The sequence below is a fragment of the Nicotiana tabacum genome, chromosome 4 (assembly GCF_000715075.1).
Source record: "Nicotiana tabacum cultivar K326 chromosome 4, ASM71507v2, whole genome shotgun sequence".
In the NCBI taxonomy this organism is placed as follows: domain Eukaryota; kingdom Viridiplantae; phylum Streptophyta; class Magnoliopsida; order Solanales; family Solanaceae; genus Nicotiana; species Nicotiana tabacum.
This window is the reverse complement of record NC_134083.1, coordinates 101,192,172-101,264,260: the sequence shown is the minus strand read 5'-3', so window position 1 is coordinate 101,264,260 and position 72,089 is coordinate 101,192,172. Positions and strand designations below refer to the sequence as shown.

The window sequence follows — 72,089 nt, the reverse complement described above, 5'->3', positions numbered from 1 at the left end:
AGGGGAAATTTTTCCCACACAAGGTTAGACAAGTCACTTACCTCGACTTGCTCCAATTTAACCAAGTATTATGCTTTTTTCTCGATTTTTCCGACTTCGATCGACTCGTATCTAGTTATAATTAATTCGATACAGTCAACAAAATTTATAGGAATCAATTTCATAAGAAAATATTACACTTTTCAATAAAATCCGAAATTAGCTCAAAAATTACCCGTGGGGTCCACGTCTCGGAATCCGGTGAAACTTATAAAATTCGATAACCCATTCAATTACGAGTCCAACCATACCAGTTTCACTCAAATTGGACTCCGGATCGACACCGAAATCTCAAAAATTCGTTTCTATGAGATTTCTAAAAGTTTCCCAAATTTTTATCTCAAAACACTAATTAAATGGTGAAAACAATGATGTATTCGTGTATATTGACCAAATCCGAGTTAGAATCACTTACCCAAATATTTTTCCTTGAAAATATATCAAAATCGCCTCTCCTCAATCTCCAATTTGTCAAAAAGGCAAATGTGACGAAGTCCCATGTTTTTATAACTTACAGATTTGTCAGGGACCTCGAATTTGTCAGGGACCTCGATTTTGTCAGGAACCTCGATTTTGTCAGGGACCTCGATTTGTCAGGGACCTCGATTTTGTTAGGGACCTCAATTTTGTTAGGGACCTCGATTTTTCAGGGACATCGATTTGTTAGGGACCTCGATTTTGTCAGGGACCTCGATTTTTCAGTGACCTCGATTTTTCAGGGACCTCGATTTTGTGAGGGACCTCTTTTTGTCAGGAACTCGATTTTGTTAGGGACCTCGATTTGTCAGGGACCTCAATTTGTCAGGGACCTCGATTTTTGACTGGCCGCCCGATTTTTGACAGCAATTCCAGCAGAAATATTGCAGCAGCTAAGTCTCACTTTTGATCCGTTAACCATCCGAAACTCACCCGAGGCCCTCGGGATCTCAACCCACTACACCAACAAGTCCTAAAACATCATACGAACTTATTTGAAACCTCAAATCACATCAAACAATGCTAAAATCACGAATCATGCTTCAATTCAATCTTAATGAAACTTAGAATTTCCAACTTCTACATTCGATGTCGAAACCTATCAAATCAAGTGCGATTGACCTCAAATTTTTCACCCAAGTCATAAATGACATAACGGAGTTGTAAAAATTTTCAAAACTGGATTCCGACCCCGATATCAAAAAGTCAACTCCCCGGTCAAACTTCCAAACTTTAAATTCCTATTTTAGCCGTTTCAAGCCTAATTTCACTACGGACTTCCAAATAAAATTCCGATCACGCTCCTAAGTCCAAAATCACCATACTGAGCTGTTGGAATCATCAAAATTCTATTCTGAGGTCGTTTGCACAAAATTCGACATCCGGTCACTATTTGAACTTAAACTTTTAATTTTTCATCAAAATTCCATATCTCGGGCTAGTGACCTCGGAATGTGATTCCGGGCATACGCCCAAGTCCCAATTCACGATACGGACCTACCAGAATTGTCAAAATACTAATCCGAGTCCATTTGCTCAAAATGTTTACCAAAGTCAACTCAGTTGAGTTTTACACCTCTAATTCACATTTTAATCCATTTTTCACCTGAAAACTTTCCGGAAAATTTTACGGACTACGCACGCAAGTCGAGGAATGATAATTAGTGCTTTTCGAGGTCTTAGAACAAAAAATTAATTATTAAATTCAAATATGACATTTTGGATCATCACACAAACCCAGGAAAGTGCGGATCTCTATAACTGAAGTAGGTCTAGGCCAATTCTGAACAACCTCTATCTTCTTAGGATCCACCTTTATGCCTTCTGCCGATAAAACATGCCCCCAAAAGGCAATTGAGTCTGACCAAAATTGACATTTTGAAAATTTGGCATATAACTAATTATTCTTCAAAGTATGAAGCACACTCCAAAGATGTTGCTCATGCTCCTCTCGACTGCTGGAGTAAATCAAGATATCATCAATGAATACAACCACAAAAGAATCCAAATAGGGCTTGAACACCCGATTCACCAAATCCATAAATGTTGCTAGGGCATTTGTCAACCCAAATGACATCACTAGGAATTTGTAATGCCCATGCCGAGTCCGAAAAGATGTATTAGGGATATCAGATGCCCTAATCTTCAACTGATGGTAACCAGACCTCAAATCAATCTTCGAAAATACCTTGGCACCATGAAGTTGATCAAATAAGTCATCAATTCTTGGCAGCGAATATTTGTTTTTGATAGCGGCCTTGATCAACTGCCGATAATCTATACACACCTGCATAGGGCCATCTTTCTTCTTTACAAATAGTACCGGTGCACCCCAGGGCGAGATACCGGGTCTAATGAATCCCTGATCGAGCAAGTCTTGTAACTGCTCTTTCAATTCTTTCAACTCCGACGGGGCCATAGAAGGAACAACTGGTATTGAGTCCATATAAGGAACATCCGCACTGGATCGCGAATATAAGCCAAATAAGCGAGACACCCTTTCTCTACCATACGCCGAGCTTTCATATAAGAAATAACCCTACTGGCAGAATAGACAGGAGTTCCTTTCCACTCTAACTGAGGTAACCCCGACATGGCTAGAGTCACTGTCATGGCATGACAATCCAATATAGCATGATAAGGTGACAGCAAATCCATACCCAAGATGACATCGAAATCTACCATATCAAGAAGTAGAAGATCCACACTAGTCTCAAGACTAACAATAGTAACCACACATGAACGATAGACATGATCTACTACAACAGAGTCTACCACCGGTGTAGATACACACAGAAGCACTCAGAGAATCACAAGGCACAACCAAATATGAAGCAAAATAGGAGGACACGTAGGAATAAGTAGATCCTCTATCAAATAGAACTGAAGCATCTCTATGGCAAACTGGAATTATATATGTGATCGCAGCATCAGATGACTCGGCGTCAGGCCTAGCTGGAAAAGCATAAAATCGGGGCTGAGCCCCACCACTCTGAACTACGTCCTTGGGATGGCCTTTAACTTGCTGGCCTCCACCTCTAACAGTCTGACCTCCACCTTTATTGGTCTGACCTCCACCTCTAATGTCCTGACCTAAGGCTGTCCAACGGGACGAGCTGTCCCGGTCCCGTCCTGAATCCCATCCCGTCCCCTACCTCTAGCTGGCTGAGCAGGTGGTGAAGGAACCCGTGCCGGTATGATGGCATGTGAATCCTGCCGAGATATGTTACTCGCCAATCTAGGAAAATACCTCCTGATGTGACCAATGTTCCCATACTCATAACACCCATCCTGATGCCGTGGCTGCTAAAGCTGAAGCTGACCCAAATGGGCCGGATAACCAGTGTAGTAACTCTGGAGTGGCGGTGCACTGATAGGAGCTGAATATGCACTGAATGATGGCTACCCATTGTAAGGTATACTAGGACTGTGACTCCCTGAAGCACCGTGAGATGCATGAAGTGCTGAATGAAACGGTCTAGGAGGATGACCCCTACCAAAATTACCCTTGCCTCTAGATGAGGCACCACTGAAACCACCGAATTGACGAGGCCTCTTATCAGACCTCTGCCCTCTCTCCTATGCAAGAACCATCTCGATCCTCCTCGCGACATTAGCAGCTGCCTGAAAAGAAATCTCACTTCCGGTCTCCTTGGCCATCTAAAGCCTGATAGGGTGAGTGAGTCCCTCAATAAACCTTCTCACTCTCTATCTCCCTCAGTAGGTAATAAAAGGAGAGCATGACGAGCCAAATCCACAAAACGGGACTCATACTGAGTAACAGTCATACTGCCCTGCTGTAGACGCTCAAATTGCTTGTGGAATTCCTCTCTTAGTGTGATAGGGAGAAACTTCTCTAGAAATAGCTGAGAGAACTACTCCCAGGTAAGTGCAGGCGATCCAACTGGTCGGGTCAATATATAATCTCTCCACCACATCTTGGCGGAACCTGTCAAGATAATCTTGTGGGTCCTCAGAAGGTGTTCCACTAAAGTGAACTGGAAAGAGCTTAGTAAACTTATCCAGTCTCAATAAGGCCTCAAAAAGACATGGCGGGCCTATCATCAGTCTGTGTCGCAACAACTGCTGAACTACCCCAACTGGCGTGGCTGCTGGAGCCTAATTCTGGGGAGCCATCTGCTCTGGAGCGGGAGTAGTGGGAGTTTGTGCTCCTCCCCCAGCCTGAGAGATGGCTGGTACCATTGGAAATGTACCATTCTGGGCCACGCCATCCATAATACTTACCAAATGGACTAGAGCGTCCTGAAGTACTGGAGTGGCTATGAATCCTTCCGGGACCTGAACTGGTCCAACTGGTATATTCTGAACTGGAACCTCCTCCTGAATGTCTACCTGAGGTTCTACAACAAGTGCAGCTGCTCGAGCTCTAGACTGAGCTATACCTCTGCCTCTAGCATGACCTCGGCCTCGACCTCTACCCCTGACCATAGTTGCCACCGGGGGCTTTGGTCTGTGTCCATCGGTAGAGGTATTACGTGTTCTCACCATTTGCGAGAGAATAAGAGTAGAATGTTTCAATTTTTGATGATAGAATAAAATCGCACGAAAGAATAAGAAAGAAGTGATATTGTTCCTAAACTTCATAGCATCTGAGAGATAAGTACAGACGTATTCGTACCGATCCTTTAGACTCTACCAAGCTTGCTCGTGACTCGTGAGACCTATGTAACCTGGTGCTATGCTACCAACTGTCACGACCCGAAATTCCCACATTCGGACCGTGATGGTGCCTAACATTTCAATTGCTAGGCAAGCCAACATTAGAATAATATTAGCCATTTAAAAATAATTTTTAAATTTATTAATAACAAAGAAATAAATGCGGAAGTAAGGTCTGAAATATAGTAAATTATCCATAAAAATAACGGTGACTAAATACCATCCCAGAATTGGTGTTACAAGTGCACGAGCTTTTAGAAAAATACAGATAAAGGTTTGAATAAAATAAAGTTGTCTGGATACAAACACACAACTAAAGTAAAGTAGACGAGGACTTCAGAACTGCGGACGTCATGCAGTTATACCTCAAGTCTCCTCTGGGTAGCTGAAATTCGAGCAAGTCTATGGTACGTCGCTGGGACCAACTCCGAAATCTGCACAAGAAGTATAGAGTGTAGTATCAGTAGAACCGACCCCATGTACTGGTAAGTGCTGAGCCTAACCTAGACAAAGTAGTGACGAGGCTAAGTCGGGTCACTTACATTAACCTGTACGCAATATAAGTAATAACAAAAAATAATAGAAATAAATCAGGTAACTCATTTATAATAATTGAAGCCAACTCAGCAGTCATAACCTATTATCATTTCCATCAATTCTGTTGCAGCGTGCAACCCGATCCCCCAATATATATATATATATATATATATATATATATATATATATATATATATATATATATATATATATATATATATATTGACTTTTAAATAAGTCTGTTGCGGCGTACAACCCGATCCTCCAATATGAACTTTTAATTAGTCTGTTGCGGCGTGCAACCCCGATCCTCCAATATGGACTTTTAATAAGTCTGTTGCGGCGTGCAACCCGATCCTCCAATATATTCATTTCAATCAATTTTGTTGCGGCGTGCAACCCGTTCCTCCAATATATTCATTTACCAATTCTTATAAAAAAAATTACTCCAATGAATGCAACAATTAATATAAAGTTTTTAAGACTACAAGCATACAATAATTATGATTTATTTATGAAACAAACAATGACAAATAGCAATTTATTAAGGAAATCATGGAGAAAATAGTCAGTTTAATGTTAAATATACTAAATGTCAAGTAGCAATTAATACACATAAATCAAATAGCATGTAACAATTATTCTAGGAATTCAAGAATTAATATTTTTCAAAGAATAGGAAAGAAACAATTATTAAAACAATTAATTCATGATTAAAATAGTTTATGATTTTTCAAGTAAATATGCAAACAATTAATTTGACCACGTATAGACACTCGTCACCTCCCCTATACGTCGTTCACATGCATTTCACGTAACAAATAGTTTAAGTGTTCTATTCCCTCACGTCAAGGTTAACCACGACACTTACTTCGCTTTGCAATTTCAATCAAATACTCGATCACATCTTTTCCTTTTAAATTTATCTCCAAAAGCTTCAAATCTATTCACAAACAATTCGATATAATCAATACGAATCATAGGAATTAATTCCATATGAATTTACTAATTTTCCCGAAAAAAATACGAAATACATTTAAATATTCGACAGTGGGACCCACGTCTTAAATCTCGAAAAAACTTACGAAATCCGAACACCCATTCTGATACGAGTTCAACCATACAAAATATATCCAATTCCAATATCAAATGGACATTCAAATCTTAAATTTTCATTTTTGGAAGATTTTATAAAAATTTCAATTTCTTGCATCTAAATCCGAAATAAAGGATGATTATAGACATGGATTTATGAAATATAATCACTTTTGGTTATAGAACTCTTACCCAATTCAAAGCCATGAAAATCCCCTTTAGAATCGCCAAATTCCGAGACTTAAAACGCAAAAATGAGTAAAAATGGTTAAGACACGATTTTTTATATTCTGCCCAGTAGTTTAGCATCTGCGGGCTATATTTTTGCACCTGCGGCCTCACATTTGCGAAGTGAGGCTACCAGGCGAGGCCTCGCATCTGCGGAGAAAAAATGCACACTTGCGCTGCCTTCCGCTTCTGCGGACGCGCGGGTGCATACTAGTTTCCGCACCTGCGGACTTTTTCCCAGCCATGCCTGGGCGCATCTGCGATGGAAGGCTTGCTTCTGTGAGCTCTAGCACGATCCGAATTTCCTACCTTCGGACCGTGATGGTGCCTAACATTTCACTTGCTAGGCAAGCCAACGTTAGAATAATATTAACCAATTTTTAAACAATCTTTAAATTATTAATAATCAAAGAAACAAATGCGGAAGAAAAGTTTGAAATATAGTGAATAATCCATAAAAACAAGGGTGTCTAAATACCATCCGAGAATTGGTTTCACAAGTGCACGAGCTTCTAGAATAAATACAAATAAAGGTCTGAATAAAATAAAGCTGTCTAGGAACAAACACATAGCTAAAGTAAAATAGACGGGGACTTCAGTACTGCGGACGCCATGCAGTTATACCTCAAGTCTCCTCTGGTAGCTGAAAGCCGACCAAGTCTATGGCACGCCACTGGGACCAACTCCAAAATCTGCACAAGAAGTTTAGAGTGTAGTATCAGTACAACCGACCCCATGTACTGGTAAGTGCTGAGCCTAACCTCGACGAAGTAGTGACGAGGCTAAGGCGGGTCACTTACATTACCTGTACGCAATATTAGTAACAACAACAATAGTAGAAATAAATCAGGTAACTCGTTTATAATAATTGAAGCCAACTCCGCAGTCATAACCAATTATCATTTCTATTAATTCTGTTGCAGCGTGCAACCCGCTCTCACAATATATTCACATTCAATTCTGTTGCAGCGTGCAACCCGCTCTCACAATATATTCACGTTCAATTATGTTGCAGCGTGCAACCCGCACTCACAATATATTCACATTCAGTTCTGTTGCAGCGTGCAACCCGCTCTCACAATATATTCACGTTCTATTGCGGCGTGCAACCCGCTCCTCCAATATATTCATTTTAATCAAGTCTGTTGCGGCGTGCAACCCGATCCCCCAATATATTTATATATATCGACTTTTAAATAACCCGATTCCCCAATATATATATGTATGTCGACTTTTAAATAAGTCTGTTGTGGCGTGCAACCCGATCCTCCAATATGAACTTTTAATAAGTCTATTGCGCGCGTGCAACCCGATCCTCCAATATGAACTTTTAATAAGTTTGTTGGGTCATGCAACCCGATCCTCCAATATATTCATTATAATCAATCTTGTTGCGGCGTGCAACCCGTTCCTCCAATATATTCATTTACCAATTCTTATAGAAGAATTTTTCCCAATCAATGCAACAATTAATATAAAATTATAAGACAACAAGCATATACTAATTATGATTTAATTACGAACAAACAAAGGCAAATAGCAAGTTATTATAGAAATCAGCGAGAAAATATACAGTTTAATATTTAATATGCTAAATGTCAAATAACAATTAAGGCACATAATTCAAATAGCATGTGACAATTAATGCAGGAATTCAAGAATTAATATTTCACAAAGAATAGGAGAGAAACAAATATTATAACAATTAATTCATCATTTAAAATAATTTATGATTTTTCAAGTAAATACGCAAACAATTAATTTGACGACGTATAGACACTCGTCACCTTTCCTATACGTCGTTTATATGCATTTCACATAACAATTAATTTAAGGATTCTATTCCCTCAAGTCAAGGTTAACCACGACACTTACCTCGCTTTGCAAATTCCAATCAATTACTCAACATGTCATTGAAAGCTTCAAATCTATTCACAAACAATTCAATATACTCAATACGAATCATAGGAATTAATTCCATATGAATTTACAAATTTTTCAAATAAAAATCTGAAATTCATTTAATATTCGACAGTAGGACCCACGTCTCAAATCTCGAAAAAAACATACAAAATCCGAACACCCATTCCGAGACGAGTCCAACCATATAAAAATTATCCAATTCCAATGTAAAATGGACCTTCAATTCTAAATTTTTTGTTTTTGGAAAGTTTTACAAAATATCTAATTTCTTCTATCTAAATCCGAAATAAATGATAAATATAGACTTAGATTTATGAAATACAATCACTATATGATAAAGAACACTTACCTAGTTCGAAATCGTGAAAAACTCCTTAGAAATCGCCCCTAAGCCGAGTTATAATTGAGGGTTTGTGAAAAATGGGAAAAATCCCGTTTTGGTTCTGCTTTAAGTCACATGCGTCAAGCGTTCTTCGCGTTCGCGAAGGGCCTGTCGCGTTTGCGATGCATAGCAGCCTGTGGCTTTCGCATTCGCGAGTCCTCCTTCGCGTTCGCGAAGGCTTTTACCCCCTGTCCTTCGCGTTCGCATGCCAGTGCTCGCGTTAGCGTGCCAGTGCTCGCGTTCGCATAGAAGGACAATTGATTCCTCCCCCAGGCCTCTAAAGCTTCGCGTTCGCATTGAGCTGGTCGCTTTCGCGAAGGGTAAAGTCCCCATAGCTACGCGTTCGCGACCCAATCTTCGCGTTCGCGAAGAAGGAAAATTCAGGCATCCCATTTTGCTCTTCGCATTCGTGAGAGTACATTCGCGAACGCGATGAAGGAAATACCAGAAGCCTGAAGTTGCAGAAAAACCAGATTTTCTAAGTTCAAAATCATCCCGTATCCTATCCAAAACTCACCCGAGCCCTCGGGGCTCCAAACCAAATATGCACACAAGTCTGAAAACATCATACAGACTTGCTCGCGTGATCAAATCGCCAAAATAACACCTAGAACTACGAATCAGACACCAATTCAAAGGAAATTTTCAAGAAAACTTTAAATCTTATATTTTTACAATCGGACGTCCGAATCACGTCAAATCAACTCTGATTCTCACCAAATTCGGCATACAAGTCATAAATATTATAGTGGACCTATACCGGGATCCGGAACCAAAATACGGACCCGATACTAACAATGCCAAATATCAATCAATTCTTAAAAACAAATAATTTCCAAAGTTTTAATTTTCATCAAAAATTCATAACTTGAGCTAGGGACCTCCGGATTCGATTTTGGGCATACGCCCAGGTCCCATAATTCGATACGGACCCACCGGGACCGTCAAAATATGGATCCGGGCCCGTTTACCAAAAATATTGACCGAAGCAACTAAAATCAACTTTTAAGGTATAAATTCTTAATTTCATCAATTTTCAACATAAAAGTTCTCCGAAAACATGCCCGGACCGCGCACACAAATCGAGGAGGATAAAAATGAGATTTTTAAGGCTTAAGAGCGCAGATTTGAGTTCTAAAATATAAGATGACCTTTTGGGTCATCACAAGCTCGCACCTACGATCAAAAATCCACAGGTGCGATTAAACCAGAAGGCCAAATTTTAGATTTTGCTTAAGTCCAATTCTTGATCCAATTTCGATTCGAATCACACTCGGGGTACTCGGGACCCCATTAGAATATACCAAAAAGTCTCGTAACATAATACGGACTTATTCGGGGTCTAAAATCACGTCAAACAACACTGAAATTATAATTCACACCCCGATTCGAACTTTGAGTTTTAAACTTTTCAATTTGCAAATCTCGTGCCAAAACATATTAAATGAATCCGGAATGACTTCAAATTTGGCACACAAGTCCTAAATAATATAACAGAGCTATTCAAATTTCCAGAATTAGATTCCGACTCCGATATCAAAAAGTCAACCCCTTGGTCAAACTTGGAAATCTTTAGCCTTTAAATTACTATTTTCCATTAAATGGTCATAACTTGAGTTAGGGACCTCCAAATTAATTTTCGGGCATATGCCCAAGTCCCAAATCACGATACGGACCTACCGGTACTGTCAAAATACTGATCCGGGTCCGTTTGCTCAAAATGTTGACCAGAGTCAACTCAATTGTGTTTTAAGGCTCTATTTCACATTTTAATCCATTTTTCACATAAAAGCTTTTCCGAAAATTTTTACGAAATGTGCACGCAAGTCAAGGAATGATAAATAGTTCTTTTTGAGGTCTTAGAACACAGAATTACTTATTAAATTTAAAGATGATATTTTGGGTCATCACAGTGTGTTTGTTTCCAGACAACTTTATTTTATTCAGACCTTTATTTGTATTATTTTAGAAGCTCGTGCACTTGTGATACCAATTATGGGATGGTATTTAGACACCATTAATTGTATGGATTGTTCACTATATTTCAGACCTTACTTCCGCATTTGTTTCTATTTTTGTTAATGAATTTAAAAATTATTTTAAAATGGATAATATTATTCTAACGTTGTCTTGCCTAGCAAGTGAAATGTTAGGCGCCATCACGGTCCCGAAGGTGGAAATTTCGGGTCGTGACAATATTATATTATGGATGTTCATTTTGTACTCCGTTGTAAATAAGATTCCTGAAGAAGCTTATCCATATGGGACTCCGCCGTAAATATGTTTATCTATTTAGTACTCTATTGGAAATAAGCCTCCTGAAGAAACTTATCATTTCGGTACTATGTTATGGATAAATATTACATCTGGTAGAAGATTATCTATATCTGGTACAGTAGCATCTTACAAGCAGCTTACACAGCAGGCAGCAGCTTAGAGTAGCAACTTACAAGTAGCTTACACAACAACTTACAAGCAACTTACACAACAACTTGCAGTAGCAGCTTACACAGCAGCTTGCAGTAGCAACTTACACATCAGCTTCCTTTCTTCTATAAATAGAGAATAATTCAGTTCATTATGTACATTAGTTTGAAGTTGAATAATATATCAATCTCTCTCTATACTTGTCTTCGGTTTCTTTATTTTACAGTTTTTATTTTATAATACGTTATCAGCATGAGTCTCTAATTTTATCATCACTACCTGACTGTGAGCCAACATACTACCTTTGTGCGTGCTCAAACTGAGTTCATTCAGAGCATTTTGAGGAAAATTACATCCTTGAAGTGGTGAACAATTTGTTAATTTCCAACTCTATGAAGAGATGAAATCCTTCTGATGTCATTTCTCAAAGATAAGGCTTATTAATTTATAATTTTAATTTTATTTCCTTCATGAGCTTGAAAAATTATGCTTATTATCTATGTCCATTACGTCCTAATTCTAAGCAACTAGTGATGCAGGACTTGCAGGTATATTGTGATTTGAAATACAAATTTGAAGGCTAAGAAGACAATGGATATTGAATCAACTTACTATGTTACGTGCTATATTTACGTATTAGCATATAACAACTATTTTTTTTATATACTTGTTTTCATCATGTTGTCATCTCCATAAAAGATTACAAAGTGAATAACAATGTCAGATCCATCTAAACTCCAACAGAGTTTAAGAGAAATATATAATTACCAAGAGTGGTAATATTTCCTAAGTCTCGTTATGACTTAACTTCATGGTTCACTTGAACTCCAGCAGAGTACGGCCACCAGAAGCGGCTATATTTTATATATCTCATTGTGACTAAATTTTGTTAACCACCAGAAGTGTTATATACCTATGACCACCAGAAGTGATAATTTAGGCTTGTTATGGTTACAATGAGGATAAGTTAGAGAAAATTCTCTATATTATATTCAAACCTCGATTTGTTTCTGAAGTAGCAAATGTCTTAAAAGAGGTTTGAAGCATCACAATTTGATGTGATTATGCACGTTCAGATAATTATGTTCTATCTCCTGAAGGAAGAGAACTTTTGATAATATTAATCTATTTCCTGAAGTGAATGTGACAATATTAAATATGAACGCGCTCTTGATGCAAATATATTACAATTCACCTCCAGAAGAGGTAATACGATTGAGAGAATATATTCTCAATATTTCAGATTTCAGATTTCTCCTGAAGTAGTAAATAATAAAAAAATTCTCCTAAAGCAGGAAAATATTATGTAGTGGTAAAAAAAAATTAAAATTCTTAATTTTCGTCATTTATAAGTTTAGAATTGTCTTTATATTGTTCATTTGATTATGATTTTCTCTCATGACACCAGAAGTGTCTGAACAATATTTGGTAGTACATAATTTATCAAAAGCTCCTAAAGATCTAACTGTTTGTCTAGAAGACACATGACACCAGTAGTGTCGGATAAATATTAAATTGTGGATAATAAATGAAGGCTCTCGAAGAGCTTATATACAAATATGTTATTCATATTATATGATTATGGTCAAAATATATGTTATAGTAAACCTGAAGTTTACTAATAAATGGCTATCATATTGAGACTACAAATGACTGGAAGATTGAAAATCTTCATATTTTCACAATCATAGGGGGTGAAATAATATGTATGTGAGAAGTGACTCGCCTTATTCTTTAATTTGTACTATATCATGTATCACAGTAAACCAGAAGCTTACTAATGCAAAAGCAGTCACAGTTAACCATAAGTTTTACTGAGGCAAAAGTAGCTACTGTAAACCAGAAATTTACTGATACAAAAGTAGCCACAGTAAATCAGAAGTTTACTGATGCAAAAGTTTATGCGTAAACCAGAAGTTTACTTAGAGATAGCACATGCTATGATAAACTTGAAGTTTTCATTTGCCATTTTTAAATGAGCTATTTGAGAATTCAGATAAGCATATACTGAAGAACTAGAAGATTCTTTAAGAATTCTCTTGTGTTGCTTGTTCTCATAATAAATTGATTATACCAGCTAAAGTTGAGACTAAAATCCCTGAATTCTGGAATATATAAAAGGTAAATATGGGTCCATTCACCTATTATGTGAACCACTTATAGATGCATATATGAGATGGTTACATGTGTGTTTATTGTCAACCTGTAGTTTGGCATTTGAAATTGTCTTTCTCAATTAAGAGCATAATTTTCAAATTATATCCAAGCTAGTTTAGCATTGAATACCTCCTATTAATGTGTAAACTATTGCTTATGAGAACAAAGCCTCATAGTTGGTCTAAGATTTTCTAAATTGCATACAACAGCACTTGTATGCATCAGACCAATAAAATATGATAAGTCATCCTCTCACAATTGGTTTAGGATCAGAAACCAAATTTTTTTACTATCTAATAACTTTTGATGTATGGTATATGATTAATTTCTCTACCATAATGCACAAAGATAGGTTTTCCAAAGAAGATTGGGGATATGTGTTAGTTTTTCTAACATTTGGGGATGGAATAAATAGATGAAAAATCTGCTATATGAATCGAATTATTATTAATATGATCCTCACTTAGAAGATAATTCAAGTCAAATGCCAGAAGCATTTGCTGATCCAAAATTAAATATCATATTTCAGCTGCAAATGCTCCTATTAAAATTAAAGTCCCTTAAGGATAAAGTTTACTGCACGCATGAAGCGTAGTAAATCGATCGGTTCCAAAGGTAACAATCCTTGAAAACTGATAGGAGAAAATGATCATAATGATGAGGAAATGAGCTCTAGAAGAGCCCACGACATAACATTTCATGAAACTTTAGAAGAAGTTCAGGTACCTGAAAATAAGGAAAGTGATGATATCTCAACAAGTTATGTCGCTTAGGAACCGATACAAAACGATCGTCGACGATATATTGGATACAATATAGTTCACAATATTGTAAAAGATTATGAGGATCAAACCTGTAGTCCAGACACTTGAAGATGTCATTCCATCTAAATGCAAGTCATAAACTATATGACTCATTTGATTAAGTTTATATGAATATCCCCGAAGGATTTAAAATGCCTGAAGCATATAGTTCAAAGCATCGTGAAATGTATTCAATCCGATTACAAAGATCTTTGTACGGTTTAAATCAATCTGGGTGCATGTGATATAATCGCCTCACTGCTTTGATGAATGAAGGTTATGTAAAAGATGGCATTTGTCCTTGAATTTTTACAAAGAAAACAACATCATAGTTTGTTATACTTGTTGTTTATATTAATGGCATAAATCTCATAGGAACTCCAAAAGAGCTCCAATGGGAAAAACTGTCTTAGTCTGCAAATTGAATATTTAGCAGACGTGATCTTTATCCATCAATTTGTCTATATAGAAAAGGTCTTAAAATGCTTTTACATGGACAAAGTACACCCATTAAGTACACCAAATGGTTGTTCGATCACATGAAGTGAATAAGGATCCGTTCCGACCTCTAGAAAAGGATGCGGAACTCCTTGGTCCTGAAATACTCTATCTCAGTGCAATTGGTGCACTTATGTATCTTGCTAATGCTAACAAAGGTGGTGCTGATCATATTGGTTGTGCAGCTGCAGGTTATTTATCCGATCCCCATAAAGTTCGTTCTCAAATCGGGTATGTGTTTACATGTGGAGGTATTGTCATATCATGGCGCTTTACAAAGCAATCTATTGCTGCTACTTCTTCAAATCATGCTGAGAAAATAGTTATTCATGAAGCAAGTAGGGAATGCGTATGGTTGAGATCTGTGATTTATTTTATTCGAGAAAAATGTGGGTTGGAATGTGATTTATAAAAGGAGATAGAACGAAGCACATTTTAAAAAATCCACAATATTATACTAAGATAATGCTACATGCATAGCCCAATTAAATAAATAATTTATAAAAGGAGATAGAACAAAGCACATTTCACCAAAATTATTTTACACACATGATCTTCAGAAAAATGGTGACATCGATGTGCAACAAATCCGTTCAAGTGATAATCTAGTAGATTTGTTCACTTTGCCAACTTCAACGTTTGAGAAGATGGTATACAAGATTGGAATGCAGAGACTCAAATATTTGGAACAAGATTTTCATCATGGGGAGTGAAATACGCATTGTACTCTTTATTCATTATTAAGGTTTTTCCCATGGGATTTTTCTTGTAAGGTTTTTAATGAGGCAGCTAGAATTGCGTATTACTAAATATGCGTACTCTTTTTCCTTCACTAGAATTTTTTTCCACTAGGTTTTTCCTAGTAAGGTTTTAACGAGGCACAATATCTTTTAATGAACATCTAAGGGGGAGTGTTATAAATATATTATATTATTGATGTTTATTTAGTACTCCGTTGTAAATAAGCTTCCTGAAGAAGCTTATCCATATGAGACTTCGTCGTAAATATGTTTATCTATTTAGTACTCTATTGAAAATAAACCTCCTGAAGAAGCTTATCCTTTCGGTACTCCGTTATGGATAAATATTACATATGGTAGAAGATTATCTATATGTGGTACAGTAGCAGCTTACACAGCACCTTAGAGTAGCAGCTTACAAGCAGCTTACACAACAGCTTATACAACAGCTTGCAGTAGCAGCTTATACATCAACTTCTTTTCTTCTATAAATAGAGGAGAATTCAGTTCATCATGTATATTAGTTTGAAGTTGAATAATATATCAATCTCTCTATACTTGTCTTCGGTTTCTTTACTTTATAATTTTTATTTTATAACATCATTTGTATTTTCTTGAGGAATATTCTCGTGTTATTTGCACATAATGCCCCTTTACAATTTTGAAATTAAATAAATGAACATTTTAGATCTTTTTTGTGTAAAAGACATATCTCTTACATGTAAAAGTAAATCTCTCATATGTAAAAAAAAAAATAATAAGATAAGGTTATAAAACTAAAAACAAATTTGTAAAGAGCCAAAAAATAATTGACCCTCTCAATATTCTCTCCCTATGTCTCTCTTTAGAGAAATTATATCATGTTATGATGATATTTCAAATTTTTGCTTGTTTGAAGAGGGGGGAAAAGACTGCCAATGAATCTTTTACACAATGTTGAGATTGCATGGGTTCAATTCTTTGTGATATATGCATAAATTGGTCCTGGACTCCAAGGTTAGACAATCACGCATATAATATAATATATGTATGTGTTGTTTGGATCCTATACACTTGACTTTGTAACAGTGTCGATGGTAAATAGTTTTTGCATCGTTAACAAGATATTAGCATTTCTTGGTCAATCCTTATAATTATGTGACGGACATAATTATAGGCTTACTTATTTGTCTTCTAGGCTATGTTACATTGACCGCAAAATGCGTGTGCTTGATGTGAATGTTCTTTTCCATATAATGACTTTCCCCTCCCTTTCCGACACTGGATTCTTATAACTTGTCACATGCACCAAAATCTTAGATACCTGTCAACTTAGGAACCAATTAGTCCTTGAAAACTTAAGCTTTGGCCCATTGTCGTACTACGGGAGTTTAACAATAATATCATATTTGTTTTTGTCCCAACAATGTTCATGGATTTGTACCTTGTATTGTTGGGATATATATTATAAACTATGGATTTGGTTTAGACATAGTATTTATTATGAAATAATTTTTTATTCGATTTTAATAAAGTTTTAAATATATCACATATTAGTATGTGTCTTTTGCTTATACAGTAGATGATTTAGTGTATAGAGTTTAGCTTATGCACGGAAGATTAAATCATCGGTTCTTATAAGTATAAAGTTTGAGTTCACAATCTAATAATAGAATTAGACTAACCATCATGGATGATTGTAGCACAAGATTAAATATAATTTATCTTGATTATGGAAATTTATTTAATTCCAACTTCTTGTGCTAGTACATTTGTATGTATTGAATAACCAATTAGAGATAAGTATTTTATACCGACTTAATAAAATAAACTCTTTAGCCGTTAGATGTACTTATACTCTTAATCTTGATATAATTATTATTAGTTGTGTATATTATTATTTTTTGATTTATTAAAAGGCGAGATTCTTTCGTGGGTCAATATATCTGGTAAATTGGATAATAATAATAATGTACATTGGCGAAATAATAGTTAGTTGATGAAATTCATGTCTCGGTTTAGAGATTGATGATACACCTTTATGAAAGCTTATAAGTTTTCATGTGTAAACCCAGCCAGTGAATTTTGTATCCGACACATGAAATAAGTTAAGCGAAAGTCTAAAGAAAATAATCAATTAATTAAATTTCCAGTAACTTAATTTAATTGATTAGTATCTTAATCTTAACATGGGGAGTTGAATTAGATTTAATGGATGAATTTGGAAATTGAATAAGGAGTGCAATTATGAATTTTAGTGGAATAATTCGTAATTAATTATGGTGAATATTAATTTCATAATTGGAAGTCTTGTTAATTAAATTAAGTGGTCCATGCTGTGCCTAAATAATAGGAAATAAATGAATCTTTTTCCTGTGGAAAAGAAAACCCAACAGGTTTTGGAAAAGCATTTTAACCCTTAAAACTTGTGCTATAAATACATAAGATTTTTCATCTAGAGGGGGAAGAACAAGGTGGTCGAATTTTTCAGCTTTTTTCCTAGAAATTTTTGCCCACACGAAATTACTATTTTCGAATATTATTTGGGTAACACAGTAGAAAATTATGGAACATTCGCGAATCTTTATCATGCTGATGGTGGAGATTTTATTGAGTTGTTGTGTAATTGGAGGCTCACGTGATAAATGAGCTTTGTACACGCTTCAAGAGCTAACCCGTGAAATCCCATTTATACTAGTTGTATAGATTACATGTGATTTTGGTACTGAAATTACTTCCGGATAACTAGGTTTATCATGAAACAAGAATGTCGTATTTATGTGTGTTTTTGAATTACATGGATATGCTGTTTTCTGAAAAACTGCACTGTTGTTTTGTGAATTAACTGTGCAAAAAATTTGAATTATTCTTGTAATCATGAGATATCTATTTTTATTGATATTTGGTTAGGATGATCACGATTGTTTTGGCTAAACCCTAGAAAAACGCAAAATCCGATTTTGACCGAATTGCCGGTGTTTTCAAAGGTCAACGAACTTGACGAACTTCGATTGAGTCGAAATTTGGTGGGTCCATCGGAAATGACATGGTGAGAAAAGCTCACTGATTTGCAGTGAAACATGGTATTTTTTGGCGTTTTGAGATCGTTTGAATTGTATTTTGGACTTTTTTTATTTTCTGAAAATTATTTCTTAATATTTTAAATCGGTTTTTAATTCTATGGTGGTGGGGTGACTCCCCATGGTCTCCATGATTAAATACTAGTTATATAATGGGTTTACACATTGGTTATTTATAAATGGACATGTTGTTGTATTGAATTCAATACTAGAGGTGTAGGATTTTATTGACTAGGTCTTACAAAGTTCACTTGATATTGTGTGATGATATAATCATTTTGTAAGAAAGTGAAATCATCTGTTTAATATCCTGGATGACTAATGATTGGTGCGTTTGGCATATTTGTGCACAAAATAAATTCTCAAATTTTGGTTTATGTTTTCATGCCCTACGTGATTACTAGTCTTAGATTTTCGATGAAAAGTTTTGTTATCTAATTTGGAGGTTGTAATTAAGTGAAATATGGAGTTTTGTATGAGTTTATATTATTGATATGGATTTTAAGGTGTGGTCCATATTCTGACATAAAATAATTTTATGAGTTACATGTATCTTCACTCGTAAATTGAGAATTTTGTGATTAATAAATAGTTACCACTAAAGTGGTTTGTGTATTTGAACTCATGAAAAATTCTTAACAAATTTGTACATGTGAAATTATGTGTATTCATGAATTGAGAATTATGATTAATAAGTAGGATCCACAAAATGGTCTATTTATTTGAGTCATTAAAATTTGCTTAATGTACAATGTGAAAATTATCCTTGATAAATCTACATTAATGGTGGAGGTTTTTAACTAGAAAAAGAGTTTTATCTTTGTGTACTAGTGAGACCAACTCCGTCCATGAGAAGAGATATTGGGGTTTTCACCGAACGGGAGAAAATATAATGTCATGAGTTCTTGTGTGTTTAATAAAAGGATAATTTATTACAAAAGGAGATATTATGTAACCTAGAAATAGGAAGAGCATAATATATGCCTTGAGCTCATAGTATAATTAAAAAAATAGTGGAAATTAATAGCATATTTATTAATTTAATTCATGAAACTTCTTAAAATAATTATTCTCTGAGTTTGGTTACATGATGGTGGTCATGAATTTGACGAACTCCAATTAACCTGAAACTTGGTAGGTTCATCAAAAACGATCTAGTGAGAAAATCTCACTGCTATGCAGTGAATTATATTATTTTTCGGCATTTTAAGGTCCTTTAGATGAGTTCTCAAACAATTTATTAAATTAAATTTGTTATAAATATAAAACAATATTCTTTATATATTGGCTATATGTAACGACCCGGTCGGTCGTTTTGAGAATTTGAGCCCTAATCCCCTAATATCTGCTTTTTCCATATTTGTTTCTGCTTTTGGGATTTGCCGGAGTGTTTGGTTATGGAATTCAGGGAGTTTTGGGACACTTAGTCCCTAGTTGTGAGTTTAAGCTTTAGAGTTTGGACCTTAGACGGAACTGTATGAAGACGGATCCAGAATGGAATTCTGTCGACTCCGTTAGCTCCGTTGAGTGATTTTGAGGTTAGGAGCACGTCCATAATGTGTTTTGGAGGCCTGTAGTAGATTTAGGCTTGAATTGGCGAAAGTTAGTTTTTCGGTGATTTCGGCCGATAGTGGAAATTTTGATATCGAGCTCGGAATGGAATTCTGAAAGTGGTTGTAGGTTCATAATGTCATTTGTGATATGTGTGTAAAATTTGAGGTCATTCGGACTAGATTTGATATGGTTCGGCGTCGTTTGTAGAATTTGGAAAATTTTAAATTCTTAGGCTTGAATCCGTGTTTAATTCATGATTTTGGTGTTGTTCGGCGTGGTTTGAAGGCTCGACTAAGTTCGTATGGTGTTTTAGGATTGGTTGGTATGTTTGGTTGAGGTCCCGGGGGCCTCGGGTGTGTTTCGGATGCTTAACAGAATGAACTTGGACTTAGAGGAATTTTTGGAGTTGCTGGTTCTGGTGTTTTCGCACCTGCGGTGGGGAGTCCGCAGGTGCGGCCTCGCAGAAGCGAGGATGGGATCGCAGGTGCACTTTTAGGCCAGGGAGTCAGTGGTCGCAGATGCGATGAGTGAGCCGCATGAGCGGAGCCGCATCTGCGGAGGTGTGAAAGACCCAAGGTTCCGCAGAAGCAGACAATTGAGCGCAGAAGCGCATCCGTAGGTGCGGACTCATGCGCGCAGGTGCGGACCCAGCCCAAGTAAGTGAACTTTGCACCTACGATGGATTGTCCGCAGGTGCGTGACTATAAGTGCGGTCCTAGGTCCGGAAGTGCGGAAATCGCTGGGCAGAAAAGAGGATTTCGAGGTTTTGAAATTTCATAACACAAAATTCGATTTAGAGCTCGGTGGGAGACGATTGCGCGAGGGATTTTGATGGATAACTATTGGGCAACTAATTCTAACTCTATTTTGATCATAATACATATATCTGTTGTTGTTTTCCTCGTCTAATTAAGGAAATTGAGGGTAGAAGTTTAGAAATAGGGGAAAAAGGGTTCCCGAATTGAAAATCTAAGATTTGATTGGGAATTTGACATCGGATTAAGATGATTTTTGTTCGAGTGAACTCGTGAGTGAATGGGTGTTCATAATTTGTAATTTTTACCTGATTCCGAGATGTGGGCCCAGGGAGACTTTTTGGGTGTTTTTCCTAAATTCACGCTTTAGCTTCGAATTAATTAGCTAAATTAGTTACTTGTAATTATATTTACATTATGCAATTTATTTGAATAGATTCAGGCCATTTGGAGTCGGATACTCGTGGCAAGAACGTGTTATCGAGGTAATTTGAGCGGTTCGAGGTAAGTGGCTTGCCTAACCTTGAGTTTGGGACTTTCCTTTAATATGTTTGATATTAATTGATGTGAGGGCGCCATGTACGTGAGGTGACGAGTACGTACACGGGCTATAATTGCAAAAATCCCGTTTTCCCCTTCTAAACCATAAACTGTTTTCCTTATTAAATTACACTAATACGTTTAATTGTTAAACTTATGCTAGAGAAGCATGCTTACGTGTTTCAACTGGCTATTTGACATTCTGTGTGCCGTGCTTAGTTAAGTCCCTACTTTCCTTATATGTGTTCAGTATAAACTGTATAACTCGATGCCATACCTACCATTTTATCTTGCGTTGCATATTTAAATTGGGACTACGGACGTATTCCAGGAGATCCCCTTGGACTGCATATTTACTTTGGGACTAAAGATGTATTCCGGGAGATCCACTGTACTGCATATTTACTTTGGGACTACGGACTTATTCCGGGAGATCCCCATGTACTACATTTTTACTTTGGGACTACGGACGTATTCCGGGAGATCCCCCAGCACTGCATATTTACTTTGGGACTACGGACGTATTCCGGGAGATCCCCAGCACTGCATATTTACTTTGGGACTACAGACGTATTTCGGGTGATCCCCCTGTACTACATATTCATTTGGAACTACGGGACGGTATCCCGGGAGATTTTTCATTGTATTTACCTTGTTCTGAGCCGAGGGCTCCCTTAACTGTTAAATTTTTGAAAATTTCTTTAACTGTGTTACCGTAAATATTACCTATATCTTTTACTGTTTAATTTATTGTATTTACTCCGGTAGGGCCTTGACCTGACCTCGTCACTACTCGACCGAGGTTAGGCTTGGCACTTACTGGGTACCATTGTGGTGTACTCATGCCCTTTCCTGCACATGTTTTCGTGTGCAGATCTAGGTACGAGCTATCAGCCTTGGGGTTAATACGTGCTACTGATTCTAGGTGATTTCAAGGTACTTCTGCTTGTGTCCGCATATCTTCGGAGTCCCCTTCTACTCCCTTGCCTAGAGACTTTCTTTATTATCTTCAGACTTTTGTATAGAGTTACATAGATTATAGCAGCTTGTGACTTAGTGATATTTCGGGTCTTGGGAAATTATTTTGTATATGTCGAGTGGTACTACTCTTGGCTATTCACAATAAGCTGGTTATCTTTAAATTGTTGTATTTTCTTTATATTTTTCGTATTATTAGGCTTACCTAGTCGTAAAGACTAGGCGCCATTACGACAACTTACGGAGGGTTAGTTTGGGTCGTGACGAGTTGGTATCAAAGCACTAGGTTCATAGGAGTCGCGAGTCATAAGCCGGTTTATTAGAGTCTCGCGGATCGGTGCGGAGACGTCCGTACTTATCTTCGGGAGGCTATGTAACTGTTAGGAACAATCATATTTCTTTGATTTCCTTGTCGTGCAAGTTATTGACACCAAAAATTCTAAGATTCTATTCTATTCTTTCTCATAGATGGTGAGGACTCGCAATGGGAGGACCGAAGATCAAGCATCCGAGCCCCCTGCCAGAGTCCGGGGTCGGGGTAGAGGACGACCACGTGGTGTAGCCAGAGCACCTGCGAGAGCTGCGTCAGAGGAGCCCCCAGCAGCTTCAGCTGGAGGGCCAGCACCGGAGATCCCTATTGCTACTCCAGCCCTCCAGGAGACTTTAGCTCAGTTCTTGAGCATGTTCAGCACTCTGGTTCAGGTTGTACCATTCCTGATAGCTCCAGCTACATCTCAGGCCGGGGGAGGGGCACAGACTCCCGCAGCCCATACTCCTGAGCAGAGGGTCCAGGTTGATCAGGCCCCAGAGTATATTCATATACCCTCAGTGGCTCCGGCTCAGCTTGAGATCATGGTAGCTGCTTCTGAGGCAGAGCAGCTCAGACTTGAGAGGTACAAGAAGTACCACCCACCTACTTTCAGCGGACTAGCTTCAGAAGATGCTCTGGATTTTCTTGAGGAGTGTCATCGTATTCTCCGCACTATGGGCACTGTGGAGACAAGTGGGGTTTCTTTCACCGCTTTCCAGCTGAGGGGAGCATCAAATCAGTGGTGGCGTGCCTATGAGCTGAGTAGTCCGGACGAGGCAGCCTCACTCACTTGGACTCAGTTTTCAGAGATGTTCTTGCGTGAGTATGTTCCTCAGAGCCTCAGGGATGCTTAGCGCGCAGAGTTTGAGCAGTTGCGTCAGGTTGCTATGACTGTGTCAGAGTATGTAGTTCGTTTCATTGAGTTAGCTCGCCATGCACTAGCTCTGGTTTCTACAGCCAGAGAGAGGGTTCATCGCTTCATTGAGGGACTCCACCCCAGTATTCGGACCAGTATGGCCAGGGAGTTGGAGATGGACATCACTTATCAACAGGCAGTGAGCATTGCCAGGAGGGTGGAGGGCATGTTTGCCTGGGACAGAGAGGAGAGAGAGGCCAAGAGGTCTCGAGAGACTGGTCATTATTCAGGAGCTCGTGCACCAGCAGCACGCTATGGTAGGGGTTTTGTGAGTCGCCCTGTTCATACAGCTATTCCAGCAGCCAGCGGTGTTCCAGCTCTACCTAGACCTCAGGAGCCTTATTATGCACCGCCAGTATCCAGTATGCCTCCTACTCGAGGCACTATTACTGGCCAGTCCAGCAGGCCAGGTCTGAGTCAGTCTTAGCCATTGTATCCTCCGAGAGGTTGTTATGAGTGTGGTGACACTCGTCACCTGGTTAGAGATTGCCCCAGATCCAGAAGGGTTGCACCTCCATAGACTTATCAGCCTCCACGTGCTCCAGCGGGTCCTCCGGCCATTTTTCCAGCACCAGCTGCCACCCCACCTCCTCAGCTAGCTCGAGGTAGAGGTCGGGGAGATTGAGGTCGCCCTAGAGGGGAAGGCCAGGCCAAGTACTATGCCCTTCCAGCCTGTTCAGAGGTCGTTGCTTCAGATTCAGTCATCACAGGTATTGTCCATGTATGTCATAGGGATGCATCATCATTATTTGACCCAGGCTCTATGTATTCATATATGTCTTCTTATTTTGCTCCACATTTTGGGATATCTCGGGATTCTTTGAGTTTTCCTATTTATGTATCTACTCCTATGGGAGATTCTCTTGTTGTGGACCGCTTATATCGGTCGTGTTTGATTGCTCTTAGTGATTTTGAGACCAGAGCCGATTTGTTATTACTCAGTATGGTAGATTTTGATGTTATCTTAGGCATGGACTGGTTGTCGCCTCATTATGCTATTCTTGATTGTCACGCTAAGACCGTGATGCTGGCTATGCCAGGCTTGCGGAGATTATAGTGGAGAGGTACCTTATAGTATAATCCCCGCAGTGTTATTTCATTTCTTAAGGCTCAGTAAATGGTTGAGAAGGGGTGTGATGCGTATTTGGCCTATGTGAGAGATGTCAATATTGATACCCCTACAGTTGAGTTAGTTCCAGTAGTGAGGGACTTTCCAGATGTGTTTCTAGCTGATCTTCCGGGCATGCCGCCCGACAGAGATATTGATTTCGGTATTGATTTGTTACTGGGCACTCAGCCATATCTATTCCTCCGTACCGTATGGCTCCTCCTGAGTTGAAGGAGTTGAAGGAGCAGTTTCAGGAGTTGCTTGATAAGGGTTTCATCAGGCCCAGTGTATCACTTTGGGGTGCTCCGATTTTATTTGTGAAGAAGAAGCATGGTTCTATACGTATGTGTATTGATTATCAGCAATTGAACAAGGTTACAATGATGAACATGTATCCTTTGCCTCGCATCGATGATTTATTTGATCAGTTACAGGGTGCCAGGGTATTTTCCAAGATTGACTTGCGTTCTAGCTATCATCAGCTGAAGATTCGGGAGCCAGACATCCCAAAGACTCTTTCAGGACCAGATATGGTCACTATGAGTTTCTTGTTATGTCATTTGGGCTGACCAATGCCCCAGCAGCCTTTATGCATTTGATGCATTGTGTGTTCCGGCCTTATCTTGATTCCTTCATCATCCTATTTATTGACGACATCCTGGTATATTCCCAGTCTCGGGAAAATCATGAGCAGCACCTGAGGACGGTGCTTCAGACTTTGAGGGAGAAGAAATTGTATGCAAAATTTTCTAAGTGTGAATTCTGGCTTGATTCAGTGACATTCTTGGGCCACATAGTGTCTTGTGATGGGATCAAGGTAGATCCGAAGAAGGTGGAGGCAGTACAGAGTTGGCCCAAACCGTCATCAGCTACAGAGATCTACATCTTCCTTAGTTTGGTGGGGTATTACCGTCGCTTTGTGGGGGGATTTTCATCCATTGAAGCACCTATGACCAGGCTGACCCAGAAGGGTGCTCCGTTCAGGTGGACCGAGGAGTGTGAGGAGAGCTTTCAGAAGCTCAAGACAACTTTGACTACAGCCCCAGTATTAGTATTGCCTACAGGTTCGGGGTCCTACATTGTCTATTGTGATTCCTCGAGGATTGTCCTTGGAGCGATATTGATGCAGGACGGTAGGGTGATTGCCTACGCGTCTAGGCAGTTGAAGGTGCATGAGAAGAAATATCTTGTTCATGATCTCGAGTTAGTAGCTATTGTTCACGCCCTGAAGGTCTGGCATCATTATTTGTACGGTGTTCCCTATGAGATTTACACTGACCACCAGAGTTTGCAGTACTTGTCCAGGCAGAAGGACCTTAATTTGCGTCGTTGGAGCTATTTAAAGACTATGATATCACTATATTATATGACCCGGGGAAGGACAATGTAGTGGCTGACGCCTTGAGTTGCCGGGTAGAGAGTTTGGGGAGTTTGGAATACCTTTCGGTAGCTGAGAGGCCCTTAGCCTTGGATGTTCAGGCCTTAGCCAACAAGTTCGCGAGATTGGATATTTCAGAGCCTAGCCGGGTATTAGCTTGTGTGGTTGCTCGGTCTTCTCTTTATGACCGTATCAGGGAGCGCCAGTATGATGATCCTCATCTTCTAGTTCTTCAGGACAGGGTTCGGTGAGGTGATGCCAGAGATGTGACTATTGGTGAGGACGGTGTGATGAGGATGCAGGGACGAATCTATGTGCCCAATGTAGATGAGCTTCGGGAGTTGATTCTCGAGGAGGCCCATAACTCGCGGTACTTCATTCATCCCGGTGTCGCAAAGATGTATCAGGATTTGAGACAGTACTACTGGTGGAGGAGGATGAAGAAGGATATAGTTGGGTTTGTGGCCAAGTGTCTCAACTGTCAGCAGGTCAAATATGAGAACCAGAGGCTGGGTGTATTACTTCAGAGGTTAGAGATCCCAGAGTGGAAGTGGGAACGTTTTACCATGAACTTTGTAGTTGGACTTCCACGGACATTGAGAAGGTTCGATGCTATTTGGGTGATCGTGGATCGGCTGACCAAGTCAGCTCATTTTATTCCAGTATTGACCACTTATTCTTCTGAGAGGTTAGCTGAGATTTATATCAGAGAGATTGTCTGCCTTCATGGTATTCCAGGATCCATCATTCCAGACAGAGGTACACAGTTCACATCACGGTTTTGGAGAGTCGTACAGCAGGAGTTGGATACTAGGGTGGAGTTGAGCACAACCTTTCACCCTCAGACGGACGGGCAGTCCGAGTGCACGATTCATATTCTTGAGGATATGCTCTGTGCCTGTGTGATGGAGTTCGTAGGGTCATGGGACCAATAATTTTCACTTGCAGAGTTTGCTTACAACAACAGTTACCAGTCCAGCATTTAGATGGCACCGTATGAGGCTATGTATGGTAGGCGGTACCGGTCCCCTGTGGGATGGTTTGAGTCAGGTGAGGCTCGATTATTAGGTACAGATTTGGTCTAGGATGCCCTGGATAAGGTGAAGGTGAATCAGGAGAGACTTCGCACAGCCCGGTCCAGACAGAAGAGTTATGCAGACCGAAAGGTTCGTGACTTGGCATTTATGGTTGATGAGCGGGTCTTGCTTCGGTTATCGCCTATGAAGAGCGTCATGAGGTTCGGGAAGAAGGGCAAGCTCAATATGAGGTTCATTAGACCTTTTGAGATATTGCGGCGAGTTGGGGAGGTTGCTTATAAGATTGCCTTGCCTCCCAGCCTAGCAGAATTTCACCCGGTATTCCACGTGTCTATGCTCCAGAAGTATCACGGTGATCCGACTCAAGTATTGGATTTTAGCTTAGTCCAGTTAGACAAAGATCTATCTTATGTTGAGGAGCCAGTAGCCATTTTGGACAGGCAGGTCAGAAAGCTCAGGTCAAAGAATATTGCTTCAGTAAAGGTCCAGTGGAGGGGTCAGCCGATCAAGGAGGCGACTTGGGAGACCGAGGAGGATATGCGCAGCCAGTACCCTCATCTTTTCACTATTTCAGGTATGTCTTTATACTCGTTCGAGGACGAACAATTGTTATAAGAAGGGGAGGATGTAATGACCCGGCTGGTCATTTTGAGAATTTGAGCCCCGATCCCCTAATATCTTCCTTCCCCATATTTGTTTCTACTTTTGGGATTTTCCGGAGTGTTTGGTTATGGAATTCAGGTAGTTTGGGGACACTTAGTCCATAGTTGTGAGTTTAAGCCTTAGAGTTTGGACCATAGTCGAAACTGTATGAAGACAGATCCGGAATGGAATTCTGTCAACTCCTTTAGCTCCGTTGAGTGATTTTGGGGTTAGGAGCGTGTCCAGAATGTGTTTTGGAGGTCTGTAGTATATTTAGGATTGAATTGGCGAAACTTAGTTTTTCAACGATTTCGGCCGATAGTGGAAATTTTGATATCAAGCTCGGAATGGAATTCCGAAAGTGGCTGTAGGTTCGTAATGTCATTTGTGAACTGTGTGTAAATTTTGAGGTCATTCGGACTAGATTTGATGTGTTTGAGCATCATTTGTAGAATTTGAAAATTTTTAAATTCTTAGGCTTGAATCTGTGCTTAATTCATGATTTTGGTGTTGTTCGACGTAGTTTGAAGGTTTGACTAAGTTCGTATGGTGTTTTACGATTGGTTGGTATGTTTGGTTGAGGTCCCGGGGGCCTCGGGTGTGTTTTGGATGCTTAACGTAATGAACTTGGACTTAGACGAATTTTTGGAGTTGTTGGTTCTGGTGTTTTCGCACCTACGGTGGGGAGTCCGCAGGTGCGGCCTCGCAGAAGCGAGGATGGGATCGCATGTGCGCTTTTTGTCTAGGGAGTCAGTGGTCGCAGATCCGATGATTGAGCCGCAGGAGCAGAGCCGCATCTGCGGAAGGGCAGTCGCAGATGCGGAGGTGTGAAGGACCCAAGGTTCCGTAGAAGCGGACGATTGAGCGTAGAAGCCCATCCGCAGGTGTGGACTCATGCGCGCAGTTGCGGACCCAGCCCAAGTTAGTGGACTTCGCACCTGCGATGGATTGTCCGCAGGTGCGGTCCTAGGTCCACAGGTGCGGAAATCGCTAGGCAGAAAAGAGGATTTCGAGGGTTTGAAATTTCATAACACAAAATTCGATTTAGAGCTCGGTGGGAGACGATTTCTTGAGGGATTTTGAAGGAGAACTATTGGGTAACTAATTCTAACTCTATTTTGATCATAATACATTTATCTATTGTTGTTTTCCTCGTCTAATTAAGGAAATTGAGGGTAGAAGTTTGGAAATGGGGGGAAAGGGTTCCCTAATTGAAAATCTGAGATTTGAATGGGAATTTGACGTCGGATTTAGATGATTTTTGTTCGATTGAACTCATGAGTGAATGGGTGTTCATAATTTGTAATTTTTACCCGATTTCGAGACGTGGGCCCGGGGAGACTTTTGGGCATTTTTCCTAAATTCACGCTTTAGCTTCGAATTAATTAGCTAAATTAGTTACTTGTAATTATATTTACATCATGCAATTTATTTGAATAGATTCAGGCCATTTGGAGTCGGATACTCATGGCAAGAACGTGTTATCGAGGTGATTTGAGCGGTTCGAGGTAAGTGGCTTGCCTAACCTTGTGTTGGGGACCTTCCTTTAAAATGTTTGATATTAATTGATGTGTGGGGGCCGTGTACGTGAGGTGACGAGTATGTACACGGGCTATTATTGCAAAAATCCCATTTTTCCCTTCTAAACCATAAACTGTTTTCCTTATTAAATTACACTAATATGTTTAATTGTTAAACTTAGGCTAGAGAAGCATGCTTACGTGTTTCAACTGCCTATTTGACATTCTGTGTGCCATGCTTAGTTAAGTCCCTACTTTTCTTATATGTGTTTAGTATAAACTGTATAACTTGATGCCATACCTGCCATTTTATCTTGCATTGCATATTTAAATTGGGACTACGGACGTATTCTGGGAGATCCCCCTGTACTGTATATTTTCTTTGGGACTACGGACGTATTCCGGGAGATCCCCCTATACTGCATATTTACTTTGGGACTACAGACGTATTTCGGGAGATCCCCTTGTACTGCATATTTACTTTGGGACTACGGACGTATTCCGGGAGATCCCCTAGCACTGCATATTTACTTTGGGACTACAGACGTATTCCGGGAGATCCCCCAGCACTGCATATTTACGTTGGGACTACTGACGTATTCCGGGAGATCCCCATGTACTGTATATTCATTTGGAACTACGGGACGGTATCCCGGGAGATTCCCCACTGTGTTTACCTTGTTCTGAGTCGAAGACTCCCTTAATTGTTAAACTTTCGAGAGTTTCTTTAACTGTGTTACCGTGAATTTTACTTATACCTTTTACTATTTAATTTATTATATTTACTCTGGTAGGGCCTTGACCTGACCTCGTCACTACTCGACCGAGGTTAGTCTTGGCACTTACTGGGTACCATTGTGGTGTACTCATGCCCTTTCCTGCATATGTTTTCGTGTGCAGATCCAGGTACGAGCTATCAACCTTGGGGTTAATGCGTGCTGCTGATTCTAGTAGACTTCAAGGTACTTCTTCTTGCGTCCGCAAATCTTCGGATTCCCCTTCTACTCCCTCGCCTAGAGACTTTCTTTATTATCTTCAGACTTTTGTATAGAGCTACATAGATTATAGCAGCTTGTGACTTAGTGATATTCTGGGTCTTGAAAAATTATTTTGTATATGCCGAGTGGTACTACTCTTGGCTATTTATAATATGTTGTTCATCTTTAAAATGTTGTGTCTCTTCTTTATATATTTCGTAATATTAGGCTTACCTAGTCGTAAAGACTAGGTGCCATCACGATAACTTACGGAGGGTTAGTTTGGGTCGTGACACTATATTTGTGTTAAATTTGGAACATGATGACACATGATGATTTAACTTGATATGATATATAGCAAGAATGCAAATCACGTGGATTTAATCCTAAATACGCCAAAAATAATTTATTCGAATTGGTCTAGTTTTTTGGCGATCGTGAATTTCATGATCTCCGAATGAACTGAAATTTGGTATGACTATCGGAAATAATCAGTTAATAAGAACTCTCTGTTGTGCATTGAATCACATCGTATTTTGACGATTCGGGATCGTTTATATGAGTTTTTTGGAGGTTAGGTAGATAAAAAAGTGATTTACATACGAAAAGTCATTCTTTCTATCATTTTATTTATGTCTAATCTGGAACATGATAACACATGTTGATATGACATGAATTGGTATATGATAAGAATGTAGGTCATATTTTAAATTCTTAAGAAATGCTTAAAATGGAAATTTTCCAAATTTGGTTGGAGTTTTGGAGATTGTGATTTTAACAGTCTTCGATTGATCTGAAATTTGGTAGGTTTATCAGAAATAGTCCAGTGGTCAATACTCATTGTTCTGCAGTGAAAAACTTTAATCTTAGCATTTTAAGACTATTTAGATGGGTTTGAGCTTCTTCTTTCTTTTTGTTTTTTGAATTATGGAACTTAATCCTTAGAGAAAATTTTGTGGTTGTGATCAAGTGGTGATAGGAGTTAACCCCTATGGTCTCCACCTTTAATTTATAGTGAGATATTAAATTTATGCATTGACTTTAGGTCTTCCTCCATATCGGATAAATTTATTATAAACTCACTAGGTAAGGTTACTAGTTATTGATAACATGTATTGACTCTCTATCTGAGTTTAAATGTTGAATCAATTTTGTAATTAAAATTCAATCATGATTAAGTGGTGATAGAAATATATTTCTATGGTCTTTCACTATTAATTTCAAGTGAGTAATAAATTTACGCATTGACTTTAGGTTATAACGACCCAATCGGTCGTTTTGCTCCCTTGCAGTTCAGTGGTTTGAGACCCTGAGCATCTTCACTTCAGGTATAATAAGTTGTACGCGTGGTCGGAATTGAATTTCGGGAAGCTTGGAGTTGATTTGAAAAGAAAATTCTAAATTCGGAAGCCTAGAGTTGGAGGAATTGATTAAAGTGTGATTTTTGAGTAAACAACCTCGAAATCAGGATTTGAAGGTTCCAGCAGATTCGTATGATGATTTTGGATTTGGGCGTATGTCCAGATCGGGTTTTGGATGACCCGGGAGCGTTTCGGCAGCAATTATGGAAGTTGGCATTTTTAGAAGGATTTCTTAAATTTGAGTTGAAGTGTATTTCAATGTTATCAATGTCCGTTTGGGATTCCGAGCCTGGGAATAGCTCCGTATGGTGATTCTGGCGTTGGGAGCTTGCCAAATATGGATTTGGAGGCCCGTAGGTCATTTTGGGGTCATTTGGCGAAAGTTAGAAATTTAAATGTCACGACCCAAAATCCCACCACAGGCGTCGTGATGGCACCTAGTCTCTAAGACTAGGTAAGCCGATTCTTATTACATTTTGAAGCCATTTTTTTTAAAGTAATCAAAACTAACAGCGGAAATAATTACAACACACAACCTCCCAAGACTGGTAGTACTGAGTCACGAACTCTAACTGAATACATGGAATGATCACGAGGACCGAATATACAATACTGTTTGATTACAAATTAACAGTACAATGAAATGAAAAGACTCTAAGAAAATGCGACGGCCAAGCAGCTCTATCTTGAATCCTTATGATGGTGCTTTAACTCTACTCAAGTCCGATATCTTCAATACCTGGCTCTGCACAAAAATGTGCAGAAGTGTAGTATGAGTACGCCACGGTCGGTACCCAGTAAGTATCAAGACTAACCTCAAAGGAGTAGAGACGAGGTACAGTCAAGGCACTCACTAGTCTAATAACCTGTGCAATATAATATACAAAATGATAGGAAATAAATAACAATAGGACAACATGGAAACAACAGTGATATGCTGTAACGACGCGATCAGTCGTTTTGAGCATTTACGCTCCTATCAACTATTTGAAGTCTTGAATAACTTCCTACGAGGTATTATGACTTGTGTGAATTGTCGGTTTTGGTTTTAAGGTATTTTGGAGTTAGTTTGAAAAGATGAATTTTCATGTTTGAAGCTTAAGTTGAAATAGTTGACCGGATATTGACATATGAGTAAATGAACTCGGAATTTAATTTTGATGGTTCCAATAGCTCCGTATGGTGATTTCGGACTTAGGAGCGTGTCCGGAAAATTATTTGAAAATCCGTAGTGGAATTAGGCTTGAAATGCCGAAAATTTAATTTTGGGAAGTTTGATCGGGGGGTTGACTTTTTCATATCGAGGTCAAAATCTGATTCTAGATATTTGAATAGTTTCATTATGTCATTTATTACTTGTGTGCAAAATTTGAAGTCATTCCGGATTGATTTGATATGTTTCGGCACAAGATATAGAATTTGAAAGTTCAAAGTTCATAGATTTTGATTTGAGGTGCGATTCGTCATTTTGATGTTGCTTGATATAATTTGAGGCCTCGAGTAGGTCCATGTAATGTTACGAAACTTGTTGGTATGTTCAAACGGGGTCCTGAGGTCCTCGGGTGAGTTTCGGATGTTTAACGGATCGAATTTGGATTTGGAGGAGGAGCTGAAGCAGCTCAGTTGCTGGTATGATCACACCTGCGCGAAAAAGGGCTGCAGGTGCGAGCTCGCTGATGCGAGGAATGTTTCGCAGAAGCAAAAATGCATGGGATGTCCAGGCACCGCGGGTGTGAAGACCGCGGGTGCGAAAACAGTCATCGCGGGTGCAAAAATCCTGGATAGAATGTTTAAAAAAGAGGGGTTCCAAGTTTTTGCCATTTTTGGGCTTTCAAGCACGGTTTTGGGGGGCGATTTTGAGAGAGAATTCAAGGGAAACTTGAGGTAAGTCACTTTTGATCATTTCTACTCTATAATATTGAATTATCATCGAATAATCCCACTAGATTACATGTTTTTGAGGTGTAAATCAGGGGTTTGAACTTAGGGATTTGAAAATAAGATTTGAAGAATTGGAGGTCGAGTTGAGGTCGGATTTTGGTAAAATTAGTATGGTTACACTCATGGTTGAATGGGCTTCCGGATTTTATAACTTTTATTGGATTCCGAGATATGGGCTCCATAGGTGATTTTTGGGGCGTAATTTCGGATTTTTGGAAAATATTAGTATTTTGATATGGAATTAATTCCTATAATTTTTGTGGGCTGAATCAAATTAATTGTGACTAGATTCTAGCCGTTTGGAAGTCGATACGCGCATAATGGAATTTCTGGAGCATTGCTTAGCTTGCTCGACATTGGATTTTGCTTGTTCGAGGCAAGTAACTCTTCTAATCTTGGAGTTGAGGGTATGAACCCTGAATATATGTATTTCGTGAATTGTTGGGAGGTGACGCACATGCTAGGTGACGGGCGTGTGGGCGTGCACTATAGAAATTGTGACATAATTGTTTCTGTGAAATTTTGTAGTTAAATGATCTTGGCATTTTCCATGCATTTTTTTATGAGTTAGAGAAATTAAGCTGAAAAACATATTACAAATCATGATTGAGGCTATGTGCCAGTATTATTGGGACCCACAGAGGTCATATTACTGTAAATTATTTATTTTAAATTGAAAATTCATACTCAGTCATATTCATTTCATTGCATATCATAACTTAGTTTTATGACTCTATTTTGATGCATATAAATGTTTTGGGCCGAATGCCCAGTTTTACTGAAGTGCCCAAGTGGCTTGAGAGGTTTATGACTGAGTGAGGCCGAGGGCCTAATTTGTGAGGATATTTATGGGATCGGGCTGCACGCCACAGCATGTTTGCATATTTATGGGATCGGGTTGCACGCCGCAACATGTTTGATATCGGCCGAGGGCCTGATTGTGAGGATGAGTGTGGATCGGGGCTGCCCGCGTGCAACATACTTTATTATTATAGCATGTGAGTTGTCCATGCAGATTATAGCGCTTGGGCTGAAGGAGCCCCTCTGGAGTCTGTACACACCCCCAGTGAGCACAGGTACCTACTGAGTGCGAGTACTGAGTGACTGGGAGGCATGAGTGATTGTGAGGTATGCCCGAGTGGCAAGAGTGATTATGAGGTATGCCCGAGTGGCAAGAGTGAATGTGAGGTATGCCCGAGTGGTACGAGTGACTGTGAGGTTTGCCCGAGGGGCTGTGTATGAGTGATATTCTGTCCGAGGGGCTGTTTATGATTTTATCACTGAATTGCATCGCATTGGCATGCACACATGACATACATGCATAGAGATGTATTTTTTCTCATGCTGTACAACATCACATCATTCATGATTTCTCACACATTTTTGACAGATGGGCATAATGATGCATTTGTTTTACACGGGTTATCCGGAAGGAAAATGAAACATATTATTTATTATTGAGAAGATGTTTTGGAGAAATTTATTATTTTCAAACTATGCATATTATTGGCAACTTCGGCAAACGATTTGGATTTTCACTAATGTATTTGAAAGAAAGAACTACTATATTTTTTTGAAATCATTATTTGGCTGAGTATTTTATCCCTGAGTTACTTCTGGTATTATTTGTTTTATGTTGTTATGGATTGTTGTGGACTATTGGTTTTGGACCCGACCTTCGTGGAAGCTCGTTACTACTTTCAACCTACGGCTAGGTTTGTTACTTACTCAGTACATGGGGTAGGTTGTACTGATACTATACTTCTGCACATTACGTGCAGATGATGCCTGTTGTTGTTGTGCTCGATGGTTGCGGGATCTGAAGATGTACATGCGTTCCTGTTGTAGCTGCCTCTTGTTCAAGGTAGCCTTAGATTTATAAAAGCTTTGTTTATGTAATATTCAAACAGACTATGTATTTATTTTATTTCCGATTTGTTTACTCTATTCTTAGAAGCTTATGATTTGTACTACCAGTTCTTGGGGAGATGTATTGGTTCTAGAAATTTTCTTTTAATTAATTTTATTGGAATTGGATAGTTAGTAATTGGCTTACCTAACGGGTTGGGTTAGGTGCCATCACGACTAGTGGGATTTTGGGTCATGATATATGCACAGCAGACAACAAGAATACTATTAATATCACTTAATAATTAATAAACACATGTACACTCAATTAAATTAAGTTTTTTAAATAAATATCCTTCACATATAATTCTTCAAAATAACTCTTTTTTAAATGTAGTTTTCTCAAATAATTATTTTTCAAATATAATTCTTTCAATAAATCTTTTCAAATATAATCTCCTCAAATAAATATATTTCAAATACAATTCTTCCATATAATTCATTTTGAATAAAAATCCTTCCAATAAATATTTTTGAATATAATCCTTTCAATTAAAAAGTCACCATGTGATACCTCATTTCATAATCATAAACATAATACGGGTCTCAGACCATTTTTATATTTTTCGTAAACACAGGTCTCATCCCATTTTTCATATATCCACGGCACCTCGTGCCCATAATTAAACCATATCACAACTGCACGGATAATTCACGTGCCAATTATCATTATCATTTTATTCCAACACCTCGTCCACATATTTCATATCATAACTGCACGGACAATTCGCGTGCCAAATATCCTTATTATTTACTCACGGCACCTCGTGCCCACATTTCAATTTATAATCCGCCTGGCAATAGCCACAAGCTCTCAATTTCAACATAAATCATATTGTTATCAATTTACCAACAAGAAGACAAATTGCACAAGGTATAAAAGTAAACACAAGAAAATCACAACATGTCACAACCCAAACTAACCTCTGTCGTGATGGCGAGTATCGTGGAACTAGGCAAGCCGACTCATTTCCAAAACAAACCGATATTTTCATTTCAAAGATAATTTCAAGGTTATTTAACATAAAACCTCCATTTAAAGAGTTCAAATGAAAGAAAACAGAAGTGCAGAAAAGAAAAGCCTGACATCGGGGTGTCACTAGTCATGAGCATCTACTACAATCTGTCTAACAATATCAAGGCTAACTCAGCCTGAAAAATAGCTAAATACAACTAGAGGAAGATAAGAGGGAGAAGAGCAGGGGTTGTGATCGCCAAACAGCTACCTTGCTATCTCCAAAAAAATATTCTGCAACCAGAACACTCAATAACCGCTACCATATCCAGCTATACCTGAATCTGCACACAAGGTGCAGGGAGTAACGTGAGTACGCCAACTCAGTAAGTAACAACAATAAATAAAGACTGAGCATTAGTGACGAGCAATAAATCATATAAAGTTCATATCATGAAATCTCAGTAAAGTACAACATGCTTTAAAAATCAATGTTTGAATCAAATCATCTCGTTTAAACCCGGTTCCAGTAAAAAAAATCATTTAAAGATATTTTTTCCAACGGTTTTTCAAACAAAAGCTCAATGCAAAGGTGAGCAAAAATGATGAAATCATAAACAGCCCCTCGGGCAAAACAACACTCATATACAGCCCCTCGGGCAAACCTCACAGTCACTCTTACCACTCGGGCATACCTCACAATCGCTCATGCCACTCGGGCATACCTCATAATCGCTCATACCTCCCAGTCACTCGGCACTCGCACTCAGTAGGTACCTGCGCTCACTAGGGGTGTGTACAGACTCCGGAGGGACTCCTTCAGCCCAAGCGCTATAATCTGCACAGATAACTCACGTGATGCACGGACAACTCATGTGCTGCACGGACAACTCACGTGCTGCACGGACAACTCACGTGCCATAATAATAAAGTATGTTGCAGGCGGGCAGCCCCGATCCATACTCATCTTCACAAATCAGGCCCTCGGTCTCACTCAGTCATAAACCTCTCAAGCCACTCGGGATTTCAGTAAAACAGGGCATTCGGCCCAAAACATTTATATGCATCAAAATAGAGTCATAAAACTAAGTTATGCGGTAAACAAGTATAAACATGACTGAGTATAGATTTTCAATCGAAAACAATGAGAGGATGGTAAGACACAGACCCTAAGGGTCCAAACAGCATTGGCGCAAGGCCCAAACATGACATTCAGCCCAATTAACAGAAATTCTTTCTAAAACATATAAGTATCAAATGGTTTCAACAATGTATGAAACTTTACAGTTGCTACGGGACGGACAAGTCACAAATCCCCAACAGTGCACGCCCACACGCCCGTCACCTAACATTTGCGTCACTTCAAAATAGTAGAATGATACGAAATGCGGGGTTTCATACCCTGAGGACTAGATTTACAATTGTTACTTACCTCAAACCGCGAAATTCTTATTCTACAATGTCCTTTCCTCGTGAATTGGTTTCCAAACGCCTCGAATATGGTCATAAATAATTCGTTTCAGTCTATAAAATTAATTGGAATTAATTCCACAAGATAATAATGATTTTCCATAAAAATCCGAAAATTAGCTCAAAAATCGCTTGTGGGGACCAAATCTCAGAACTCGATAAAAGTTACAAAATCCGGAAACCCATTCAACCACGAGTCTAACCATACCAATTTTACGAAATCCAACCCCAACTCGACCCTCAAATCTTAAATTTAAACCAAGAGGGTTTTCAAATTTTTCCCAACTCAATTCACCAATTAAATGATAAAAACAACCATGGATTCGGGTAATTTAACCAATATTGAGTTAAGAACACTTACACCGTTGTTTCCTCTGAAAATCACCCAAAATCGCCTCAATTCCGAGCGCCAAATCGCCAAAAACTGAAAATGGGACGAAGTCCCATTTTAAGAACTTAAACTCACTGCCCAGACTTTTCTTCTTCGCGAACGCGATATCACCCTCGCGTTCGCGAAGAACAAAATGCCTCTGCCTCAATGCCTTCTACGCGAACATGTTCAACCCATCGCGAATGCAATGCTTCATTTCCCCCTCACTACGCGAACGTGACACCCCCTACGTGAACGCGTAGATCAATTGCCCGGGGGTCTTCGGCTACTTCCTCTTTTCTTCGCGAATGCGTAACACCTCTCGCGTTCGCGATGCACACCCAGTCCACCCTTCGCGAATGCGTGCTTCTCTTCACGAACGCGAAGAGAAAATATTGCCAGTCTCCTAATTCTTCTTCGCAAACGCGAGGCTCCACTTGCGAACGCGATGAAGGAAACCAGATGGTGCATCAGAAAAATTCCAGCAGAGTTCCAAGTCCAAAATCCAACCCGTTAACCATCCGAAACTCATCCGAGCCCTTCGGGACCTCAGCCAAATATACCAACAAGTCCTAAAATATCATACGGACTTAGTCGAACCCTCGAATCACCTCAAACAACGCTAAAACCATGAATTACACCCCAATTCAAGCCTAATGAACTTTGAAATTTCTAATTTATTCAAACGACTCCGGAACCTATCAAATCGCGTCCGATTGACCTCAAACTTTGCACACAAGTCATAAATGACATAACAGAGGTATTCCAATTTTCAGAATTGCATTCCGACCCCGATATCAAAAAGTCAACCCCCCGGTCAAACTTCGCAAAAATTAAACTTTCGGCATTGCAAGCCTAATTCCTCTACGGACTTCCAAATAATATTTCGGACACGCTCCTAAGCCCAAAATCACCATACAGAGCTATTGGAATCATCAAAATTCAAATCTGAGGTCGTTTACACATAGGTCCATATCCGTCCACGTTTCTAACTTAAATTTTTCAATTATGAGACTAAGTGTCTCATTTCACTCGGAGTTTCTTCCGGACCCGAACCAACTAACCCGATATAATATAATATAGCTGAATAACACAAAAATAAGTAGAAATGGGGAAAACGGGACTATAACTCTCGAAACGATCGGCCGGGTCGTTACATCCTCCCCCTCTTAAACATCCGTTCATCCTCGAACGGGTCTAGAAACATAACTGGAGTCTCGAATAGGCGTGGATATCTTCCCCGCATCTCCCGCTCGGTCTCCCAGGTGGCCTCCTCCACAGGCTGACCTCTCCATTGCACCTTCACTGAAGATATATTCTTTGACGTCAACCTTCGAACCTGCCGATCCAAAATAACCACCGGCTCCACATCATAAGTCATATCACCCTCCAACTGAACCGTGCTGAAATCCAAAACATGGTACGGGTCTCCAATATACTTCTGGAGCATGGAAACATGAAACACTGGATGCACACTCGACAAGCTGGGTGGCAAGGCAAGCTTATAAGCCACCTCCCTTATTCTCTGAAGCACCTCAAAAGGCCCAATGAACCGGGGGCTCAACTTGCCCCTCTTCCCAAACCTCATAACACCCTTCATAGGTGATACCTTCAGCAAAACCTTCTCCCCAACCATAAAAGACACATCACGGACCTTTCTGTTTGCGTAGCTCTTTTGCCTAGACTGCGCCGTGCGAAGCCGCTCCTGAATCAATTTCACCTTATCTAATGTGTCCTGGACCAAGTCTGTACCTAAGAGCCTAGCCTCACCCAGCTCAAACCATCCAACCGGAGATCTACACTTCCTCCCATATAAAGCCTCGTACGGAGCAATCTGAATACTCGACTGATAATTGTTGTTATATGCAAACTCCGCGAGTGGCAGAAACTGGTCCCATGAACCCCCAAAGTCAATGACACAAGCACGCAACATGTCCTCCAATATCTAAATAGTGCGCTCGGACTGCCCGTCCGTCTGAGGGTGAAAACTTGTGCTCAACTCAACCTGAGTACCCAACTCTCGCTGCACGGCCCTCCAAAACTGCAATGTGAACTGAGTACCCCTATCTGAAATGATGGAAACTAGGACACCATGCAGGCGAACGATCTCTCGGATGTAAATCTCAGCCAATCGCTCTGAAGAGTAAGTAGTACCAACTGGAATGTAGTGCGCGGACTTGGTCAGCTAATCCACAATAACCCAAATAGCGTCGAACTTCCTCGAAGTCTGTGGGATCCCAAATACAAAGTCCATAGTGATCCGCTCCCACTTCCACTCTGGATATCTAATCTCTGAAGCAAGCCACCCGGTCTTTGATGCTCATAATTAACCTGCTAACAGTTTAGACACCGAGCCACAAACCCAACTATATCCTTCTTCATCCGCCTCCACCAATAGTGTTGCCTCAAATCCTGGTACATCTTCTCGGCATCCGGATGGATGGAATACCAAGAGCTATGGGCCTCTTCAAGAATCAACTCTCGAAGCCCATCTACATTAGGCACACATATCCGGCCCTGCATTCTCAGCATGTCGTCATCACTAATAGTCACATCCCTAGCATCACCTCTCTGAACCCTGTCCTGAAGGACGAGCAAGTGGGGGTCATCATACTGACGCTCCCTGATACGGTCATAAAGAGAAGACCTGGAGACCACACAAGCCAATACCCGACTAGGCTCCGAAATATCCAATCTGACAAGCTGGCTCGTTAAGGCTTGAACATCCAATGCCAAAGGTCTCTCTGTTACTGGAAGATATGCTAAACTCCCCAAGCTCTCTGCCCGGTGACTCAAAGCATCAGCCACCACATTGGCCTTCCTCGGATGGTACAAAATAGTGATATCATAGTCCTTAAGAAGCTCCAACCATCTCCGCTGACGCAAATTAATATCCTTCTGCTTTAACAGATACTGCAGACTCCGGTGATCAGTATAGATCTCACAATGAACCCCATACAAATAATGACGCCAAATCTTCAAGGCGTGAACAATGGCTGCTAACTCAAGATCATGGACAGGATAGTTCTTCTCATGGGTCTTCAACTGGCGCGAGGCATAGGCGATCACCCTACCCTCCTGCATCAAAACACAACCAATGCCTATCCTCGAGGCATCATAATACACGATGTAAGAACTTGAAGCTTATGGCAGAACCAACACTGGAGCTATGGTCAAAGCAGTCTTGAGCTTCTGAAAGCTCTCCTCACACTCATCCGACCACCTGAATGGAGCACCCTTTTGGGTTAATTTGGTCAAGGGCGATGCAATAGATGAAACTCCCTCCACAAAGAGACGGTAGTAACCCGCCAAACCAAGAAAGCTCTTAATCTCCGTGGCTGAGGACGGTCTAGACCAACTCTGCACCGCCTCTATCTTCTTCGGATCCACCTGAATACCCTCGTTGGACACCACGTGCCCCAGGAATACTACTGAACTGAGCCAAAACTCACATTTGGAGAACTTTGCATAAAGCTTCTCCCCCCTCAATCTCTGTAATACAATCCTCAGATGTTGAGCGTGCTCCTCCTGGCTACGAGAGTTCACCAGGATGTAATAAATGAATACAACAATGAATGAGTCCAAATAGGGCTGGAATACACTGTTCATAAAATGCATGACGCTATTGAGGCATTGGTCATCCCAAAAGACATCACTAAGAACTCATAATGGCCATATCGGGTCCTGAAAGCTGTTTTAAGAATATCTGAATCCCGAATCTTCAGCTGGTGATAATCGGACCTCAAATCAATCTTGGAGAACACCTTCGTTCCCTGAAGCTGGTCGAATAAATCATCAATGCGAAGCAAAGGATACTTATTCTTGACTGTGACCTTGTTCAATTGCCTGTAATCAATACACATTCTCATGGAACCATCCTTTTTCTTCACAAATAGAACCGGTGCACCCCAAGGTGACACACTAGGCCGAATAAACCCTTATCAAGGAGTTCCTGAAGTTGTTCTTTCAATTCTTTCAACTCCGTCGGTGCCATACGATACGGTGGAATAGAAATGGGCTGAGTGCCCGGCACCAAATCAATACCAAAGTCAATATCCCTGTCAGGTGGCATGCCCGACAGGTCTGCAGGAAACACATCCGAAAAATCACGTACCACTAGAACAGAATCAATGATAGGAGTCTCTGCACTAACATCCCTCACAAAAGCCAAATAAGATAGGAAACCCTTCTCAACCATGTGCTGAGCCTTCAAATATGAAATTACCCTACTTAGTACATAATCTATAGAACCGCTCCACTCAACCCTCGGAATTCCCATCATAGCCAATGTCACCGTATTAGCGTGACAATCTAGAACAACATGACATGGATATAACCAATCCATACCCAATATCACATCAAAGTCAACCATACTGAGCAACAATAGATCCACTCGGGTCTCCAAACCCCCAATAGTCACCACACATGACCGATATATGCGGTCCACAATAATAGTATCGCCCACAGGAGTAGATAGAAACTAAGGACTCACGGGGAATATCCAGAAAATGGGCGAAATATGAGGAAACATATGAATACGTGGAACTAGGGTCAAATAATACCGAGGCATCTCTGTGACAAACTGAGACAATACATGTAATAACAGCATCTGAAGCAATAGCATCTGGTCTGGCAGGGAGAGCATAGAAACGGGCCTGACCACCCCCTGATCTGCCTCCCCCTCTAGGGCGACCTGACTGGCCTCCACCCCGAGCTGACTGGGCGGGTGGTGAGGTAACTGGTGTTGTAGTCGGAGGTTGACTCCTCTGCTGAGATAGACTTCCATGAAGACAAGGACATTGCCTCTACATATGCCCAAGCTCCCCACACTCAAATTAACTCCCTGGTGTTGGCGGCGGAAACTGAAGGGAACCCCTAGCACCGTGATGACTGGTAGAAGAACCTGGCATGGAAGATCCCTGAACAGGTGGAGCACGGGGCGAACTCTGAACTGGAAGGGCACTAAGTGATGAGTGGCCCTGATGAGAACTGTGAGAACCATGGCCAGATAATGCACCCCGATGAAATGGCCGAGCTGACTGAGCCTGCCTGAAATGACGACCTCTACCATGCTGGAACTGACCCCCAAAAGGAGCACCGCTGAATCCACCCTGACCACGAGGCCTCTTGGCCTCCCGCTCAACCCTCTCCTGACCGCGAACCATCTCAATCTGCCGAGCAATGTCGACAACCTTATCAAAGTTAGCACCCGAAACCCACTCCCTGGTCATGAGCAACTGTAGCTGATAAGTGAGGCCAATGAATAAACCTCATGATCCTCTCTCTGTCAGTGGGAACCAACCAGATAGCATGACGCGCCAACTCGGAGAACCACATCTCATATTGTGTCACAGACATATCACCCTGGCGAAGCCGCTCAAACTGTCTGTGCAACTCCTCTCTGCGAGATCGAGGCACGAACTTCTCCAAAAAGACCACGAAAAACTGTTGCCAAGTAAGGGGTGTTGTGCCAACAAGCCTACGTCACTCGTAAGTCTCCCACCATCTGAGTGCAGCCCCAAAAAACTGAAAGGTAGTGAATGAGACCCCACAAATCTCCAAAATACCAGCAGTATGGAGTATCCTCTAACACTTATCCAAAAAGTCCTGAGCATCCTCTCTTTTTGTGCCACTAAAAGGTGGTGGCTGAAGTCTCCCAAACCTCTCCAACCTACGTTGATCATCCTCAGGCATAGCAGGAACCACATAATCCTGAGCAACAATAATCGGCTGGGCTGGTGGTGCCTCTGGTGTCTGAAGTCACTGAATAACCTGCTCGGGTGTGCGAGCGACGGGAGTCTGAGTGCCTCCCTTGGCCTGAGAAGTGGTTGCGGCCGTCGAAATAGAGACCGCATGAGCAAGGCCAGTACACGCTATCAGAATTTGAGCTAGGGCCTCCTAAAGGCCTAGAATCACAATAGGCATGGGTGGTGCCTGAGCTGGTGCATCAACAACTGGAACTTGGTCCTGATTTGGGACAACTGATGGATCTGCAGGTACTACCCCAGCTGTTGTACGGGCTGCACCTCTGCCCCTACCACAGCCTCTACCGCGACCTCGGCCTCTCGTGGCCCTGGCTGGTGGTACTAGTGGTTGGCCGTCCTGACCAATAGCACGAGTCCTCACCATCTGTGAGAGAACAAAATAACAGATGTTCAGCTACTAGAATCAACAGATTCGTACGACAAGAATTCAAGAATGTGGAGTTTCCTAAAGGTTCTGCAGCCTCCTAAAGATAAGTACAGACGTCTCCGTACAGATCCGAAAGACTTTACTATACCCGCTCATGACTCATGAGACATATGTAACCTAGGCTCTGATACCAATCTGTCACGACCCAAACTAACCTCTGTCGTGATGGCGCCTATCGTGGAACTAGGCAAGCCGACTCATTTCCAAAACAAACCGATATTTTCATTTCAAGGTTATTTAACATAAAACCTCCATTTAAAGAGTTCAAATGAAAGAAAACATAAGTGCGAAAAAGAAAAGTCCGACATCGGGGTGTCACTAGTCATGAGCATCTACTACAATCTGTCTAACAATATCAAGGCTAACTCAGCCTGAAAAATAGCTAAATACAACTAGAGAAAGATAAGAGGGAGAAGAGCAGGGGCTGTGATCGCCAAACAGTTACCTTGCTATCTCCAAAAAAAACATCTGCAACCAGAACACTCAATAATCGCTACTGTATCCAGCTATACCTGAATCTGCACACAAGGTGCAAGGAGTAACGTGAGTACGCCAACTCAGTAAGTAACAATAATAAATAAAGAATGAGCATTAGTGACGAGTAATAAAGCATATAATATTCATATCATGAAATCTCAGTAAAGTACAACATGCTTTAAAAATCAGTATTTGAATCAAATCACCTCGTTTAAACCCGGTTCCAGTAAAAAAAATCATTTAAAGATATTTTTTCCAACGATTTTTCAAACAAAGGCTCAATGCAAAGGTGAGCAAAAATGATGAAATCATAAACAGCCCCTCGGGCAAAACATCACTCATATACAGCCCCTCGGGCAAACCTCACAGTCACTCTTGCCACTCGGGCATACCTCACAATCGCTCTTGCCACTCGGGTATACCTCACAATCGCTCATGCCTCCCAGTCACTCGGCACTTGCACTCAGTAGGTACATGCGCTCACTAGGGGTGTGTACAGACTTTGGAGGGGCTCCTTCAACCCAAGCGCTATAATTTGCACAGACAATTCACGTGTTGCACGGACAACTCACGTGCTGCACGGACAACTCACGTGCCATAATAATAAAGTATGTTACAGGCGGGCAGCCCCGATCCACACTCATCCTCACAAATCAGGCCATCGGCCTCACTCAGTCATAAACCTCTCAAGCCACTCGGGCATTTCAGTAAAACAGGGCATTCGGCCCAAAACATTTATATGCATCTAAATAGAGTCATAAAACTGAGTTATGCGGTAAACAAGTATAAACATGACTGAGTATAGATTTTCAATCGAAAACAATGAGAGGATGGTAAGACATAGCCCCTAAGGGTCCAAACAGCATTGGCGCAAGGCTCAAACATGGCATTCAGCCCAATTTATAGAAATTCTTTCTAAAACATATAAGAATCAAATGGTTTCAACAAAGTATGTAACTTTACAATTGCTACGGGACGGACCAAGTCACAAATCCCCAACAGTGTACGCCCACACGCCCATCACCTAGCATGTACGTCACTTCAAAATAGTAGAATGATACGAAATTCGGGGTTTCATATCCTCAAGACTAGATTTACAATTGTTACTTACCTCAAACCGCGAAATTCTTATTTTGCAATGTCCTTTCCTCATGAATTGGTCTCCAAACGCCTCGAATCTGGTCATAAATAATTCGTTTCAGTCAATAAAATTCATTGAAATTAATTCCGCAAGATAATAATGATTTTTCATGAAAAATATTTTTTTTTCTTTAGTTATTATTATTATCAATATGGTGCATTAGGACTCAAACTCAATGCCTTACCCATATAAAGGCATGCTAGGCCATAATGCGTTGGAACTTGAATCCAGCGTCTTTTTATCAACATAGTGCATTGGGACTTGAACCCATAATCTTACCCTCAATCTTTGACATAATAGGCCAAAATTCACTAGGACTCGCACTCGAGCCTTTAAAATATTATTACTTAATAATTATAGGCATAAGTAAATTAAGTTTCAAGAAGACATATATAACTATTTCAATCTTGAAACAGTTCCTCTGCAACAAAAATTCTAGTTAGGATATATGCCATTTTTTTAAAAATGATACAATCACTTTTACATTTTAATAAATTAATTAGGGGAAAGATGCAGATAACCTATAACCACTTATATTTCAAAGACTATAAGAACTTCACCAAAAAAATCCAATACGGAGGAATGAGCCTTATGTTTCCAGCAAAAATATTTAAGGCTTAATGCATAACTGTGACTATTATAAATTATAACTATAATGAGTTTATATTGATTGTATATTCGAATGCCAAATTTGTAAGGTACTGTAAAATCGCCTACATATTTGATAATTTTGCTTTCAATGAAATACATCATGTGATGGTAAAAATATTATTACTAAATTACCTTAATAATTATCTATCATAGTATGTAAAAGGTCAGAACATATATATACGTTGGAATAGTATATTTGTCCTATAAGAGATGTACCAAATAAAGACATACCTTTTCAGTTCTTTATTTCAGTGGATACAATTGAAAAAATATATTTTAACTAAATACTGCACATAAAGTTAATGCAAAGATATGAAAATATGAATGGGTTTAGATGGATGTAAAACTTATCTTTGTATATCATCCAAGATATTTTTCATTGTACTTGATCTCATTGTCTGCTTATAATTTATATAGTCTTGACGTAGAAGATCATGAAATGAGCAATTCGTGCTGATAACGTGTTATAAAATAAAAATAATTTAGTAAAACATGAACAAGACATGTTGTTATGAAATAAAAGCAATTTAGTAAAACATGAACAAGAAATAGAGATAGAGAGAAGGAAGAGATTTTCTTCTTCAATTGTGTGTATTTTCTTATCTATTACAAGGCCTTTATATAGGCATGAAAAGTGAAGAAAAATATGTCATTGAATATGTCATTAAGCATAGAAATATGTCATTGAATATGTCATTAAACATTTGAGAAGATCATGAAGAAAGAGTAGACATCCACCATAATTTGATTTTTCTTATAACACATAAGAAATATTCCTTATGTTCTGGGTTCTTTGATGAGCTTTTACTACAAGTATACTAGACCTTCTTATCTTTTCTGTATTATGGCTGCTACTAATGCGAGAAGAGTTTGTTTCTTGGACTCTCTCCATCAGTCCTTTAAATCACAGTGAAAGAAAGAAGAAGAGGCTCCCAAATTGGCTTGCTCATATCTTATGCCTAGAATTAATTGAAGTTGGTCTACCTTTTTGCTATACATATATGCCACGTATTGAGGGATAAAGCGATTCTTTAATGGCTTCATACCACATTTAAACTCTAGAGTTCATCTAAAGTTCTTTCGTAAATGATATTTGCTCCCTATCCCGTTTTCTCATTTTTGTGCTACAATGTAGTTCTCTCTGTTAATGGCTTTCATCTACTAACAGTGAAGCCATTGTTCCTAGAAGTTGAAATAGGTAACTCTATTTTATTAGATCACGGCATTATATGCAGTTATCCTCTTGCCCAACAAGAAAAAATGAAGCAAAAAAAAAAAAAGAAACTACTGAAAAATACAGTTAATATATCAGAATGTTACCTGATGGTTCTACTTTTTCCATTCTGATAATTTGTATTACATACATGTGCTAAGACATTTTTTACTTCTGTATTTTTCAGATTAGCTTGTTGTCTCTGCCATAAGACAAAAACATTCTGCTTCCTAAGAACACAACTATCAGGAAGCTGGTGTAATTGCAGCAACAAAAAGTACATCCACATTGTATATTTTTGATTAGTTTCATTTCAATTTGACTGTGATGTAGCTTAAAAGGTAATCAATTTGTATTATTAGTTTTGAAACATTTTGAATCAAATTGTATAGATTTCTTCCAGCTTTGTTTCATGACATGTAAACAAAAAAAAAATTATGTTTAATAAAAAAATTATAAGGTTCTTGCTACCTCCCACTAGTTGTAATATAAAGCAAAGGACCGCTCCCTTTTCCATAGGGGATTCACCTTAGTTGCTACATGCACTCCATTGTGAGATGTCATTTTTCAGGAAAAAAGTTTTCTTTGTAATCAAACACGACCTCTGTCACACCTAGACACATCCTAAGATTCATCACCAGACGTAGAGGCCATTCATAGACGCATTGCTTCATTTGCATTTCTCATGGAACATTGACAAACAAAATGAAGACAGGCTCGTTCAATGCCAACACTTGTGATCCTGCATGCAATCCATTTCGACTGTCAACAATCAGTATTACAAACAAATAGTAGTCAATGTCCGTATGAGCCTTCTTTCCAATTTCCACTTCCCTAAGGAAGAAAGATACAACTAAAATGAAGTAACCTTCAAAAGATTGAGGCGTCTAATATCTCACTTTGCTGAAAATACAATAAACCTTTGATATGCATTCAAGAATATAATTCGGGAAATAGTATATATTAAAACAAAGGCATCATTGAACTGTTGGACAAAGCTGTCAGTGGTCTCCAATTGCCAATCTAACTACTACCATAACAATCTTGCAGTTGTCCCCTATAGGACCACAAAACAACAAGAACTCAACCCCGTTTTCGCACTGAAAAATATCATAAATCCAAATTTGTTGATGAGTAATATACAACTGCAGGAAAATATAGGTATCATAAGTTTGAGAAGCTAGTCCCAAGCACTAGTTACTCCAGGACCATATCCCCCGCTATAATTGCCATAACCACCACTGCTGTTACCTCCATCATAGTAACTCACACCACCTCCACCACTTCTATTGTAAGAGGTATCCCTCCTGAAGTCACGCCCACCAAAACGGCCTCCGCCAGACCGCCTGTTTCTACCTCCTCCGTATGAACGGCTAGCATAACGAGTCAGCCATTCAGGTACCTCCTGATTAGCTTCTTGCATCAGGTCAGCTAGCGGTTTGGCCATTGAAAGATTACCTTCATTAAAGAAAGCAGTTGCTAATCCTGACTTGCCTGCACGACCTGTCCTGCCTATTCGGTGCACGTAATCATCAATGTCATTAGGAAGGTCAAAATTGATAACATGAGAAACATGAGGGATATCAAGGCCTCGGGCAGCCACATCTGTCGCAACTAAAATTGGAGTATCCCCTCTTTTGAATGTTCTTAACGCTTGCTCCCTTTCCTGTAAAATAAACCCACAGGTAATGTTGACTATGAAGCTGCAAAATAGTGTATGTAAGTAACAGTTGGTGCAACACAAAAACCAAACTGAATTAGAAGTATCAGGTACATGTGTCACGTGCACGAATGCCCCTTTTCCTCAACATATTATACAAATCACTATGCTTCTACAGCTAAAGGTACACATGCTTCATGCACACATTTCGATGCTTTTTATACTCACATGCATACATGCATCTGTAAAAGCAGACGAGAATATTGGATCACCTCATCTTTATTATTATGTTAAACAGACAGTATTGAAATTCAAGCACTGATAGCAAGATATGGCACCATTTAATCACTGTAGTAGTGGAAGCGCCAAAAGGTCATATTAGAAGATCGAAGATGAAATTGTTTTGATCTACCTAACAATACCTAGATCTCGCCTACCTGTTGAGTCCTATCACCATGAATGGCAGTTGCAGGAAACCCATTAATACACAGCCAATGCTCCAATGCATCAGCACCCTTCTTTGTTTCGACAAATACCAAAGTTAGAGCTTGCTGCAGAAAACAATGACACAGTCAAATTGCCAGTTAATTTAGCTTAAAGACTCCACTTTGTGTTCCACTATCTATAAATTTTACAATACAACAGAATCTATGTTCAACGGAGCAGCAGCAAATAGAGAGGATGCAATCATGTCAGTGGAAGACACTTAAGCATTTAAAGAGAGAACAGCAATTGCAAAACCGGTAAAATTAAATTCATGCAGAATGAAAATCTATGAAGACTCCAATCTAGGAAATTCAGCATTCACATCTATAGTATGTAAACCAACAAAACCAATCATGGATAGAATGAGCAGCCAATAGTTACCAGGTAGAGAACTTTATTAACAAAAAAAAAAGTGACCAGGCATAGAAGTTTTATGCTAGTGCCTGTACACACAGGAAAAGTAGAACGCCAACATTCTCAATTCTCTGCTATGTTCCTAGGATTAGAAGTCCTGATTTCTTCCCTATTCAGTCAGCTGCTTGAAGTGCCTCAACTATGATCAAAGTAGATGAAAATAACTGTTAAAGCAAGAGAGAGCTAGTGTAACATGCTACCTTGCCATGAACCCCATTAGCCATCTGTGCATGAAGTAGGTCCATAAGATGGCTTCTCTTATCACCATCATGAACAAATTCAACTCGCTGAAGAATCAAATCGGTACTAGAACCAACCCGTCCAACTGCCAAAAATATGTAGTTTGCAAGAAAATCAGATGCCAGTCTCTGCATTCCACACAAAAAAGGGGAGGGTTAAAGTCATATAAAACAAGACTATGACTGCTCGGAAGATTTTACTCACTGCCAACTCAACATTTTGCAAGGCAGATTTCTGCAATTGCAAAAAGAAAGGTGGCATAGTGTACCAAGCAATAAGAAGAAAAATTGGTATATTAGAATTCAGCAAGCAAGGAATTGGATGGGGGAGCGGGTTGGAGAAAGAAAAAGAAAACGTTGGAAAATTTAGTAAAAGTACAAAGAAGCCCAAACCATGCTTTAAGATGATATGTGCGTAATTCCAAAAGAAAATGTAAGTAGCAAACACTACAGTAACAAATGATAACGTTGATGATTGAAAACAGCCCTAGTGACTACAAGAAAAACCTGAATCTCCTTTGGGAATGTGGCACTGAACAGCATAGTCTGCCTTTCACCAGGTCGAGGCATATCCATTTGCTCCACTATCCTTCTGATTTGAGGTTCGAATCCCATGTCCAGCATACGATCTGCCTCATCAAGAGCTAAATATCTAATCATCTGTAATGAAACTTTTGCTCTCTCAAGTAAATCAACCAGTCTTCCAGGAGTTGCCACAAGAATATCAACTCCTCTCTCAAGCTCTCGGAGCTACAGATATGTAACAAGCAATTATAGCATAAAATACAACTTTATTTTAATCTTGAAGAAAGTACTATTTTATTGACATTGTAGGAGAAACAACATATACAAGAAGTGTACCAAAAAGTAGAGAATTTACACAACTTCATCAAAAAGTAGAGAATTTACGCGAAACACCACTTTATATTCGAAGGTTCAGGCTTTGAGAGCTAATCTGACAATGAAATCACCATAGTCAGACAACTGAATATTTCTCAACACTTCTACCGACGTTCTGAAACCTCTTTGTGGATTTCAAATCACCATAGTCAGACAACTGAAATTTCTCAGCATTTCTACCAACGTTCTGAGACCTCTTTCCGGGGTGGGCTTTAAATCACCATAGTCAAACAACTGAATATTTCGTAATACTTCTACTGACATTCTAGGACCACTTTCCAGGGTGGGTTTCACTTCGCCGGCATACCAAATAAAAGTAATATCACTAGATTTGATTGTTTCAAGTCTCCAAAACTATTTTTCAGTGTATGACTTTTAAGTCCAACTAAAAAACATTGCACATTGTAATATTTGAAAGCAGAGCTTCAGTTGAAACTGGACAAGGTAGAGCATCAGATGGTGGTAGAAGACCATACTTTTCAGTGTATGACTTTCAAGTCCAACTAAAAAACAATAAGACGCCAAATTCTACTAATGTGTGTGCCAAGACCTGGTGAAGGTAGAGCATCAGAGGGTGGTGGTAGAACACACTATACCATTTACCTTCAAACAAGTAACAACAAAGGGGGCATGTCTGCAAATAGCAGGATAACAAGCGCAACAAAAGAAAATTTGCAAATTGACCACAACATATGAATCAGCGTCATGCCCATATGTACCAGAAGATAAAGATCTCTCCCTCTCTTTTTTTGAAACAGTAAATAAGAAGCAGAAGATAAAAATCTCAACTTCCAAATGCATTTGCACTAGATTTCAGGATCTAACCAAAAAGAATATGAAAGGGAAGTTCATATCCAAAGCTACCATTTTACCCCAGTCAATGCATCTCAAAGGATCTCAAAGGGAAGTTCATATCCAAAGCTACCATTTTACCCCAATCAATGCATCTCAAAGGATCTCACTTGTCCTGGACAATAACACAGATCTTCATGGGACTGTCAAGAGTCTTCACAACTCTTTCTAGGATTCTTTATCAAGGGACACGTAGTGACCTTTCCCATTGATAGAACAGAGGGTTCCTCCTTAAACAAAGACAAATCCTTAACGTAGATTACACCTGCTTTTGTGGAACAAGTTCCCCCTATTTCACCATCACATGCATATCAGGTCTAGAATGATGTGCTAAATAGCATAAAACAAACTCTACTAATTAAATTTTTCTCTAGACTGATGCCTATAGAGCTTCTTGGTTAAATTCTGATCAAATAAATTTTGTTTTTACAACTTTTTATACAAGGAAGGCATCCCAAAGGCACCAATATCTAAACAATTTTTCCACATTAACCTAAACTAATAAAATGTCCCTGAATGCACAGTTGATGAGTTGCATCTCGCAAAGCCACATCTTGCATGACTAGTGCCATCTCGCAAAGCCACATCTTGCACTAGTGCTCTCCACATCTTAGGACTCAAAAACAACTTGTATTTAACCATTTTCAGAAGTGACTGAGATGTGCTTTCTCTTCCCATACTTCCTGATTACTTCCAGGAAGAAAAGAGGAGGAGAGAGAAGGGCAATACTTGCTCAAACAGCTGAAAACATGAAAGAATATAATGACACCCAATTGACAACAAGCCAAAACCATTAGCTCTTATCACAACAAAATTTTGACAAAATTTAGACACTTGCTTGGCAAAGGAAGGTCATGTCCAAAGAGAATGTATGGAGATGGAAAGTAAAAGAAGGAGATATTCAAAGTTGTGCAAACTATCGTGGCATTAAACTCAAGGAGTCATACGATGAAACTCCGGGAAAGAGTAATAGTGCGTAGATTTAGGAACACGACAAGAGTGCTAAGAAGATTGATGGAAATTTATTGCGAAAGGAAGAAAGATCTACACATGGTATTCATTGACCTAGAGAAGCATATGATTGAGTACCACAGAAAGTTCTTTGATGGGTGAAGGAGAAGAAAGAAATTCGTATTAAATATATAAATGTCATATATGAAGGAGTTGTCACTAGCGTCAAAATAGTAGTAGGAGATACAAAGGTGTTTCCCAGAACAGTGGGTTTACACCGTTTCCCATAACAATGGATTTACACCAAGGATCTGCATTGAGCCCCTACTTATTTACCCTAGTTATGGATGAGCTAACCCACAAAATACAAGATGAGATCCCATGGGGCATGCTATTTACTGATTGTAATAAGTGACGAAACTAGCGAGGGTGTCCACCGAAAGCTTGAGCTATGGAGAAACACCTTAGAGAGTAAGGGTTTTAAGCTACGTAGATGTAAGACTGAGTACATGCACTGCAAGGTTAGTCAGCATGAAAAGAGAGTTGAGGTGAGACTAGATAGAACTGTAGTGCCAAGAAACTTTAGATATCTAGGCTCGTTATTTCAAGAGAAAGGATTAAATAGATGAATGCTACTCATAGGATTAAAATCAGATGGTTGAAATGGAGACGTGCTACCGGGATGTTATGTAATAGAAAGATGCCTACCAAGGTGAAACGTAAGTTCTATAGAACAACTATTGGACCGACTAACTTATATGGTAGTGAATGTTGGGCTGCTAAAGTTCAAACATATCTACAAGATGAGTGTTGTAGAAATACGAATGCTAAGACGTATGTGCGGTAATACAATATTAGATAAGAAAAAAAATGATCACATTTTTCAGAAGGTGCAAGTAGCACATATTAAGGATAAAATGAGAGGTCACTTGAGATGGTTTGGTCAAGTCCTGTGTCGACCTACAGATGCACTGGTCCACAGGTGTAAAACAATAGCAGGGGAAGGTGTGAAAATGGGATGGGATAGACGGTGTGAAAATGGGATGGGATAGACGTAAAATCATATGGAAGGAAGTTGTCTCGAAAGACCTACAAATCCTAGAAACCAGTGTTGACTTAGCTAAAGACCACAATGGAAAAGAAAAATCCATATAGGTGACACCTACTAGTTGAGAATAGGTTTTAGACTTGACAGAGAACTTATATTATCATTATCATTATTATTATTACTATTATTTATATATATTTATCTTTTTTTACTTTTAGTTTTATTTTATTTTGGTAATAATGATGATGAGTTGAGCTAAATGAAAGGGATGAGGATTCATATCGCCGACCCCAACTTGCTAGGATTGAGGTGTAGTTGTTATTTGTGTGTGTGTCAAGGAAATAATCATTATGCTAGTAACAGAAAAATCTATCTGGATAAACCCATATGACATTTTCAAACTCTAGCATCTAATATAGTGGTACTTTCCTGCTGGAATAAATCACAAATTAAATTCATAAAAGAAAAAGAAAAAAGCATCAGTCTCCCTTAAGTATCTACAACCTCTATGCATCATTGAATGTCTGCTTTAAAAACTTACAGGAAAACAAGAAACCATGCTCCTTTATCCAAAATCCTGTTTTAATTGTCTAGAAACAGAGTGCCACTATCCAAACTAGACGATGAGAAATTTTTTATTGTTCGACCTTGAGCTTATCATCATTGAAACATACACCTTCATTAGATTGAACATTGACTGGTGTACAAATAACAGTGTTCTAATTATACAAAAATGCAACTATTTCAAAAAAGAGTTCGCTTGCCCCTCTGTTTAAGCACCACTTAGTGATACTTTTTAACTGCCATCAAACAAAAATTCACAAGTAACCAGACAATCAAAATGACCTGCAAGATATAACTCATTATTCTTAAATTTAGAACAGTTTAACATGCACCAAAACAGAGAATATGTGTAAAAAATGATATAATTAGGAATGGGTTCTCATCTAAATAATTGACAGCAACAAGAAGGATTACATATATTCAACTTTCCCTCCTGAACACATAGAGGAAATGTTAAATTCACCAAAAATGAAGCAAGCATGAAAGAGGTTGCATATTGTAAAGTTAAAAGATTTTCTGTTTAATCGTAGATGTATCTCATGCTCCACCTGGGCATTTCATTAGAGAATTATTTTTTTTTACATATAACGGTGGTGTCCGGACAAACTTGCACGCACCTCGACTATTCCACCGGGTACCTGCTACCTCCAACCATCTCTTCCCACTTCATTGACCACTAGGCCACATCCTTAGGTGCATTTTGTTAGAGACATGAATTAGACTTGTTTTAACTGAATGGTGCACTAAGGTGGTGCTTCAAAAACGAAATGTGCACAAAAAAGACAAGGCTCATGAAACTGGAAGTGAAGAGAGAGAAGTGAAGCGCACGCTTCTTTGACGTGAAGTGCACAATTCATGGAAGGTTAAAAATACCAAACGCATATGAATCTAGTATTAAAATTAATCAAATTTCAACTAAAATAACTAATTTTAGCATTCACTACACAATAATGTTGATATTAATCCACCTCCTCAAAGATAAGATTTGAAGAATAGACATCTTCTCATTGGGATCACTTTGTGAAACACACACTTCTCTTCGCCCATGAAGCAATAACCCATAATAACACTGCACTAAGGAGTCATCTGTTATGCTATTTATGTTTATGGGAGCAAAATGCTTCTAGATTCAGTTTATATGCATCTTTCCATGGACATTCAAGAATGCATGGTGTCTAGGTCAAATAAGAATCACAGTTACTAAAAGAAGAAAAAACCAGAAAATGACCTTACAGGAATCATCTACTTAACAAAAAGATACCTATTCATCCAACATCACATGCAAAGTACCCAAGTATATCACCTGGACATGTATTTGTTTTCCTTCACTAATACGGAGAAGGGAAAGAGGGTAAAAAGGTACCTGTTGATTAATTGGGGCTCCACCGTAGGCCACTACCACTCTAACACCGGTCTGATATGAGAATTTTTTAGCTTCCTCATGTATCTACATGTAAAATGCAGCATACAATTGGAATTAACAAACCTAAAGGATTTCAAGGAAAAAAGGGATAAAAGGATCAAGAAAGTATTTCAGAAAACTGATCTAGTACCATACCTACCTGCATTGAGAGCTCTCTTGTTGGTGAGAGAATAAGAGCAAGGGGAAACACTGTCCGCACCCCACGAGGCCGTTGCGAAAAATCCCCCCTCATGATTCCACTAATAATAGGGAAACAAAATGCAGCTGTCTTGCCGGATCCAGTCTGGGCACAGGCCATGAGATCTCGCCCTGCTAAGGAGATGGGAATTGCATAACGCTGGACAGGAGTCGGCTTAACATATTTGCACCTCCTAATATTCAAGTTAACGGCCTCCCCTAAATCTATATCTGCAAATGTGTTAACAGGAGGTGGCACATTTTCTCCACTTGTTTCCACTGGAATATCCTCATAAGCATCAAAATTGATACCAGTATTCTCCTGATCAAATGATTGCTCCAAGTCCACATCTGCATCATTACCAAAAGGATTCACTTCCCGTTCTCTACCCCAACCACCCCCTCTGCCACCCCAACCACCTCCGCTCCGGCCGCCACCACTATAACCTTGGCGTCCGTAATCTGGCCTAGAACCACCCCATCGAGACCCACTAGTTGGTCCATTGAACCCTGAACGGTCATTACCAGATAGTGGGCCACCCGGTGATGGAGCTGGAGGCTCCGCTCCCATTGGTTTGTTACGAAGATGTGGTGGGACATAAGATGATCTCCTTGTAGAAGCAGAAGCTCCACTCCCACCACTAGGCCCAACATTATCAGTAGCTGTATTCTCAACAGAATCTGCCCACGAGTTCCTCATTATCAAAATTTTCTTGTTGTCTCCTAATGCACACAGCTCAAAATCCTAATCTGCGAACCTAAAGCTGACCCTGACACTGATAACCAGAAAATTTCAGAAAATTTATTCTCAATAACAATCTGCTTAGAATCAAACAGCAGTCCAAAATCTGACCAAAAGAAACACTTAAAACTATGATTAACACTACAAAACCAAACACAATCCAAAATGAATAGCTCTAAAGGCGGATCTAGGATTTGAACTTTATGGGTTTGCGATGCCAGTGATTCCACCAACCATTTGAGTTACTCGGTTTGAATTAAATACTTGTGCATATTTAGTAGATATTTCAGCACATATATAGAGTATGAGCCAAAGCTACTGTTTCGGCTGAACCCGTAGTTTATATGTTACATCAGCTATTTGACATGGCATCATCTAGCAAAAGAAACTCAAAAATTCGACATACCCATATGCGGCAGAATCAGATTAAGCTAACACGTGAACACAAAAAAAAAAATCTGAAATCATGAATGCATCAGCAAAAGCAATGCATTAATAGAACAAAAACAGAATGAAAATACCTAAAACATAAACAGAATGAACAAAATGCAACGCCTGAAAAATAAAGGAATGAGATCAAATCAAGCATTAACACACACATAAAAAACAAAACAAACACAGAGAGCCACATATATATGGAGAAAGAGAAGAAAAAAGCAAACCTTGTAGAGAGAGAGAGAGAAAGGGTTGAATGAATGGAGAAAATAGAGAAAAACCCTAGATAGGGCTGACGAAGAAAAAGGAAGAATAAGAATTTTCGGACACAGAAGCAAAACAATCGGAGAGATGCTTTTTTTGTGAGATTGGATTTCAGATTGACGGCTTATAATAACCTTAAGGAGACCCCTTTTGTCCTTGTAAGATTCAGATTATTTTGCATGTGCTAATATAGTCTCTATGTATAGTGTCTACAAAGTCTAACCCGTTTCAAATTTTTCAAGTTGTGGTTTTTCTTTAAAGGTAAGATGTTTATATCGTGGGGTTCTTTAATTTTTCGAACCCTAGTAAATACAGAATAATTGGTTCATTAGACTGTTCTTTTTTCTTATACTATATTTACGTCGATATTTGAAAGAATATTTACCTCAAGCAAATTCAGGTTATTAAAGAGGGATTGAAAAATAATATTAGTAAACAAAGAAACTTTTATTTTTAATAATTACTCAAGATATGTTGCAATTCTGTTTTACGAGAGAATAAAGGAGCACTGAGAATAAAAATTCTTAAAACTATTTTTAATAGGTCTAAGCACATGATGATTGGGCTTAGTAATGGCAAAATGGTTTTAAAAAATAATTATTCACTCTTATTATTCACTAAAAAAAATAGGTTGGGTGATGGGTCAAATATGGATAAGAACTATATTATCCACTTAGAAAATTAATAATTAATGAGTTTATGTTTTATATTTTTAAAGACTCAAATTGGGGATTGGAGACCAGAAATTCTCCCAAAAGTAATCATATTCAAGAAATCATGGATAATATAGATACACATATTATCCGCCGGTTAACCTATTTTCTATCCATATTAAATATGAGTCAGGTCAGATAATTTATCCGTTTTTGTATTACCAATTTTTTACTCGTTCATATCCGACCCGGTCCGACCCAGCCCACACATTTGACGCCCCTAATCGGGCCCAACAGGTTTCAAATAAACAGAACTGCGGGAACCTAATCCAAAGGTCAAGCTATAGGTCCAATTTGAGTTTGAGATATGGAATGATCGATTTCCATAGATTGAGGGGATCTTATTGTCTAAAAGAATCAATATACAAAGAGTAAATCGAGTGTTATCGAGATAGTAACACACAAACAAGGCAAAACAAATAAAATGATGTACATTACCTAGAGAGGTTAATAAACAATCTGTATAGCTAAGGAAACAAGCTAGTTGCGATGCCATTTTATTCCCTTTATGTGGATGTTAAGGAGGGCACTTGGAATCACTCGTCTTGATGGTTTATTTTAGGAGTCACCTAGTCTAATTTCTCAAATTTTCATTGGTTGTCGTATCTCTTGATTTGTTCCCTTGCTTATTATCATGACCCAAAATTGTACCGATATCGTGATGACACATATCCAATCGCTAGGCAAACCAACCAATATAATAACCCAAATAAGACAGTATATATATAATAAAGTCTAAAAAATAAAATATATTAGTGTAACGATCCGACCGGTCATTTTGAGTTCTAGTATTCTTTTCTGTGATTTGAGACCTTGAGTAACTTCGTGTGATGTATTATGACTTGTGAGTATGGTTACTTTTGATTTCAGAGAGGTTCGGGAGTGGTTTGAAAAAGTAATTCTTAATTGAATGCCTTAAGTTGGAAGAGTTGATCATGGTTTGACTTTTGTGTAAACGACTCCGAACTGGTGATTTGGATATTCTATTAGGTTCGTATGATAATCTTGGCCTTGTACGTATATTTAGTTCGGGTCTAGAGTGACCCGGGGTTGATTCGACGCTTCTATTCGAAAGTTGGAATTTTGAACTTAAGAAAGTTTGAAGATTTTGGGTTAATGCGCGATTCTTAGTTTTAATGTTGTTATTCGTATCTTGAGGCATTGGATAAGTTCGTGGAAGGTATACGTACTAGCTAGTATGCTTGGACGGGGTCCCGAGTCGCTCGAGTGCATTTGAACTTGATGGAGAGCCTCTTAAGAATCCTACGAGAAAGGAAGTGTTAAAGCGTTACATGGATATATGCTCTGTCATGGGTATCCCAACAAATGTCGGGTGACTAGCGCGATGAATTTACAACTAAGGAAACCAGTCAAAACATGTTGTAGAGGTGAAAAGAGAGGATGAACACTTGTTATGAGCTAGACATGTTTTGCCATAATAGCTTTCAAGTTGCAATACAAGGCCACGTTAATGGTAGCTACAATACTAGAAACGAGGTGAGTTACTTATTGAGGATGGAATCGGGTGGACTAAGTGTTACACTCAAAAGGAAAACAAGAGGTCGCTCTATGACGAATTTGTGAGGATCTCAAGTTTCAGATGAGGTTCTATATGGACAAGTGACCCTTTCAAATAAAATATATGAAGTGTGTTGAAATGAGATTTTAAGTTGTTAAACAGTAAAGAGGGCTCATGATAATGTTCACTAAGGGGGTAAAGTGATTTCTCAAATCCTATGAGCCACATAAAAATGAGAGAGAGTGGGCTAAGAAAGGTCTCAGCACAAGGTTGCTTTACATTTGACTCGATGTTGTGTAGGTTAATGTTATGAGGGCGTGTGCACAAGCTATCAGATGTTATTCATTTGGAGCATAAGGTCCTAGAAGAAACTCGTCAAGTAAAGTCCTTTGTTGAGAATTTAGAGAAGCAAGTTAAAAGTATTAACCTAAGTTTGTAACTCGATTCAAGGAAATTATTGTAGAACTCAACTCCTAAAAGGTTATATGTAAGAAAAATGTGATAAAGATGTTCCACGAATGATGCATTTGATTCAAAAGTATGTACATGTAATTTTTTGTGACTCAATGCCATGTTAAGATCATGTCTATGTTGTCTCTTCAATATAGATATTCCATATATGACAAGAAAAGTTATATGGCGCTCATAATGATGTACTAATGAGGGACTTACTTGTTGTCCTTTGGTTGTCGAGGTAGTGCCTTATTTGATACCCCTCGACTCCACACCCATGACATGCATTGGTAACATGGCGGCATACCCCCAAATGATACCTCCTACACTTCTCACAATGATGATGAGGTCTTCTAGGCTGGCTCGCCCTACTTTTGAGATCCTTTGTACCATCCATTTTGCATACACTATGTGCATCCTCCCTACCCTTCTTTTTGGCCCTCATAACGGGACGGTTAACAATTCCTATATCGGCTTGCGTTGCGGGTACTGGTGCCACTCTCAGTTGTTGCTGGTTGAACTACCTTTGGAAGTGTCCGAGCCCACTGCCCCTAAAATGATCCTGAGCATACTTGCGGGATGACACCAAATATTCCTTTCCGCAAGTCTAGCAGACTTGGATAGATGTACCTAGCTTGGGGCATTTGTTCTTTGTGTGCCCCCTCTTTCCATAATCATAACATATATCAAGACTCATGTAACATATCTCTAAGTAGCGCTTCATACAAATCAGACATTCTGGCTTGTTGGCACGAACAACCCTCTTTCGTTTCCCAGGTGCTTGCGCCGCATGATTTAGTGTTGTGGGGACATTTCCATGAAGGGAAACGAGGGAATTCCCTCTAGAAACTAGCACTTCCAATCCCTCCAAGGCTCGACCCATTCTCCCGATTAACTTTTGTGCAGTCTCCCCCGTATTCAATGGCAGGGTCACTCCCTCTTCACCACCTCAAACTTGTGGACTACTCATCTGAAAAAGGAGACACGATGGGGAAATTAGCTTCCTACCTTGAGCTCTATGGCACGATCTAGAATATCAAAGAAGGGTGACATTCCTAAATGCACAAGTAGCCTCCTAATTATAGATGTTGTCGACTACACACCGATAAGAATGACTCTACTAGACAAGGCTCCTAGACATCCTAGGACATTTAAAACCGGAGGCTCTAATACCAAACTTGTCATGCCCCGACCTTGGGGAACGAGACCGGCGCTCAAACACCCTTCTGGTGGTCGAGCAAGCCTTCGTTCCATATCTTTCCCATGAGTTCCCATGCATGATTTAGAGGATCAAAATGAACCATTCTTTTAAAATAGTTACCTTCCATTAATTAGAAAATATTTTAAAGTTTATGGAGTAAATTTTGCCACAAGCCATGCATAAGTTTTATAATAGAACACGAAATAAATAACGCATTTTCGAACATAACATCACCCACAATTGTCTACGGAGCCTCTAAGACATCATGAAATACAGTACAAAGGTGTCGATGACAAGGCCCCGACTATACCCAGAATAGAACATAAATCCAAAAGTAGCAACGCAGATACCCCAGATGTAAAATGGGGCTCACCAAGTTACTGCAAGAATGTGAGGTCACACCTAATGAAGATTTGCATTGCCTGTTGTAGTACCACCTGCATCTATTAAAAATGCAGTGCCCCCGGAAAAGGAACGTTAGTACACATGAAATGGTACTAGTATGCAAAGCTAAATTTCCTCACATAAAATGGGACAAGAACATAAGTAGAAAAAATATGAAGAGTAGTAAACGGATACAACTGTAAAGTGCCATGCAATAATAGAAAGCATAAAGTGAGTAAAACTTTCAAACATACATTTTTTATTTAGTTGGGAGATCATTAGTTACCGACATAAACCACCATGATCCTGGTGTGGAGTCCAATCTCGACTCGATCGGCTAAACCATCTCACCACGATGTGTGTGGATCTATATGGTAATGTGAATCCAATATAATAATGGGAAGGACATACCACCATGCATGTGGAATGGCGTACAATCTCTGCTCGTTCGGTTAAGTCGTCTCACCACAATGTGTGTGGATCGACATGGAAAAGTATGGAGGAGCCACCATGTGTGCGACATTACGTCCGATCTCTACTCAATTGGCTAAGCTGCCTCACCATGATGCTGTGCGGGTCGACATGGGAATGTGGACTGATGCTAGTAATGAATTCATCCCAATTGAGGGGAATAATCTCATCATATTGTGAAGGGAAATTTGTCCCTAATGTAAGGCCCCATCAAATTTCTCCAATGAATTTAAGGTTGTATGGTGTCGGGGTAGGCTAATGAGTTGGAAGCTCGACGTGGTACGAAAGGTTTGGGTTGTGGAATATATTAAGGAGTTGGTGAAAATTTTTGTAGAAGGAGGCAATTCTGCGGTCAGTTTCACGACCGCAAATCCATTCCACGGGTCGTATACCCATCGCGGAGTTGAATAGGAGAAGTTAAATTTTGAAGGTCATTTTGCGGCCCAATATGCGACGGTATAACCTTTTTATGGGCTGCACATACGTCGTAGATTCAGTATAGGAAATTCTGGAGGGTGATTTTGCAGTGCATTCTGCGGCCATATAACTGGTCTGCGGACCGCATACTTGATCCGACCATCCCATTTTTGGAGGATGATTTCGCAGTCCCTTATGTGAATCGCATACCTATTCTATGGTGCATTCTGTGACCGCATAGTAGAATTTGGAGGGTCCATTTTGTGTTTTTATAATCCAACCCCATTTTAATAAAAAGACATAATGTGGTCATTTGGGAGAAAATATCTAGTATTTTAGAGAGGGGGAAAGGGAGCTAGAGAGGCAAGGAAGGGCACTAACATCTCCACACTTTAAATTCTTTCTCAAGCTTTAGGAATTCAAGGGAGGGACTCACAATGTATTTATCTAAGAGGTAAGGTTCTACTCCTTAGCCCTCAATTTTGGAATTTGATTGAAAGTAATTAATGAGAAGTATTATTCTTAGGCGTGGGAGTTGTTCTTTGTGCATGCATGTACCAACAAAGGTGATGGGGAGGTTTTTGAACTAAAATGGGTGAACTATTGGTTGTGGGATGAAAGAATTCCTCCATAGAAACCTTGTAGTAAATTTCACACATAGTGCTTGATAAAATGCCTAAATGAGCTGAAGCCACGAACCCTTCCCTAATTATGGTTCAATTTTGTCATATCCCTAGTTGATTGAAGTCGCTAGAAGTTTTGCAATATTGTAGTAATCTAAGGAAAGTTCAATCAAGGTATGTTGGCTAAATTCCCCTTTTAGAATCAGAATCCATGAGATCCTCGTAAGTTCCAAATGTGGTTTGTTCAAACTCTTATTCCTAATGTTCCGAATTGCTTTCGGTGATTGATTTTCTTAAGTGCTTATGTACTCGAGTCATGTTCAAATTTACCTTATCATATTATGCTCCCCTTTAGTGGAAAAATGTTCAAATATAGTTGTCCTAATGCATATGATTTGAATCAATGTTTCAATTGTAAATCACCATGCTCTCCTTTGTAAGTATTTACAATGTGTTTTGAGTTCTTACATGCTCATGAGTTGAAGATATAGATATCAGGATCCCCTTTTTTGGGAAAAGTATTTCAAGAATAAATGACATTAGTCGCTTATGATCTTAACTTGGGCTTCAATTGCCAATCATTATGCTCGACTCTTTGAAAGAAATTCAATGTGTTTAAGGCACTCATTACTAATAAAATTAAAGCTATGATTTCTAGAATGTATATCTATTGATATTTATGATAATGATCTTTTGAAATAAAGAAATAAAAGTGCGACATATAAAATATGGCCATCGTGCCATGAATGAAGAACTCTAGGTATGGCCAAGAGATCCAATAAAATAACGATGTTGTGAGTGGTTGAGAATACTAATGAAGCTATATATGGTATGAAAGTCTATGAGATGAATACATTTATATTTCTATTTCCTTTGTATACAAAAATAGTTTTGGGAGTATCATTAGCGAGCCGAGGAAGGTTGGGTTGTAAAGGCCCACACCTGAAATTATACGTGTCGGTGTAGCAGTTGATTGAGGGATGAATTTCCGTGGTATATTGTATTGAGATTATTCACCTTAATTTGGATGAGCTTGTTGCTGGCTTTGGATTGGATGTCGACTCACACAATATATGTGGGGAGACGACCTAGCCGATTGGGTGGCGATCGGATGCCATGTCGCGCCCATGGTGGTTCCTCCTTCTTATTATTGTATTTTATTCGCATTACATGTCGATCCACATTCATTTATGGAGAGATGGATCAGCCGATCGAGCTGTGATCAGACTCCATGCCTCGTGCATGGTGAGATGATCAGTGACTAATGATATCCCAACCAAAAATATTAATTTTATTTGAAAATTGTTATGTTTTAACTTGGAATTTGGATATCATTGGTTTTTCCTTGTTGCTTTCATGATTCTCCCCTTCTTATATTGGTATTCTATTTTATAAGAGGGTATTTAGCTTTACATACTAGTATTATTCTATATGTACTAACATCTCTTTTGACGGGGGCACTGCATCTTTAATGGATGCAGGTGGTTCCTCAGCATGCGACTTTGATCCTCGTTAGTAGTTACCCTCTACTCAGCAGTTTGGTGAGCCCGATTCTGTTTCGGGCCTCATGTCACTTGGTATTGTGCATTATGTTTTGAGGTATAGCCGGAGCCTTGTCACCGGTACTTTCATACTACTCTTTTGTTTTACTTAGAGGCTCTATAGACATGCTATGGGTGGTGTTTGATTTGGGATAATGAACTAGAAATGTTGTAGTTGTCAAACATGTTTCCTCTCGTAACTATGAGATTGTAATATTTCGAAAATTATAAATGAAGCTTCTATAAGTAAGGGAAAAGGGATGTGGTACACTTTACTCTCCACATGTCTAATTCTTGCTATTGATTCTTAAATTGTTCTTGGGTAAGGTTGGGTAGAAGGCATCAAGTAGGCTTGCTTGAATGAGATTTCTCGATCGAGCACCGGTTGCGCTCCCTAAGGTCGGGGTGTGACACCTTAATATCCTCTACACATGCACATATAGTTTTGGGTGTAGGCCTTTACAACCTACACCTTCTCGGTTACATAATAATACTCCCCAAAACAATTCATTTGAATCATTTAATAAAACTTTTCATTTTATTGGCACTTTTGGCCATACATCTAAATCTTCATTCTTGGCTCAACGACCTCATATCAAATGCTTTATTTCATTCCATAACATAAGCATTGGGTCATTTGAAATCATAGAGTCATTGAATCATTGGAAGGCCATAACATCATATTCATGTGCAAATGAAAACATTGAAATGTTTTGAAAGAAAAGAGCATGGCAATAGCAAATAAAGAATGTGTAGAGCTTTATGAGCATTTGGTAAATCAATTAATTGAAGCATCTCATTCATATAGTCTCGTGGCATAAAGGTCATGACTTGGAAAGAAATACATAGATAGCATATAATTACTTGTCACCCATAATCATAACATGGCAATTTGGAAGCTAAGGCATGCAAACATGCATAAATCAAGCTTTGGAAGATCAAGAAGAATTTCATAGAAATCGATTCTATGGGAAGAAGCTCAGCCAAACATACCTTAATCGAGCTCCCTTAGGATCCCTACTTCGTTTCATTATTCAAAACATTTCAATATACATCAACATATATTGATAGGATCACTATTAGTATGAATTCTCATAATGTAGGTCTTTTAGGCACTATATCAAATACTTAGAGTGAATTCTTGTCTACAACTTTCCTACAATGGGATTTATTCATCCTACTACCAATTTCCATGACAACAATCAACCCATAATAGCCCTAAAAGGCCCAACAACCTCTTTTGGTACTTGCGTGCACAACCATTTACTTCCAACCCACAAGAATCACATCCCATTGTCTTCACATACAACTAAATTCAAGATTGAGGGCTTATGACTTCCGATTACCATCCCATAAGCCCCAACAAAATAAAGTCCCATTTAAACCCATTATTAAACTTTGCATGAGAGTTAGGGATAAAGTATTACCTTGTATGTAGAAGATCTTGTGAGTTTTTCCTCTTGAATCTCCAAGATTAAATAAGAAATTGAAATGAAGAAGTGTTAGAGTCCCCCTCCCTTCTAGAGTGTTCTCTCTATCAAAAATCTGATTTTTCTTCTAAAATATTAAATTAGAATTGGGTTAGGAATTTCCAAAGAATACCCATTCGATGCCAAGTCTGCGATCGCGGAATAGATTGCGAAATAGACATGCAGTCCGCAAAATGGACCCTGAAATGGTCCTTCCAAATTTGGGTTGAACCTGGACAGGTACGCTATGTATCCGCGGTCCACAAAATAGTTCTGCGGTCTCCAGTCTCCTTCAAAAAATTCCCATGTTGATTATGCGATGGCTACGCAGTTTGCAAAATGGCTATGCGGTCCGCATAACCTACCGCGAAATAGCCCTAAAAATTGAGTTGCTTCTGCCTTGATCATGATGATTATGCGGTAAGAGGAACTGATCCTTGGTCCACACAATTGGCCGCAGAATCACCCTTTTCTACCAATTCTTCTACATGTTTCACGATGTATTACACATTCCACAAATTTGTACCGCGGCTACAACTTTCCATAAATATTAGCTTGACTTTGGCACTATAAAATCTTAATCCTTTGTGAGCTTTTGCGAGGCCTTACAACGTATAATTTATTTTGGTCCCAAGTGACCTGAGGCCGTTTCGACGCTAATTGTTGAGTTTAAAATTTGAGTTCATGAACATTGAAATTCTTGAGTTTTGATGTTTGATTCTTCTATTATGATGTTTTGAGATTATGAGCGAGTTTGTGTAATGTTATTATAATTGTATGGATGTTTGGAATGGAGCCTGAGGGGCTCGAGGGAGTTTTAAATTGATTTCAAGTTGATTTTGCTAAGTTTATCATTACTGGTGTTGCAGTCATCGCATATGCGATGGCCAGCTTAAAATACGAGGCTCGTATTTGCAATGTCTGGGGAGGGCAGGTTAGCTTCGCAATTCACATTTGTGATACTCGCAATTGCGATATCCCTGTCGCAATTGCGATTTCAGTGGCTAAGGGACTCATTCGCATTTGCGATCACTGGTTCGCATTTGCAAGCTCCGTAATTACGAACAAGAGTTTGCAATTGCGACATCTCCAGCTAGGTAAAAGGTAAGGGTTCCAAGATTAGCTCATTTTTATCTCCTTTTTTAGACCAAGTGCTTATTGAGTATTTTTTTTTTTCCTAACTTCATGGGTTAGTAATTTTAATATTTTTTATTCCAAATAGATTTCATCCCTAAATTTAGGAATCATATACTAGAAAAAGGGTTTTTATGTAGTAACTTAATATTTTGAATTTTAGAGATTTAGACCTCGTTTTGAGGTCGGATCTTGAAATAAATCACATATTTGGAATTGGGAATAAATGTGTTATCTGAATTTGGTCTTAATTTTAGATTTAGGCCAAATAAGTCCGGGTTAACTTTTTGTTGACCTTTTCAAATATGATAAAGATCAAACCTTTTTTACAGTAGAATAGTTTCTAAAGCTTGTTATGACTTATTTGAGTATTAATTGACTAGATCCGAATTGTTTGGATTCTTGTGCTAAAGAAAATATGATTTTGGATTGTTGAATTGTTCCACAAAGAGGTATGTATCTTGGTTAATCTTAATTTGAGAGAATTAGGTTGTGTTTGGATCTATTTACTACATGCCAAATATATTAGGAATGGCGTATATACATGGTAATGGGTGTATATGCGTTTGTCATGCTTTAAGCATGTGGGTAGAATTAATCATGTTCGTGTCTTATCTGCTTCATGTATTATTTCTTCTATGCTTTAGATAGTTCGTCAAATTACTTGTTTATTTACATACATACTAGTAACTTTATTTAGGTTTTGTTGAGATGCTTTATCACTCTTGTTGATGTTATATTTGCTTCTTACCTTACTTGGTACTATTTTATATATGATTGACGAGGAAGAGTGAATTGCAAGAAGGGTGATTTTGTGCTTGTGAGGAAGAGTGATTATGCACGAAGAGTATTTTCGTAATTTTGGCATTATTATTATTATTATTATTATTATTATTATTATTATTATTATTATTATTATTATTATTGCACGAAGGGTGTTTCCGTGCTTGGTGGGAAAGAGTGATATATTGTAATGATCTGACTGGTCGTTTTGAGTATTTCAACCCTGATTCCTCTATTTGATATTTTTCATATGTGTATTTGTGGTTACACGACTTGCCGGGGCGATTGATTTGGCTTTGGGTGAGTTTTGGTTTGATTTGGGACACTTAGTCCCTTGATTGAAGACCTTAGTTGTATGAGCTGATCGGAGTTTGACTTGTATGTAGACGAATCTGGAATTGAGTTTTGATGGGTCCAATAACTTTGTATGGTGAATTTGGACTTAGGCGTATGTCCGGATATTGATTCGGAGGTTCGTAGGTTGATTTAGTACTTTTTGGCGAAAGTTGGAAACTTGAAGGTTGATAGGTTTGGCTGAGGGTTGATTTTATTGATATCAGGCCCAAAATGTAATTCTGGGAGTTGGTATAGGTTCGATGGGTCATTTGGGCCTTACATGTAAAATTTGAGGTCATTCGGAGTTGTTTAGGCTTGTGCATCGCAAGTTTTGAATTTGAAAAATGTTCATTAGTTCATTAGGCTTGAATTGAGGTACGATTTATAGTTTTGATATTGTTTGGTGTGATTTAAGTCCTCGAGTAGGTTCGTGTTATGTTTTACGACTTGATGGTATGCTTGGACGGACATCCGGAGGCCTCGGGAGTGCGCCGCACTAATTTTGGCTTGTTCGGATACTTAGAGGAATTTCTGATATGCTGAAGTTTGGTGCTTTCGCACCTGCGATGTTTGGGCCGCAGGTGCAGTGACGCAGAAGCGGCTTACTAGCCGTAGATGCGAATTTGGACTATGGGAGTTGGGTACGCAGGTGCAGATAAGGACGCGCAGGTGCGCAACCTCAGAATCAGATTTTGGGCTGGTTGGCGAGGGACCGCAGATGCGGTTCATTGTCCACAGAAGCAGAAGCGCATGTGCGCATTTTTGGTCCGCCAAAGCGGATTTCCTGGTCTTAAAGGCAGAAGCGGAATTCACTGGGCAAAAATAGCTTGGACAAGGGTTTTATTTTATTTATCACATTTTGAGTTTGAGATCTCGGTTTTGGGCGATTTTGGAGGGGATTCCCACGATTTGGATCGGGACAAGTATTTTTGACTCGGATTTGTCCATTATTCATGATTCCATCTTTGTTTTTATTATTTAATTGATGATTTGAATTGGAGAAATTGAGATTTTTTGTGAAAACTCTTCAAAAACCTAAAATGAGGATTTGAAGGTCAATTTGAGGTCGGAATTGGATAATTTTGGATGGTTTGACTCGCATCAGAATGGGTATTCGAAATTTGTGAGTTCGGTCAGGCTCCGAAGCACGAGCCCAGGGTTGACATTTTGAGTTTACTTTTTGATTTTCATTAAAGATCAAATCTTTATTATTCGGAATTGCTTCTTATGGTTTTGATTTTTGTTATTAAGTTATTTTGTTTAGATTTGAGCCGTCTAGAGTTGGATTAGGAAGGGCTTATTAGTGGATTGATTTAGCTTGTTTGATGTAAGTGTCTTGCCTAACTTTGTATGGGGGAACTACCCCTTAGGATTGGGTTTGATTGTGTGGAAGACGTGTACATGAGGTGACGAGTGTGTATACAGACTTACGTGTGTAAAATTGACCGGTTTAGACTCTTAGGTTAATCATAAGCAATTAATTGAAGTTGTTATCACTTGTTCTATCTTTCGTCCTTAAGCTTATTCCTACATACTTTAATTGAAGTTGTCATTGCATGTACTAGTCCCATTGTTGAGGTTTCTCTTATATGCACTTATATCTAGTTGTTGTTACATGTCATTCTTTCCATTGTTGAGTTATTCTCATGCATTTAGTTGTAATTGTTATTTCATGCTATCTCTTTTATTGTTAAGCTTATGTTATATACTTGAATTGGAAGTTGCCATTTCATGGGAATACCTTCATTGTTGAGTTATTGAAGTTGTAGTAGTGAAAGCTATTAACACATTGTGGTTGCAGGTGTTGATTGTTGGGATATCTTTTCTTGTTGAGTTATTTCTCGTTTATTTTGTTGTTATTGAGATTCTTGTACATATTGTGGTTGAGCCGTGGGCTATGTGTTGTGGTGACATTGGTATTATTGATTTTTGGCAATGTTGTGGCATATGGGCACGTGTGGTGCGTGTTTATTATTGTGTTGTGATATTGATGCGCATGCGATGGTATAAGGATAGGGGTTGATGTGCATGTGGCGAGATAAATTGAGATTTATACGTATGTTACTAGAAAGAGAATTACTTGAAGTCACGCGGTGAGATAAGGGGCTAAAGCGCATGTAGCTATTTCGAAAAAAATATTTTAAAAATAAAATTCAAGGCCTACGCGATGATATACATAAGATTGTGATTATGACTTGTGAAATATGAATATGAGGTGTGGTACCTTGGTTGTGATTCTTGTTTTAAATTCTATTGGAAAAGACTTGTTGATTTGAATGGTTATTGTCTTTTCTTCATTTGTTTTACTTATATTTTGGCTGTATTTGATCACTTGTTGTTATTATCATATATTCATACTTTGTTGTCCTTTATTGCCTAAATTTCCATTGTTAGTCTTACATTATCATTCTGTTTGTTGTCATTTATTTCTTTACTTTTCATTTTCAGATTACATTAATATTCTATTAAGGTTTTCTATGTCTGCTAAGTGTCTTGACCTGGCCTCATCACTACTCTACCAAAATTAGGCTTGATACTTATTACGTACCATTATGGTATACTCATGCTACGCTTTTGCACATTTATGTACAGATCCAGGTACTTCTGCTTGTGCCGGACGCTAGTTATTTAACCCAGATATTCCGAAGACTTCAAGGTATACCTGCTTGACGGTCGCAGGTCTCGGAGTCACCTTCTGTTATTGCCTTTAATACTGTCTATCTTCTTATCAAACAGTGTCGTATTAGATATTCTTAGTATATTTTAGTAGAGCTTATGACTCGGTTCCACCAGTTTGGGGATTTGTATAACTATTGTTCCATTTTGGCTTTATGGTGTTAGTTATCCATTTAATTTAATATCTTAGTCATTATTTCTATTAAATTCTTATTGTGTGTTAGGCTTATCTAGTATTAGAGATATATATTGTGCACGAAGGATGTTACCATACCT

General features: G+C 39.0%; 1 protein-coding gene and 1 long non-coding RNA gene across 2 annotated transcripts; one reads left to right on the top strand and one right to left on the bottom strand.

The window, feature by feature from the left end:
* Nucleotides 1–48,883: 48,883 nt before the first annotated feature.
* On the bottom strand, nucleotides 48,884–58,334 carry LOC107796025 (DEAD-box ATP-dependent RNA helicase 37). The gene is made up of 7 exons (XM_016618738.2): nucleotides 58,057–58,334; nucleotides 56,615–57,428; nucleotides 56,416–56,499; nucleotides 51,245–51,487; nucleotides 50,699–50,866; nucleotides 50,036–50,149; nucleotides 48,884–49,604 (listed from the first exon to the last, which is right to left on the bottom strand). The coding sequence occupies exons 2-7, from the start codon at nucleotides 57,350–57,352 to the stop codon at nucleotides 49,119–49,121; spliced, it is 1,833 nt and encodes a 610-aa protein (XP_016474224.1). The 5' UTR covers nucleotides 57,353–57,428; nucleotides 58,057–58,334; the 3' UTR covers nucleotides 48,884–49,118.
* LOC142180351 (uncharacterized) lies at nucleotides 51,494–54,965 on the top strand. Its single transcript, XR_012708868.1, has 2 exons — nucleotides 51,494–52,081; nucleotides 52,197–54,965. It is a non-coding gene; the product is annotated as an uncharacterized LOC142180351 (long non-coding RNA).
* Nucleotides 58,335–72,089: the final 13,755 nt, after the last annotated feature.

Excerpts from the sequence above, each read along its gene's own strand:
- LOC107796025 (XM_016618738.2), bottom strand. The coding sequence starts at position 57,352 with ATGAGGAACTCGTGGGCAGATTCTGTTGAGAATACAGCTACTGATAAT. Across the intron at positions 56,500-56,614 it reads CAAGAGAGCTCTCAATGCAG|ATACATGAGGAAGCTAAAAA; the intron begins GTAGGTATGGTA and ends TTTTACATGTAG. Across the intron at positions 50,867-51,244 it reads CATTCCCAAAGGAGATTCAG|AGACTGGCATCTGATTTTCT; the intron begins GTTTTTCTTGTA and ends TGTGGAATGCAG.